General features: G+C 43.7%; 1 protein-coding gene across 1 annotated transcript; it reads right to left on the reverse strand.

Moving 5' to 3' along the window:
* Positions 1-32,819: 32,819 nt before the first annotated feature.
* Positions 32,820-36,783, reverse strand: LOC149342875 (defensin-2-like). Its single transcript, XM_089542252.1, has 5 exons — positions 36,755-36,783; positions 36,172-36,255; positions 35,542-35,574; positions 33,826-33,894; positions 32,820-32,963 (listed from the first exon to the last, which is right to left on the reverse strand). The coding sequence occupies exons 2-5, from the start codon at positions 36,215-36,217 to the stop codon at positions 32,848-32,850; spliced, it is 264 nt and encodes an 87-aa protein (XP_089398378.1). The 5' UTR covers positions 36,218-36,255; positions 36,755-36,783; the 3' UTR covers positions 32,820-32,847.
* Between the last annotated feature and the right edge of the window lie 24,165 nt (positions 36,784-60,948).

A 60,948-nucleotide genomic window follows, 5' to 3' on the forward strand; every position in this document is an offset into this window, starting at 1 on the left:
TGAAGTTAAAATTTTCACCGATACTAGGTTCAAACACGCCACATCTACTCGGAGAATACTGGTTGCCGCCGTTCTGAAACAAATTACGGTCTAGCACAGCCTATGGGATACGCGCCGAAGGTTCAGCGCCGATGCATGCAGTTTACATGTTTAATCAGTCAGTGATGGCCACACCTGTATTTCGTTTCCTTTTGTTTTCTGGCTTCTGAAAGCTCTTTTTTCTGGCAGAGTGTTCTGTTTTTCGTTAGAATGCCGCCGTCTATCGAATAGCCTATCGATATCCCACCCCATGCATTTATTACGAAAGACTTTCATGGAACAAATTGTTCATAAGCATTGAGCTGACACTGTAGGAGTGGGCCACGGGTTCAAAAAAATTTAATGAACACTTCAGTTTCACAGTGACCTGTTTCATTATCGGGATGCAGGCTTCAGTTACCTGTATCGCTACGTGACACTCTCGGCGGAATGCACGCGACACTCTGACATTAGGACGACCGGTATAGAGGGACCGAAATTCACACTGGACTTGAATTTTCTCATGCATGATTTATTAACTCTGAGGAATCTTTGCTGCCATTTGTCGTCTCATCTTCTCTCGGTCCACATGTTTCCTGTTAGGCTCTTAGGTTCTCTACCATGTAATTAGCACATTGAGCAATGTGCCTTACTTAGAGGACATCGTTAAGACCATGTCAACGTGCTACCACCGTCCTGTGGCTCGACTTCTGTGTATCACATTTCGCACTAGTTTCTAACGAACTTCGCTTGTCGTTTAATTCAAGTAGAACTCTTCAGAAACTATTGAAAAGGAGTTTTGACCAGCCGAATCAAGGTGTTCACAACAAATCTGCTGCTTGCAACTATTCTGTTGACCACAATATCTCCAAGTAAGATCCAACTTTCATTGTGCAGAACTTCTTAAAAGGCATTCTTTAGAATAATTTTACACTAACAAATTGAACAGCCCGAATTCATTGAAGACGAAAGAAAACACGATAACTGACACCATGACTGCGCATGTGAAACGCAGCGTATATACCTCAACATTTGAACAGCATCGTGCAGTCTAGAAGGTGACCACACAGATTTAATTGTGCAACTATGCGGCCTAAAATCTTACATTTTCCTTCTTTTGTTCTTTCCAGTGAAATAGTACAACTCGCAATGCGCCCTCACAGCACATCTTGTGATGAGTGGCATAAAATGGTGAGATGTATATTTTCTGGGAGCTTCTTATAAATAAAAGCTTCTGCCCCTCAATCAAGCGCCAGCTTTAAATACCTATTAATATAGGGTTTAAGGCACACATCTGTAAAGATATCCCTTCCTCGTGGTTATTTATAATGAGAGTTCGTTCTTTAGAATTCATACACTTACCACCGTCATTGACCGCAGCTGATACAAGCGCCACTGAAAAGAACAAGAGACCATTAATTTGTCACAAATGTATACAGAACGCTGATATCAATGGGGAAACCCCTCTCGTGCCTGCGCTCATGCTCGGCATCTAAGCAGTGGTGTTTGCACTACTTTTATATATAATAGATTTAACGTTCCTTTTGCAGTATAACAAACGTTCACTCTACAAAGGCATTTTACATAGGTCACCATTACACGCTGATCAAGGGTGTGTTGCATATTTGAAGACAACCTGCGAAATGAATTCGGCTTTCTTTAGAAATAGCTCTGGATCGTAGAAAGCATTAAGTGTGCAGTACTAATATGAATAGCAAGATTGTTGAGAAGCGTTGAAACCTCAGTGCTTAAAGGACCCTGACGTAGAATACTATATCTAAACGCTGTACTTCGGCTGCAACAGAGTTTTTTGACATGGCCCTTTCACAAAGCTCATTTTACTTGTGGTCATTCACTATATTTTTTTTCTCAACATATTCTTGGCTTTTCTTTAGCTCGGACAGGTTTCTCTAGAGAGGATGCATAAGGAAGCATAAGATTTGATAGCGAACAAGCTCAGAACGACACAAGTTGTAAAGGAGATATTCTTACCTGCGGCAATGAGAAGAAGTGCGAAGGCAAAAGTAGCAGTCTTCATGGCCAAGCTGTAAACCAACACCACAGCCTGCTGTTCTCCTGAAATCATTTCAGGACACTACAATCATTTAACGGCTTTTTATATAAGAACAACCCAGGTGGTACGTAAGCAGTCAATCTTTATCACTTGAGGCTCTTGAACGTCATCGTAAAATGTTCTTGCCTGTAGTTAGCCGTGGGAGAAGAATGTTCCTCATGTGCATGCACGTCCTTCGTTGGGGCCATCCTCTTTAATACATCACACTGAAAATTCTGCCGTGGTGCTCGAACGAGAGATGCAATTTTTTTTTTATCTATGCACCCGAAACTCTCGGGTCAGCCTCAAACGAAACGTGGATTTTATTCCACCAGCATGCCACTAAAAGCCAGCGGGCTGCAAATCCTGTTCAATATAAAATCACTTTAGGGAGCTGCGCGTCTTATACGCATCGCAATGAGATGTGTATTTCCTCGTATGAGAAAGTGCGTAGTCTCAAGCTTGAGCAGTACGTTTAAAAGCTATAAACAGGAATTTTCTAGCGAGAAAGCTGGTTCTTACCAATGCTCTCAGCGGACCGAAATCCTGGGGATGACAGAGCAGCACAGTGTTGCGCCCTTATATATACGGACCACATGGGGAAAAACTGCCTGCGCAGGTGGCTAGAGGCAGGTAGACGAGTGATAAAATCAGCGGAATATCCGGATCCAAAACAGTACGTATGAAACTTGGCTGCAAGCACTGCCCGCGCGAAGCGCATGCTCGTTCCTCTGATTAATGAACACCACCCCGACGAAATGGGGCCTCCTGTCAGTTTGGGAAGTATATGGGGCTCATATGGCGGGGATATCCCGCATGGTGAAATTAAGTGCAACCACAGATTGGGTTCCGTGAAAAGCAAAGCCACACTCAGCAGCAGCGTAATGATTTTCTTAAGTTCGCTGCTGTGGTCTCGCGTCCATCCGCACTTCTTTTGTTTTTCATTTTATTGCACCCCGCAGCAGATTTCAACTATTCGAGTAATGTGCTGCATTAGCGTACCTATCGCAATGTTCGCTTTTTTGCATTTAGCATGCAACAGTAATGAAGTAGAATGATCTCTCTTATAAACTATGGCCATATTCGAAAATGTAACTTTTATAAATGCTATCCACATTCAAGTTTTGTCTGAACCGGCGGACTCGAAAATAGCCAGAAGTTAGTCTCAAGAAAAAGATTACGGCTGTGGCGAAAAGTCAAGATTTTCGCAAGGTTAACGATTTAATGAATTCACTACTTCAGCTTTTTCGTTACGACATAACCTTCACCTTTTAACATACAAATTCCCGAGCTGCTACGCCTGGCTACGTGAACGTAATACATTAAAAAAAAAAAAAAACAAGCATGTCCGCTTGGCACCGCTGGCACTCACGTTTGGTCGCACCACTGCGCATCGGTTGCACAATAACATTTCGGCTTAAGCGACTGAAACGACTGTGCAAACATTCGCAAATTAAAGAAAGGAAAATGCAGAACAGCTGGTGCTTTCCAAATGCCATCAGACGGTGCCCCTGCGGCTGCATTCGCGTAACCCCGTGCTTCCTGCTCTACACGCGATGAATTCCACGATATAATTTTGATAGGGTTTCATGTAGTACAGCGCTCTTCAGAAGCTCTCAGGCTTGAGGCTGCATTTCTGTAGTAGACTCTGGAATGTAGAGAGGGAGAGAGCCCTTTAATGAAAAGAATAGATTTTAGACGGTGTGAATATTCGCTGACATACTACTCTGCTTAGGAGACGGAATAGGGAATTAAAGATGGAAGAACGGTGCTAGAAAAGAGTGCATTTCATAGCGCATTGTTCATAGTGCGCACGCTTGTTGGAGTAAAGTGCTTATATACGGCTAGTTACGAAGGCTCTCAGAAGTGAGAATGATAGCTCTCCTATCCCTTAAAAATATTTTGAGGTTCAGGGGTGTCGTAAATGCTTCAGCACATGACACTAAAGCAGACCCTGTAGCCTGGGAACTCTCGGCGTAACACGTACGTCCCATCCCAGCTGAAGTTATCAATACATCCAGCATCAGCTTCTGCGTGCTTCAGAGCACAAAAACGCAGGTTTCCGACAGCAAATTCGCCTTGGGTCATTCACTTCACTTAACTGAGTGCGTCAAAAAATAATTTTATGGCCCCGTACTCTACGATCGAGAACTGAAGATTTACGGAGGCTAACAACCAGACCATTAGCGCAACTTACGCATAAACTAGAATCACACACATTCTGGCGCGTTTTCATCTTCTTCGTTTGGTTTGATCTTAGGGGTGTTTAACTTCCCAAAGCGACTCAAGCTAAGAGAGACGCCGGAGTGGAGGGCTCCGGAAATTTTGACGGCCCGGTGTCGCAATGTTAATGCTGGCGCTCCTATTTCAATTCATTAATTTAGTTGTTTATTTTTATATATATGATTGATTGATTGATTGATTGATTGATTGATTGATTGATTGATTGATTGATTGATTGATTGATTGATTGATTGATTGATTGATTGATTGATTGATTGATTGATTTATTGATTGATTGATTGATTGATTGATTGATTGATTGATTGATTGATTGATTGATTGATTGATTGATTGATTTCAACAAAGTCGTAACTCGTTCTCTGCCTGCAGTAAAGTGTTCCGGATTACATATATTCTTCTGGGGTTCTCTAAGAAACGCAAAAATTTCAATACACGAGCGTTTTTGCATGTCGCCTCTTTTCAATCGGCATACTGAGTATGTGGGGTTGCTGGCACGTCATTTACTGATGCTGCAGATACGTTCACGGAAGCTGGACACTTCCCCTCCATGTCTTACTACCAACCCCGACCTTCAAAAGGGGATAGCCCCTTTTTTAATCGAATTCCTACCAAGGTACCCCGCTTTCAACAAAATCCTTCGAATCAGATTCGCTACAAGCTGTGCCAAAAGGTCGGACGCTTTGTTTTTCTGCATCGTGTAAAGCCTTTCTCAAAAATACGCAGCCCAAGGTATTTCCTTGTAAGCTTATGTATAATAGTTCATGAACAGCCACGAGAGCATCAAGCTTCGGAGGATATCGTGCTAAAGATTATGTCACGTTCAGGTTATTAATAACTCATACGATGCGAAATGAGCAGCTTGGCATGACCTAGAAGACAACCGCATACGCTGCACATTTTTGACAGAGGCTATAGCTCAGTAACCATGTCGTGGCAATCGCAGCCAACCAACAAGCGGAAATTGCTTATTTTTGCCCGTTTCCTTAACCTTTTTCCATTCCCTTGTCTGCTGAATCTGTAAAACGTGAGGTTTTAATACATGTTTTATCACAGCTACCACAGTGCCCCATAAAGTCAGCAATAAAATTCCAATAAGGAAAGTTGTCAAGCAAGGAGACATGATCTCGTCTATGCTATTCACCGCCTGTTTACAGAAGGTATTCTGGGGCCTGAAATGGGAACAGTTGAGGATAAGAGTTAATGGAGAATACCTGAGTAATCTGCGATTCGCTGATGACTTTTCCTTGCTAAGTCACTCAGGACATGAACCTCAAAGCATGATCAATGAGTTAGACAGGCAGAGCAGAACAGAGGGGCTAAAAATTAACATGCAGAAAACCAAAGTAATATTTAACAGTGTAGCAAGGAAACAGCAGTTCTCAATTGGTAGCAAGGTGCTGGAAGTAGTAAGAGAATGTGTCTATTTAGGGCAGATAGTGACCGCTGATCCGGATCATGAGAACGAAATAACTACCAGAATAAGAATGGAGTGGAACGCTTATGACAGGTTCTCTCAGATCATGATTTTCTGTTTACCAGTATCCCTAAAGAGAAAAGTATACAACAGCTGTATCTTACCGGTGCTCACCTACGGGGCAGGAACGTGGAGGCTAACAAGAGGGTTCAGCTTAAGTTAAGGACAACTCATCGAGCTATAAAAGAAAAATGATAGGTGCAACGTTAAGAGATCGGAAGTGGGCAGAGTGGGTCAGGGAACAAACGCGAGTTAAAGACATCCTAGTTGAAATCAAGAGGAAGAAATGGGCTTGGGCAGGACATGTAATTCGAAGGCAACATAACCGCTGGTCCTTGAGGGTAACGGAGTGAATTCCAAGAGAATGCCAGCCTAGCAGGCGGCGCAGAAAGTTAGGTGGGTGGATGAGATTAAATAGTTTGCTGGGATAGGGTGGCCGCAACTGGCGAAGGACGGTTAATTGGAGAGACATGGGAGAGGGCTTTGCCCGGCAGTGGGCGTAGTCAGGCTGGTGATGATGACGATGATGATGGTGGTGAGGTTTAAGTCTGCTCCGTTGGCAGACGCTAAAAGCAAAAAGGTAGTGTGTCGTGTAATATTTTGGAAACGTTCAAGTTGCCTCTTACATGTGCCTTTTTTTGATGTGCTAGTTCCTTCGTTTTCGTGTTTTATTTTTTCTTTATTTTGGTCTTACATTCGTGCGTTACGTTTTTAGTTCAAATTCGGGGATAAATTTCTTCATACCACAATGTTTCTTAAACAGGGCAGATGGCGGGGGGGGGGGGGGGGGGGGGGGGAGTTTTTTTTTTTTTCTTAACGCACGTGTCGTTATGGACATAACAAGTATATTAGCCTATTTGAGCTCCTTGCCTTCGTAACCAGCCTACAAATGGCAACTTGAGTCAAGAAAGTAATCGCCACAACAGGTATATCTTCTCTTTATTGCGTGTTTGATTGCACCCGTTCCGCCGGTTACACTACCGTCCTCACGTGCAGCACTTCCGCGTCTCGGCTGTATCAGCCTGCGTCAGCCACACATGAACAAGACGTCGTTGGTGTGGGTAGCAGTTGACACAGTAGGAAGTTCTTACATATCGATGACATATTCACGTCGACGCATACCGGATTACCTGTTGCTAGCTGCGCACGTGTAATGCCACATGCGTGGACAGGTGCGGTCGCAGTTGCCATCGCTCGTGCACAGCACACATCCGGTAGACGGATATACGAGGTCTGTTAGAAAAGTATCCGACCTTTGGCCGAAGAAAAAAAACTGGCATAACTGGAGCGTTGGAAACCTAATCACCTTCAAAGTAGTCTCCTTGGGACTCCACACACTTCTCCCAGCGGTGCTGGTATTGTTGGAAGTATTCCGAAAAGGCCTCTTTCGAAATGGAGTTTAGCTCAGCTGTCGTTGCAGCCATAATGTCCTCTCTTGTCTGAAAATGCGCTCCTTTCAATGTCCTCTTGATTTTGGCAAACAGCCAGAAGTCGCAGGGGGCCATGTCAGGAGAGTAAGGAGTCTGTTGAACTACAGGAATCTGGTTTTCTGCAAAAAAGTCTGAATCAAGTGCGAGGAATGTGCAGGAGCATTGTCGTGATGGATGCGCCAATTTCCTATTGACCTCAAATCCGGTCTCTTGCGCCGCATAGCTCCACGTAGGCGACAGAGGACGTTCCTGTAGTACTCTTTGGTCATTGTTTTACCCTGTAGGGTGTGTACTCGTGGTGTACCACACAGAGGGAGTCAAAGAAAGCTGTCAGCATCACATTGACATTGCTGCGCACTTGGCGGGCCTTCTTTGGTCTTGGTGACATAGAATGCTTCCACTGTGACGACTGGGATTTGGTTTGCGGGTCGTACCCGTACACCCAAGATTCATCACCAGTGATTATGGTGTTGATGAAGTCGGGGTCACTGTTTGTGGAATTTAGCATGTCCTGTGAGACATCAACACGAATCTGGTTTTTCTCCACCGTGAGCAGCTTCGGCACGAATTTCGCCGCAACTCTCTCCATGGCCAAATCTTCGGTGATAATGGAAAGTGCAGAAAAATTGCTGATGTCCACCTCTTCCGCAATTCCTCGGATGGTCACACGACGGTCGCGCATCACCACAGCGTTCACTTCGGCAATGACCTGGTCATTTCGGCATGTTGATGGCCGACCGGAGCGTGGCTCGCTCTCCACCGATGTGCGGCCGTCTTTAAACAAATTGTACCACTTTTTAATTTGTGTGCTGCTCATAGCATCTTCACCGAAAGCCGTACTGAATATTCCGAACGGTTCCCACTTGGCTGTCGTCCAGTTTCTGGCAAAATTTGTTGCAGTAGCGCTGCTCCTGTCACTCCGCCATTTTCCTTGAAATAAAAAACGGACGAGAGCACTGCGCACTGCCTCACTCAAACGCTGCGTCCCAGTGACTGACGCTATCGGCACGCCGGAAAAAATTCGTGCATGCGCACGAAGGCTCAAAGTCGGCTGGTGCAAGCGCGCTTGTTTCATATCCATCAGGTGTTCGCAAAAAAAAAATAAAGTCGGATACTTTTCTAACAGACCTCGTATACTAGGTTAGTGCGTCTCCGCTTAGCTAAGGCTCTAATGCTGCCGTTAAAACTTCCCCCTTCAGTGCCCCTGCGCTCTGGCTTTTTTGCATCAGATACTTATTTTTTTTAACTTATTCACTAATAAAACCATGCCATGGACAACCCCTACTAAATTTAGCGAATATTTTCGTGCTTTCCTGTGTGCTTTTGAGCACGCACATTTCCTACACTAAATCAGCGATGAAAAGTCAGCATTTCACTTCCCGAAAATAATTTTCTCCGAAAGCAACCGAAACGTGAGCTCTTAAATACAAACTGAAAAAGGTCCGCCAAATTTTAAAAAATAAAAACCGAAAAGTTCCACCGCTAGTAATACCACAGTAAAAAGTCGCAAGTACCATGTCGCCTTAAATTCCAGAATACAGAGTATTAGTTACTGGTGCTTTAGACGAAAATTAAACTACAGCAAGACAATGTTCATTCAGTGCCAGTACGAATAAAAATACATACTTCCGAAATTTGGTAGATGGTAAGCTCATGACCGTGTAAACTACTGTAAATACCTATAAGAGTGATTATATCGGGAGACCTTGACAGAAAAGTGCGCATAAAGAACATATGGTGTTCGGGCAGCAAACAGCTCTTGTACCTGTGGCGATAGTTAAAACTGGCTGCTGAACCGGTTAATTCAGCCACATACTAACGCTTGTCCATACCATGTTTCTGTATACGAGTATAGTGTAGTGATCCGTTAAAGAAAACCTATTGAAACAATTTAAAATATTCAGAGAACAGTATTAGAGTACATTTGTCCAAATATTGATCCACCTTATTAATTAAAATGTTCCTGAAAGCCAGCTTAACACCTAACAATGCACAAGGACACCCAGATTAAAATAAATCCATCTTGTACATCGTAACTGGTTTAACTTGAGCGCACAACTGTATTTAAAGCAGCGTATCTCTTGTACAGTCACAACCGGCTATCAAGATCTAATACACCCCCATGTTATCGCGAAGAGATGTATTCAGAGAGTTGCTTTATTTTTTTAGATAAGAAAAGGTCTCGAACTCGCTCCCAAGTTAAATACCAACCACATTTACAAGATGTAAATTAGTTCCCACACATAATAAACTATGCTTCGGCTCAAAATAGGTAGCTACGTCTCTGAAGACGACTCTTTGTTCAATTAAAAAAAGCTGTGTGTTGCTGGTTTATATTACGTGAATCCTTTTTAGGAGCTGTGGATAAATGCTAATATCCTAATCTGTTTTCGTCTGCGTCGTATCTTCGTTTGGTAGTTGTGCCAGTTGTAACGTTTCTTTGTGCCATTGGTATTTCAATGCGGCAACAGTACTGCGATCAGAATGTTCATCTGGCTTGTAACCTCTCTGTAACACCGCAATTTTTCTCTCTCTCCTAGCCCCGTAAAATTGTTACTTGACGAATATTTAGTTTCTACAATAGTGTAATACGCAGCATACGTCTGTGACGCTAGTCAATAGATGCCAGTCGACCAACCCGTATCAGTACAAAACCGTGCGGCTCCATTCATTCCTTCTAATTATTACCATAATTTCTAGTGTGACCCCTATGAAAGCAAGCTTATCATTACCGTTGCTGTTGCAACATAAAAATATTGCAAAATATATTATGACACCAACATGCCTAAGAACAGATTATTAACGCCATAATGCTACGTTTCAGCGGTCATCAACTATCGTCATAATATTTGCATTCCTGCATGTCAAATGAAACAGTTTTACATTTCGTTCATCCTCAAACGTCGGCAAGTTGGAATCACCTTCCACGGTCTGTCATCGAAATATTAATGTTTCTTATTTTAAATCAGCATTAACTAACTTCTTGTCACCTTGTGCACATAAGACTTTGGTATCTATACAGTCTGTGTCCTTTTCTGTTCTCTTCCAACTCGTTTTATGGTTCAGCGGAGCCTTTTTCTTATACCCTTTTTTCTGCTGTAGTACGTGACAGTCTGCTGCTTGTTATATGCATCACTTCTTTTGTGTCGTATATTACTATTTCTATAGCTGGTTGCAAATATAACTGTATGTTTTGTCAATTATTATATTTCGCCACTTTAACGCTTTGGACTTTGTATTTAATATTTCTTTGTAATATATGCTATTGTAACTGCCTCTAATCCTCGTGAGACTCGTCTATATATGTATTTGTATTTGTACTTTTCACTTTTGTGCTCTTCTCTCGATTTGCGGCCGAATTATTGCATCTAACCACTTCTGTTCTTCACACCTGTAGTGACGGAACGAGTCCGGCGAACGCGCAACGTGCACGGATCTGCTGACTACCGACTGTTCGTGGCAGCTACCTGCCGCCACGTGTTCACTGAATCACCGCCAGATCATCGCTTCACCACCCATCATAAAGAGCCCACAGCGCAAGCGCCTTCACTGCCTGCGGCAGCGCCCCTCCTGGATCTGCTATAAAAAGACAGACGATCAGCTGCCGAGTGGGATTTGCGGCCGAATTATTGCATCTAACCACTTCTGTTCTTCACACCTGTAGGTGAGTGGGACACAAATACATAGGCTCGGTAGATTACTACCTTTGTTTTGGCTCCAAATCCCAATTGAGTTTTTCTGAGCTGTCAATGCTGTGGTGATGGGTGTTGACCTTTGCACATACCGTGTTCGAATTGGTTGTTTTGTTCAAATTGGTTGTCTTGTGCCGCTTGACAGAGAAACAGTATCATTTTCAACAGTATGGTTTTGCCCGGGGTCAGCTACTGCAAACATATGTGTTCTTGGTCGGCTGACCTTAGCCATTTCTTGTATTTGGCTCCTGCTGATCTGTGCTGGGGACATTGAGACAAATCCTGGCCCTGACAAATGTGATCAAATTCTCGCTGCTATCAGAGAAATGACATTATCCAGTGAAAAGTTCCAAAAAGAAATTCTTGGAAAGGTCAAAGACTTGCAGTTGGGCGTCACAGAGATCAAACGGCGCCTATCTGAACTTGAAGAAAACTCGGATGTAGTTAGCGACGTCTCTAAGGAAGTCAACAACTTGGGCTCGATGATCAAAGAATCCCAAGACAGGCTGCAAAGCATAGAAACAACACAAACGCGTCAGTCTAGCATAGTTGTTGACGACCTCAATAACAGAATGCGTAGAAATAACTTGATCTTCAAAGGTATTAAAGAGGAAACAACGGAAACATGGAAAGATACGGAAGAAGTTGTGACTAAGTTTGTAACCAAAAACTTAGGCATTTCAGTTGGCGAAATTGAACGTGCCCACAGAATAGGAGAGCAAAGGCAGGACAGCATCCACCCAATAATTGTGAAGTTCTTAAATTTCAAAGACAAAACAAACATTCTCAAAAATGCATCCAAATTAAAAGATCTCGACTCCGCTTCCGTTTGGATAGAGGAAGATTTCTCGCCTAGGATGCAGTTTATTCGGAAACAGCTCAGAGACTTTGCCCGAAATACTAGAAATCCTGGGGAAAAGTATAAGCTCTTATTTGATAAGCTCCTTCTCAATAACACACTGTATTCATTTAACTCCGCCACTAAAGAAGTGATTGCCCTCCCCAAGCGCGACTCTAAAGAAGTGGCTGCTGTCCCCAAAAGCGGCACTAGTGAAATGACCACTCCTGAACATGACGCAACCACTGAGGACCACTGACTACAAAATAAACCCATAAATTCAGCATTGTCAATTTTAGTGTCAAACTTCCGCAGCCTCCTTCCAAAACAAGATAATGTGTGTTCTTATGTTGAAGCATGCTCAGCCGACCTTGTGCTGGGCACAGAGACCTGGTTATCTCCCGATATTGCTGATTCTGAACTATCTTTGTCCTTCCATTTTTCATTATTTAGAAAAGATCGCATTACCTCGCGCGGTGGCGGGGTGTTGATCGCCGTAAGGAAAAGCCTGCAAGCCTATGTTGTTGATACAGGATCGTGTCTGGAAATTTTATGGGTTGCATTGCGTCTATCACCATCAGTAACTTGTGCCGTTGGGGTCTGCTATCGCCCACCTGATTCGCACGAGGAATTCCCTGAAAACCTAAATGAATCTCTAACTTACGTGCAGAACAAATTTCCACGCTCGCCAATATTCCTGGCAGGTGATTTCAATTATCCGCATATTGATTGGCAGACATGCAGCCCCCTTCACGGCATAAGAAAGCGTGAATTCCAGAATTTTCTGGATGTGCTCTCACTTTTTGATCTGCATCAACTAGTTTCCATACCTACGCGTGGTGATTCACTTTTAGATCTTGTTCTGACAACGGAACCCGACAAGACAACTGTAAGCGTGCTCGATGGTGTCAGTGACCACAGTATTTTGCAGTGCGATTTCACAGTAGCCAGGAATAAACCAGAAAAGGCAAAGAAAGTTATATTTGACTATGCCAGGGCAAATGTTGATATGCTGCTCAATGAACTATCATCATTTTCTGCCGATGTTTTTCATTCTTTCAGTTCACGGGATGCCAATGAAAACTGGTCTCTTATTCGCGATAAACTAACTTTGTTAAAAGATAAGTACGTGCGCAAAGTCACCATCACCACATCTACAGAAAGCACATGGTTCACAAGGAGCGTCAAAAGATGTATAAACAAAAAGAAAAGGTTGTTCGCGAAATATAAAGTGTCAGGATCTGCGCGCGATTGGAATCAATACCGCACACATGCGCAACTGTGCAAAACTGAAATTGAAGACGCGAAAGACAAGTTTTATAACCATGACATTTCGCATCTGTTAAAGAACAATCCTAAAAAGTTTTGGCGAGTTGTTAATCCAAATTACAGTTCCAACTCCTCAGTGTCAATAACTAAAGAAGGCAAGCTCCTTACCTCCCCTGAGGTAGCAGAGAAATTTAACCAATTTTTTTGCTCAGTGTTCACAGATGAGAGCCCTTTACCTTCTGACTTGACATTTACAAAGCTGCATTCAACTATGCCCGACATAACTGTCACGCCCGAGGGCGTATCCTCTGCCATAGACCGTCTACCCGCTAACTCCGCACCCGGCCTCGATGGGATATGTCCTAAATTACTCAAAATAGCAAAACCTGCAATATGCCCCATCTTAGCTGCTGTCTTTCAGCAATCCATTGACACAGGTTGTGTTCCAAAGGACTGGAAAATTGCACGTGTCATTCCCGTTTTCAAATCTGGCGATGCTTCTAACCCTTCAAATTACAGGCCCATTTCGTTAACTAACATCAGCTGCAAGTTGCTCGAGCACATACTCTCATCTGCCATCATGGGTTATCTGGTACAGCATAACTTCTTTTTTGTCAATCAGCACGGCTTCTTACACGGTCGATCTTGCGAAACGCAGCTGTTTGAACTGATCACTGACCTTCATCACGCTGTTCATGCTCACTCTATAATAGACGCCGTATTCGTAGATTTCGCCAAAGCATTCGATAAAGTCCCACACATACGTCTAATAAATAAACTTGAGAATCTGAACTTAAATCCTAAAATTATTTCTTGGATCAAGAGTTTTTTGGCCATTCGGTATCAAACAGTCTTTGTTAATGGGCATTCATCGTCCCTCTCCCCCGTTAAATCTGGAGTACCGCAAGGGTCTGTACTCGGACCTATCTTGTTCTTAGTTTATATTAATGATATAAGTAATAACCTAAATTCCACGGTCAGATTATTTGCAGATGATTGCGTGATATACAGACAGATTACTGATCCTTCCGACTCTACTCGTCTACAATCAGACCTTAACAAAATTAATGACTGGTGCACACAATGGCAAATGGAGATTAACACCTCAAAAACAAAAGTTGTTAGATTTACCACAAAATCTAGCGCCGAACCTTGTCGTTACACTTTGAACAATGTGCGAGTAGAATCGGCACCCTTCATAAAATATTTAGGTTTGCATTTAGCAGCAGACCTCTCATGGAACAGGCACATCGATACAGTTATTAACAAAGCTTCCAAAACACTCGGCTTCCTCAGACGTAACCTGCGTTTAGCTAATCCAGGCACAAAGCTATTAGCATACACTACATTAGTTCGCTCGAAATTGGATTACGCCTCTTTGATCTGGAACCCCCATCAAGCATACCTAGTAACAAAATTGGAGTCCCTGCAACATAAAGCCGCCCGGTTCATATCGAAGAACTACTCTCGATCAGCGAGTGTAACTGAAATAAAAAAAGCTCTAAATTTACCTCTTCTCGAAAAACGGAGAATGGTTTCCATACTGTCACTTTTCTATAAATTATATCACAGTCATTCTTCCTTTGCTTCGTACCATATCAAGCCGGCTCATCGGATATTCCCACGCATTGATCACCAACTGAAAGTAGAACCCATTTTTGCTAGAACTAATCTCTTCTTTCATTCGCCTCTCCTCATCGCCATCCGTCAATGGAATCTACTCCCTGGCACCATTGCGTCTGCCAATGATTACGAAGCGTTTGTAACCGCTCTAAAACGTCACTTCGAGCTGTAACCTTCATATTTTTGCATTCTTGTTGAAGCACTGCTTTTGAAGGAAACCTGAGTGTTCTTTGTCATGTGCCTTTATATTTTGAGTGTTTGATGCTTTTCAACAATGTGTTCCCGGCCAACGAATTTTGTACTCATCGGAAATTTTTTTGTTGTTCCCCCCTATGTAATGCCCACTCGGGCCTTTAGGGTATTTCAATAAAGATAAATAAAATGTAAACCCACTTCCCTCTGTATTTTCCTTGGGTCTTAATGGTAAATAAATAAGTAAATAAATTATTCAGCTAATCAATTAACCATTTTTCAGCTGTTTTTCAGGAATCGTTTACGCAGTATTTATTGCCCATTTCGTATGTAATGAGGCGTAAGTAAACCTCAAACAAAAATATGACAGCGCCGTTCGTGTCTCTGGAGGGCCACAACTTTCGGCGGCATCTTCCCTTTCTGTGACCCCGTGAGCACGTCAGGAAATGAGCTATTGCACAATCTTTGGCTAATCAGGGCGAAAGCTCATTAGTGGGACCGAATGCCGACAGCCTGGCCCTCAACCCAGTTCACAGGCGGACATGCATTGGACAACAGGCCGAAGGGGATGGCAGTCGACCCTGAACCAAACTGAAACATTTGGAGTGCTTGCAAGAAAAAACGGCACCTCTTCACCTCCCCTTACCACCCCACCCCCCTTTTTTTTCTTTTCCTTGAGCGGTCCGCATTCAGTGGACACCGATGTGTTCGCCGGAAAAGCGAGGCCCAGTTATATTTCCGGGTCATAAACGGACACAATGAGAACAGAACCCCCGCAAAAGGGGCAAAAGCGCCGATGGGTGAGACAATGCACCCATGCTAGCGAAAGGCCCGGGAAAGACCGAGGCAGCGCAAGCGGCGGCACCGACAAAAATGCCAGAGACGCTGCAGCCCGTGATTTCTCCGAGTGGGCGGTGGAAGAAGGAAAACGGGTCAGTTGAGACGCAAGCGAGGCCCCAGACAACGTCGCTGACCCACGGGTCCTTCAGCTCCGAAAGTCAACAGGGCGAAGCTTCGACTGAGCGCCCGAACAAATCCAGCTACCCAGGCCCTCCATCCTCCTGAAGAAGCCAATTCAACTTCATGAAAGCTCGGCCACCCCAGCCTCTGCGCAGTAATTCGTGTACGCGTATGTTCCGAATATATACATTTTGCTTAAGCACGCCAACCTCTGCTCAGTAATCCATGAACGCGTATATTCTGAATATATATTTATTGCTGAAGTTCAGTCTTACTGTGTTTCTTTGCCTCTCCATCCCGTGTGATCTTACAGATGTAAAGTTCACTACTACATATTTTGTGGATAAGGAAATATTATTGAGCAAGCTTTGGAAAGCCACGGAACTCCTAAGATACGGTACGATAATTGACTGATGGTTTATGGAACTTAGACTGCCAAAATGACTCAGGCTATGAGGGGCGTTGTTAGTGGACGGCTGCGGATAATTTCGACCGTCAGCAAGAGATGTTGTTGGGCTAGTTGGCTTGATACTCGTAATGCCATGAAAGGTTATGCGCGAAAAAAGACGACACGAAGAGAGAAGACACGACAGGACGAGCGCAAACTAACAACTAGTTTATTCAGAAGTTGACACCTTTAAATATAAGACAGTCAGGTGCACGCACGGCGGATACACCCACAGCATGCCTGGTGAACGTGATAACACCATCATACCCAACAAGAAAGATCTTAACAAAGCTGACTCGCTTTTATACAAGGTAAGAGACGTGTCCCTGACGCAATTGTGTGCATTCTTAATCAAGAAAGATTCCATTATTTCTCGCGCCACGGCGTTGCTGCCCTGACCAAGAATCTTGATCTCATTCAGTCGCGGCCTGCACTGACATTTTCGGCAATTTTCTGCCAAATTCGTGCCACTTTCCTTGTCACTTTTCTTGTCACTTACGTGTTCTCAGCACATCTGAAGTTATGCCGACTTTGCTCAATCACGGCAAAGGAGAGAACCAGGCCGACCGGATGCGCCAAAAAGGATGGCAAGACCTTTGTTAGATGCGCCAAACGCATTGTATATGAGATCCCACTAACATGTGGAAAGGCCTACATTGGCCAAACAGAAAACTGCGTGAATGATCGTGCAGGGGAGCATGAGCGCGCGTTAAGTGACAAGGGAAGTGGCACGAATTTGGTCGAACATTGCCGAAAATGCCAGTGCAGGCCCGCACTGAATGAGATCAAGATTCTTGGTCAGGGCAGCAACGCCGTGGTGCGGGAAATAATGGAACCCTTCTTGATTAAGAATGCACGCAAGTGAGTCAGCGATACGTCTCTTACCTTGTATAGAAGCGATTCAGCTTTGTTAAGATCTGTCTTGCTGGGTATGATGGTGTTATAACGTTCACCAGACATGCTGTGGGTGTATCCGCCGCGCTTGCACACCCGATTGTCTTATATTTAGAGGTGTCAACTTCTGAATGAACTAGTTGTTAGTTTGCGGTCGTCCTGTCGTGTCTTGTGCGTTCTTGTCGTCTTTTTTTTGCGCATAACCTTTCATGGCATTACAAATTTCGACCATCTGAGGTTCTGCATCGAAATGCGACTGCCGCGGTGGAGGTCGAACCCGTGCCTTTCGCGTCAGCAGACGAATAACACAACCAGCGAGCCACTGCGGCGGGTATGGCAATGAAATAACCATATTTAATATTATTGTTATATACTGTCCAGGCGTTTTGTATTGTGCGAAGATAGGGAAGCAATAAAAAAATGGCTGAGGCTTAACTTGGTTAAGCCTGGAGAATGCGAAGCATCATCGTGTCGGGTAATTTGGAGGCGCACAACCACAGCGACGGCGCGAGGTGGGCCCCCGTTTCTCCACTGTCGTGACGTCATCGTGTCACGTGGTGTGACGTCATGTATCACGTGATTTGGAGGCGCACAACCACAGCGACGGCGCGAGGTGGGCCCCCGTTTCTCTACTGTCGTGACGTCATCGTGTCACGTGGTGTGACGTCATGTATCACGTGATTTGGAGGCGCATAACCACGGTGAAGGGCTGAAGTGGTAGCTAAAGTAGTATGCTTCGCATAAAACATGTTGAACGCGTTCATAGCTGCTAGCAGGAGCACCTTGTTTCTGGCTGCGCAATAAAAACGTAGCCAGGAATTAGATAAGAAGGGTTTACCACCGTCCTGAATGTCGCACCACAAAGTAGGAGCTTCGTGTTACTGATACCAGGTGTTAAAACCTTCTAGCTTGTCCTCAAATCCGCGTTGAGCTTTGCTTTGAACGGCAGGAACGTGATTGTCCGCACATATTTTAGGTATAATTCATACGTTTATAATTAGATGCCCTTACCAGCATGTCATAGAGATTCATTAATTGCGGCACCAATTAGGGGGATGTCAGGCATAGCGTTGCTCATTTATTTATTTGTCTACTAGCACAGCAGGAAAAAATGCCGGCAGGAAACTGGTTTCTCCGCCGCAGGAAGATGTGCGGAGACCTGCAGAGGGTTTCTTGGACGCGCTACACCCGCCAGCAACGCTATGTTACATTTTTGTAAGGTTTGTATGTACTCATTCAATGCAGAACGAACTCGATAGATTATAAGATAATGAAAAGAACTTATAGCTGTCGCCCAAAATTTTTCTTGTTCTGCTGTTTTATGAATCTTGGACAATAATATTTATTTCTCCGTAAAAAGATATAACAGTGAATTATGTATCTTTTATTATATAACTTTGCATATAATGCTGTGTGAACATGTTTTGTTTATTTCATCTCTAAGATAAAGACCTCCAAATTTACAAAGAAATGTTTAATGTGTCCGAAGTTGACATAGTTTTACAGAAGAAAAAATTAGAACTGAAACGCTCTACAGAAACTAAGAAGGTTCCCTAAAATTCCAGGCATGCCACTGCAATATAATTTAAGCTATCCTTAAGTCAAAATACCCAATAGAGCAAAGTTCGCAAAAAAAAGGTAATTTTAGGCATGTTGTACCTACTAAACCAGAAATATTTCGCGACATGTTATATGATAAATATTCTTGTAGTGTACAATATCTCGACCGAATACAGGTCTTAGAGGCATGAAGAGTAAAATACTTTTCATGGGAATCTGCACGAATGATAAGATCAGGTTTCGAGCCCTAGACCAGTCTTAAATTTCTCTATAAAACGAAGAGCCCCATAAAATTGCGCATCATTCTTTTCTGACGACAGCACAGCTATTTAGGACAGCTTAAAATAAGCCTATTTGCGTGGTGAATCGTGCAAGTAGATTAGCGTGTAGATTATTGACAAACATGCTACTGAGAAGTCCATGATTTCTTCGTTCGGGGGCGGAAAAAATTCGAATGATTTTTTTATCGTTGCGCACTATTCTTTTTTTTAATTAAGCGGATATCCTTTTGAAGGAGAGTGAACTCAAAGATGAAAGGGGGCAGCGACGAGACGTGCTCTTTTGACTGTGGATACCACACATTCTTCAGACAGAGACCTGTTCAGGACGCCCACTACACGCCTGTGTGTGACAGTTCCAGTGTTCTGTTTGTAGTGTCCGGTTCTGGCGCTCCTGTTTGAAGAATTCGCAAAGAACCAGCCAGCCCTAGAATTACCCTTTAACCGGTTTACTTTCATGTACAGTGGACACTTCTTTCGCATGCTCTATTTATGGACTTCCTCCTCTGTCGCATCCCTCGTTGCTGTTGCATCCCTTTCAGCACGAGTGCTGGATGACTCCATTCGGTACAAGACCCTCTCTCTGTTCTCGAGCTTTCGGTTCTTTTCAGCTATGTTCCTCTTGCTTACATTGTACACGAGGCTCCAGTTAACAGAAAACTGCGCTCTCAAACTGCATATGACAAAACTTGTCAGCAAAAAGAAAAAAAATGCGCCCAGTGGGTGTCAGAAGTTTCTCTTTGGAGCGCTTTTGTGAAGCATATGAGTGGCATAACTTGCAAGAAGCGCTGAAGTAGTAAATTAAAAAAAAAAGGACACAGAAGATATTTTAACATCCACGTCCTCTGAAGGATTTATTTGTTAAATAATAATAATAAACCTGTAAGAACGCACCATGAGTCGGAAAGAATGTTTGTGCGAAAGCGCTGTACCATGCCTGTAAGCCCCCGCCGTTGTACCTCTTCTTCGGAGAAGCAAAATTCAAAAACAAGTTCGCTTTGTAGTGAGGGATGGCCTTGGATAGATTCAGGAAACAGGTATTTTTGTCAGTTTTTCTGTCAGTTTTTGCATTTTTCGTAGATGTTGCACTTTATTTAAACTGCACCAGCAACACGTTTCACCATCATCATCATCAGCCTGACCACGCCCACTGCATGGCAAAGGCCCCTCACATGTCTTTCCGATTAACCCTGTCCTTTGCCAGCTGCTGCCACCGTATCCCATCAAACTTCTTAATGTCATCCGCCCACCTAACTTTCTGCCGCCCCCTGCTACGCTTGCCCTACGCTTGTCCTTCAGTGACCGCTGATCTGGATCATGAGAGGAAAATGATTAAAAGAATAAGAATGGGGTGGAGCACATATGGCAGGTTCTCTCAGATCATGATTTTCAGTTTACCAATATCCCTAAAGCGAAAAGTATACAGCAGCTCTATCTTACCGGTGCTCGCCTGCGGGGCAGAAACGTGGAGGCTAACAAAGAGGGTTCAGCTTAAGTTAAGGACAACGCAGCGGGCTATGGAAAGAAAAATAATAGGTGTAACGTTAAGAGATCGGAAGCGGGCGGAGTGGGGGAGAGAACAAACGTGTGTTAAAGACATCCTAGTCGAAATCAAGAGGAAGAAATGGGCTTGAGCAGGGCATGTAATGCGAAGGCAAGATAAACCCAACACATATAAAGTCAACTGAATGGCCTGTTTTTTTGTTTACAGAAACTCGCACATATCTCAAAGTCGTTTTAGAAGCGCGCTTTTTAATAACGACCGGCTAAACGAGGACAGTTAGCGATGGCTTTAGACAGATGCAGAAGAAAACATCTCCGCCTCTCCGTCTGTCTCTCCACTTTTTTTTTCCTCTATATAGTGTCCTTTACTTAGCCTGTACCAGCAACGAAACTAAATTTCCGCTGATTCGTTCTGTTTTCTCAAAAAAAGCTCGCGCATATATGAACACCGCTTTTAGCAGCACGATTTCTGCTACCAACGAATTAGAAGAGGAACACAATTGCCTGAAAGTTGTATGACCAGGTAAAACTTTCGACGCTCTCCCTTGAGGAAACAATAAACAAATAAAAAAAGCTTCAAGTTAAGTATGTGCATTTTGCTATTACCTGCGTATATTATCAACACTTTCTTAGATATCAACATGACAGGGACTACCTGATAGGGAAAATAACAAAACAGGGAAGCAAGGATTTAACCTGAACTAACGTCCTCTTTGTTACCCGACACCAGTTGAAGGGGAAGCTGGGAAGAAGCTAAATAGGAAACATTTAAGACCCGTAGACGCCGAAAATAATACGGTGTGACTGTGTCCGGTTTGGTGTAAGCAGTGTCCCAGCTGTGAGATAACGCCATGCGCGAACGATGGAGGCAGCGTCTATTGCGGATCTTGCTGAAACGAACAACCAGGAAAAGCGGACGCGGCGAACGGTTGGGGTGTGGGAGCTTCGGGGTGCGCAAGTGTGCTCATCACCCATAAATGGCATACAACAAGTCGCTCTCATATGTACGCAAATCCCACTACGTCCGAGCACGGCCCAACGCATGTTAGGAGCTTCGAGAATTCTCCATGAGCCGCCAGAGCGGCATAGAACTTGATATACAAAGTGTTTCCCCTAAGACTTTCTGCAATTTTTAAAAATAAGCTATTTGAATTAGATGCGCGGTTTTTCTGGCATAGCATTGTCAGTGGTGTAGTACATCATAATGCACCTAAGACGTGCTAACTAGCAGGCTTGTTAACCAATATTTAATAGTTAACTTTTAAACTATTACCGTTAGGCTCCTTAATTAATGAGAGGCATGTAGCCCACCGTAAGTAATGTCCATATCAGTTTCTAGAATTTCGAGAACGCGATTATCCTCGGCGCTCTGGCCCAACAAATTTCGCCTACATCGCGCCAAAATACATGCGGTTTGAGAAGCTTGCAGGCAAAGCAACCTCTCCAGTGCACGTAACTCGTCGATATAGCCAAAATGTGTTGGGCCACAGCGCCGAGGATAATCGCGTTCTCCAAATTCTAAAATCGGATATGCACATCACTTACGGTGGGCTACATGCCTCTCAATAATTAAGGAGCCCAACTGTAATAGTTTAAAAGTTAACTATTAAATATTGGTTGACAAGCCTGCTAGTTAGCACGGCTTAGCAGCATTATGATGTACTACACCACTGACAATGCTATGCCAGAAAAAGCGCGCATCTAATTCAAATAGCTTATTTTTAAAAATTGGAGAAAGTCTTAGGTGAAACACCCTGTATAGGAAAACGCGGAAACCATTCCTCCATTTCTAACGTGAAAGCATTACATGGATCATTGGCAACTAAGAATGATATAAAGAAGTAATGGCGTCCATGAACCCACGTGAACTGGCAAAGAAAAAAAAACGGCAAGAACTAGCAAGTAAAGAGAGAGTGAAAGAAAGGAAGAAAGAAAGAAAGAAAGAAAGGAAGAGAGAAAGAAAGAAAGAAAGAAAGAAAGAAAGAAAGAAAGAAAGAAAGAAAGAAAGAAAGAAAGAAAGGAAGGAAGAAAGAAGGAAAGGAAGAAAGAAAGAAAGAAAGAAAGAAAGAAAGGAAGAAGGAAAGAAAGAAAGAAAGAAAGAAGGAAGGAAAGAAAGGAAGAAAGAACGGAAGGAATGAAGGAAGAAAGAAAGGAAGAAGGAAAGAAAGAAGGAAAGAAGGAAAGAAAGGAAGGAAGAAAGAAAGAAAGAAAGAAAGGAAGAAAGAAAGAAAGGAAGAAGGAAAGAAAGGAAGAAGGAAGGAAAGAAAGAAGGAAAGAAAGAAAGAAAGAAAGAAAGAAAGGAAGAAAGAAAGAAAGAAAGAAAGAAAGAAAGAAAGAAAGAAAGAAGGAAATAAAGGAAGAAAGCAAGAAAGAAAGGAAGAAAAAAAGAAGAAAAGAAAGAAAGAAGGAAAGCAAGAAAGGAAGAAAGACAGAATGAAAGAAAGGAAGAAAGGAAGAAAGAAAGGAAGAAAAAAAGAAGAAAAGAAAGAAAGAAGGAAAGCAAGGAAGGAAGAAAGACAGAAAGAAAGAAAGAAACAAAGAAAGAAGGAAAGAAGGAAAGAAAGAAGGAAAGAAAGAAAGGAAGAAAGAAGGAAAGAAGGAAAGAAAGGAAGAAAGAAAGGGAGAAAGAAAGAAAGAAGGAAACAAAGAAAGAAAGAAAGAAAGAAAGAAAGAAAGAAGGAAACAAAGAAGGAAAGAAAGAAAGAAAGAAAGAAAGAAGGAAAGAAAGGAGGAAAGGAAGAAAGAAAGAAAGGAAGAAAGAAAGAAAGAAAGAAAGAAAGGAAGAAAGAAAGAGAGAAAGAAAGAAAGAGAGAACGAAGGAAAGAAAGAAAGAAAGAAAGAAAGAAAGAAGGAAAGAAAGAAAGAAAGAAAGAAAGAAAGAAAGAAAGAAAGAAAGAAAGAAAGAAAGAAAGAAAGAAAGAAAGAAAGAAAGAAAGAAAGAAAGAAAGAAAGAAAGAAAGAAAGAAAGAAAGAAAGAAAGAAAGAAAGAAAGAAAGAAAGAAAGAAAGAAAGAAAGAAGGAAAGAAAGAAAGAAAGAAAGTCCCAGCAACATAAATAGATCATATAGAACAGCACAGTTTTTCTCCAAAGGCAAGAAAACGGATGCTGTAGAATGTGATGTAAATGCCCTTCTTAACTGTTCGTTGTAATATGTCCCAGATGAGCACAACACCAATGCACAAGATAAAACAACGTTCAATTGTGTCTGGTGTACTGCACAGGTGGCAGTTCACCGTCCATGGCGCAAGCATCTCATTAGCATGAAGCCATGCCGGCAGCGTAGATGCGTGCAGTTTAAAGAAGAATGTTTTTGCGGTAGAAGAAACGCACATTCGCCTAACATGTTTTAAAACACTGGTGTCAAGGAACTCCAGAAAAGATTGCCGATACAACGGTACAGAAAACAAGTACTCTGTAAGTGACTGAGTCATCTGCCTTCTGGAGAGGCTGTACAGGTAGTCTAAAGAAAAGCGCACAGTGAAGGAACTGAAAGTGTCAGCAACTTTTATAAGGAGTCCCCATAAAGGCCCCTCACGAGTGTGTCCATTCGGTGCGAACAGGAAAGACAAATGAACACTGAGACACCTAACAAGCACAGCTAGTAAAAAAGGGTAGTTTGCCGATCTGAAAAAGAAAAAAACGCGAAACAAGCTGATGCACGAATAAAGGAACAAGGCCTATTGCACCAGACTCTAGAGAAAGAAATAGGTTATTGCGACTCATGGGTTCTCGTTAAGAACGCCATACGATTACAGCAAATATTCTGTTCCTCTCCTGCACTTTCTTCCTCGCACAGTGGAGAACCTGCAGGACATAGGCAAGTTTTGCAAATAAAACAATGTTGCAGACTTGACCCCAAGCAATCACTGACAATTTCCTACCCAACCAAGACTGGCTTTGTCGCCTCATGGAGATTATCTGTGAATCCCAGTAGGCTACATTGTTGGAATTTGGTGAAGAGGAACCCCTAGGTAGCGAAGGGTGTTAGAGTCGCAGCTATGCCACCATAATGCCTTGGCGCTGTACCCAAATGGCCCAACCAAAACCCCTTGGATTTGTCTAAATTAGAAGCCGCACCTGATACATCGCAAAACTGTTCAGGCAAAGTAATGCTTCAAGCACACTCGTTTTGTCAGAACAAACGAGGGCGAAGTCATCTACATAGGCTAAAATCTTAATGTCACATTGCGCCAGGGAGGAACCACTGATAGTGGCGCTGTTAATATTACTGAGGCAAAGGGGTTCAAGATACAGGACAAACAACAAAGGCGATAATGGACACAATTGGCGAACAGATAATTTCATTGGAATAGGTTTGGTTAGCTCTTGGTTAAATATTAGCCTTGCATAGGACTCCTTATAGCATAGTCGTATGCCCCTAAGCAAAATATCTCCAATATCTGCATGCTCTCGCAAACAAGAAATCGTGACGAACTTTATCAAAGGCATTGGCAAGGTAAATCTAAATTAGAGCTACTTGTCCGGTCTCATCTGACACTGTCTCTAATACTGAACGTGCAATGTGAATATTGGTTTGGATGCTGCGGCCTCCGATACCGCATACCTGACGCGTGCCAGTTAAGTGAGCGACAACTAAAGCTGCAGACGATTGCAAAGAACCTTTGCAAAAAGTTTGTAATCTACATCACAGAGGGAAATTGGACGATATCCCTCCACTATTTTCAATCGATTTGTATCTGTGCTTTTTGGCATTAATACAGTATGCCCAGAATAGAAGGGGGGGGGGGGGGGGGGGGGGGGGGGGCAAAATACAACTTCGTGAGAATCCTGGAAAACCTCCATCAATACAGGCGCTAGAAAAGTGGAAAATGTTTTATAGAAGTCGCTAGTCATGCCATCTGGCCCAGGAGATTTCTGGGCCGTCAGGTCAGAAATGGCAGATCTACTTTCGTCCAAAGTGGCAGGCCCCTCCTCTACAGCACGCTGCTCATCGTCAAGTCGAGAAAAGGCTTCGAATAAGCGACTGCCATCGGATCTCTCATTTATGCTCGCACAACCCCCAAACAGCTTCCGATAATAGTCAAAGAAAGCATCAGTAATACCAGGATCATCGCTGTATGTGCAACCACCATACTGAATTTCCAATATTTCTTTAGCAACAGCAGTCTGCCTTTCATCACTAAGAGCCCGTCGAAATGGTTGCTCATCCAGAAACCTACGCGTCCAATACCTTAATGCCCCTTTGTAGCTTACGGTTTCAAACTGCTGAAGCTATGCTTTTACGGCAGTGATATCTTCTACATAGGCACCTAGGCTAATCCTCTATAACTCATGTAGCTCAACCAAAGTACAGCCGAACTCTCGAAGGTGATGTGTCTTCAAAAACATGATTCTTGCTGAGGCTTCACTAGCAGTGTTTTCTGTTTCTTGTTGAAATAAGTCTCATTTTTGCAAAACTGAGAGCTCAACGCGTGACCATTTGTCCTTCAAGCGAGTAGGTACAACACGTTCGAAGATTTCATCTGAGAGCAGACAGCTACTCAGCTTCCACAGCTCCCATTGAGGATGGAGTATGCGCCGACTGTACCTACTTATCTGAAGAGACACCATGCAGTGATCACTGAAGAATATGGGTCGCACTCAGTAACCAAAAACGCTGGCTAACATGTCTGCTGAAATGTAAATCCTGTCAAGCCGAGCTCTAGAGGAGCACTGAAAACGGGTGAAATGAACGTTATGTCCCCTATCTTGCCCAACATCCACCAGGTTGTATTCGCATGCCAAATCAGTATGTAGCACTAGGGTCATAAGGCTTACTTAACACTGCTAGGACTTCATCTCTACAAACACAATCAAAGTTAACCCAACACCTCAATTTTACGATCCGTGCACAAATGGTCGACTAGTGACTGCAAAAATAGTCTTCTATCAAGCTGCTTTACAGGGGCATAAGCACAAATGATTCGCCACTGTATACCCGAAATTGCAAGGTCACAGCAGATAAGTCGCTGGTCATCATCTATGCGATACGACACGGCAGTAATCCCTAATGTGTTGGCCATGTATAGCATGCACCCTCCTGATAAAACTCTCGAGTGACTAACGATGTCATTTAATTCTGACAAAAAAGGCTCGAGAGCAGCTGCAGTCACATCATCAGAGGACAGCTTTGTTTCCCGAATGGCTGCCACACTCACACCCCCTTTATTTAAAAGATGTCGTTGCCTTCGACGCTTACGAAAACCCCTATTGTTAAAGGTAGCGACCTGAAATGCTGCGACGCCCGCCAATTTTGGTGCTTGTCTTATGAACGCCACGCCCTGTACTGGGGTGGCCGGCATGCAAATCGGCGGCCTGTAGGGCAGACTTCGGCCTTCGTTTTTAGGTTACCGTTCCCACTGCCACCATACCAGGTGCCTTCTGCTCATCACCATTGACACACACCTCATCATCTGCAGGAAGCTTAGAAGGCGTGCTCTTGTCCATCTCGGCCCATGAAGCCGAGCGGTCCACGTCGCTCGCAAAGACGCTGACACCCGACGGGACACCGAACACACTAGAGGCTGACACTTCAGGCGACACACTGCTGCACTCTGGCGACGAAAGGGCATCGCCGGCGCAGAAGGCATGTCGCTCATGCACTGACTGCAGCGCTTCCACGGACTCCACAGAAGGGGTGTTCTGCTCTCGTGATCGCTGGATGACAGGTGGCTCCTGAGCAGCAAGCCCAGGACGCACAGTAGCAGGCCCAGGCAGAGCCCGGTCCGGCGACTTTGGTCTGGAGATGGGGATTCCTTTTGGTCCGCACTTGCAGGCGGTTCCTTGCCTTTATTCAGTGCAGAAGCCCTTGGTCAATCTCCTGTTCGGCGCTCATGACCACCCGACGCTTCCACAACATCCGACACATCGATAATGTGCTCTGACACCCCTTCACCCTCATGTGTCCAGTTGCCCTGGCGTTACCTGTCAGCATAACTCATAACGCAGTTGTCTACAGCGTCGGCACTGGGTGCATCGAGGCGTACGACACTGACGCCGTACATGGTTCACACGGCTACAACGAAGACACAGTGGAGGCCTGCCTGGGGTCACAACTAAAGCTTGTACCCTGAAAACGTTAAGACTGTGAGGAATGGTACTTGCTGGCACTCCGTCCTTAAGCGTGAGCGAGATTTTGTGGTTGGCTGTTTCCATGTGCTCCATTCCGGGGCACCGCCACTTCTCACGCTCGATAGTTAGCACAGTTCCAAAAGGCACCAAAGTTTCCACAATCCTCCGGTGCTCCATATAGCGTGGGAGCCAAAGAAGCTGAAGCTTCACGTTTTTGGTGTCCGGGTCAAACACGATACACTTTATACTTTTGACATGGAACTCTGCTTCGTCAATAAGCTTCTGTTTTGAGGAACTGCTATCGCAGGTAACCATCCAAACGTGGCTCATTTGGTACTGGCCAATACACAGAATTTCACGGAGGTCCAGAATCTGCGCGAGCACGTCTCGTAAGTCGGGAGCACAGTATGGGCGACCGTTAAAGTCAGCATGCAAAAAGACGGTGTTGCGGACAACATTACCGGTGGGAAGTCGAGGGAGGACAACTTCCGTGGTAGCTCCAGGTGTCACGATACCTCGGCCAACGGCCGGTGCGCTATTTTCAGCTAGAAGCACTTCAACACACAGCCGTTCAGAAAGGCTTCCGCTCCCCCCTCTCCCCCCAGGCTATCGCCGCAGTCAACACGCCTCGGGTTGAACTGCACCACATTCTCGCGCTGTGATTGCAGAGCGCCGTCTTCATCAACTTTCATCTGCTCCGACCCGCGACACTCCCTGCTCCCCGTCGACTTCTACGCTGCGCAAACCCGTGCTTTCGCTCCGATTCGAATGTAGCAAACATTCTCTGCAGTTTTAATGAAAGGAAGTGCTCATAACAGGCTCTCTGGGTCAGTGGACGTCTGAATCACGCCTTGAGGTACGTGCGGGGGGCGAGAGAGAGAGAGATGTGGGCTACATGCTTTAGCGCTGTCAACGCTGTAGCGGACACGCGGCACTGCAGCAATAGGCCACAGTGTTCATTGGGCGAGCAAACTCTCGTGATCAGCCATTAACTGCCACCTGCCAGGGTGGCAGGGTGGCGCGCTGCCTATCCAGTTTCTGGAACGCACTCAACGTTACAGACGCCATGCAGAGTATAGTTGCCCGACACGCCATAGCTTTCGCTCTCTGACCAGGTTCAAGAGTAGATGAACCACACCTAATTTTTGGTTTTTTAGTTGTGAGGTTTGTATCAGTTCATTGTGACATGGGCATTTCGTTGCAGAAGCAGTAACTTTATATACAGAAAGTTTTCCCCGCCTTGTAAGCTCCCTGTACACCACAATATTTCTCTTTCGGCAAGCCACATCAATTTATATTTACGCATATTTAATTCCCACAAATTAAAATGTGCAGCATCCGTCAGGAACGTTCGTCAAGGCATGCAAGTTCACAACTCCAATCCGTACAAAAAAAAACCATAAGGCTGCATTCATTCTTTATAACTATCCCCATAACTCTGACATCATTAATATGAAAACAAGCTTATCGTTACCGCCCGATCCTGTCTAAACTAAGGAAAAAACCAAAAAATGTATTCCCAAAACTACATTCGTAAGAAGAGCTTAATAACACCACAAATGCACGTTTCAGCTCGTACCAGCTGTCGGCATAAAGCTGGAATTCCTTCATCCCAAACGGAACAATATCGCAGTTCATACCCAAGACGTCGGCACGTTGTGGTGCATTCCTCGGTCTGTGGCCGAAATCTGTGGAGATTCTGATTTAAAATCTGCCTAAACAAACTTTTTGTCACCTTGAGCACATGTAACTTTTGGTAACTGTTGATTATGCCGTTTTTTTTCTCATCCAGTTTTTTTGCTGGTTAAAGAGAGCCTTTTTCCGGCATGCTTTCATTTCGTTGTAGAGAGTTGCTTAATTTGTGGATCAGTTCTTTTCTGTCATAGATTTTTATTTTTTAAGCTGGTGGCAAATATAACTGTATGCTTCCCCACCTGTTACATTTATCCAGTGTTGTCGGTAACGCGTTACAAGTAATGGCGTTACCGGTAACGCGTTACTTTTTCGATAACTTTGCAACGTAATCCTTACCATTTCGGAACTGTAACGGGTAACGTACTTCCGTTAATATTTTTCGGTAACGTGAGGTGTCACGTTACAAGTTAGTTTTTATTTCTTGTCCCCCTCCGCCTCTTTTTCAGATAAAAAAACACCGAAAATGATATTGCAAATAAACAAAATCTACAGGTGCTCTCGACAACCCTTGTTGCGGCTCGCATGCATGCCAGAAAACACCTGCCCTTGACGACGCACTCAACTGAAAAAAAAAAAAAACACGAACACGAACACGCATTCACACACTTGTCTTCACCCCCAAACCACTCACACGCACAACTATCTAAAGAGTCGACGCATGACAAGCCACCCATGAACCATTTGCAGAAATACGTAAGTCAGTTTCTCCGTAAGCTTGTTTTCCCACCAAAAGGTCTCGTTCCCAGGCGACACACTCGCATTCTTTGTGGAAGCAGTTCCCGCTTCTGAGTAAACTGAGGAATGTCGCCAGTTTACTTCACAATGGCCCCAAGAGTGCCGTCGAAAGAGTACAATGGTACAGCACAGAAAAGGCGATTGCAGACAACCGGCTGTACCACCGGAGTAGAGGTAAAAGAAGGAAATGGGCCTTTGTTCCTGTGCCGGCAGCAGTGAGCTACCTCATACTAAACTTTCTAAAAATTTTCTGCTCAACAACACTGTCGCTCCAACTTTCCCCCTTCATAGTCATACCCCCTCCCCCCTTTCTCCCCTAGCAAGAATAAGGAACAACATGCTCCTCACAGCACTGTGACAAATGGCGGCCTCCCTCGTTTTCTTACCTAGACTGTTGCAAGCAGAGTGCTACCATCCGGAGTTCTCATTCGCTTGAAGAGTCTAAACGTGTTGTCTGGGATCGAGATCTTTTGGTTTGAAAAAGAGCTTTGCAGAGAAGACGAGTTACAGGTTTCCGCTAATGGCTAATTCTGGAAAAAATTCCACAGAATTTCTTGAGCTCTTCCCGAAAGTGAATACAGGAGTATCATCCAGTGCGTCCATCGAGCGTAGGTGCGGACGTATTCACTAAGAAGCGAGGCAAGCTGTCCGATGACAGCTTTGAAATGCTTTAAATTCAACAGCAAGTTGTAACTATTAGAGAGTAGTCATTGTTTGTCAACGTTGTTTTCAAAATAAATTTTGCTTATTTCTATCTGCAACTGCGGCTACGTTTCTGGTTATTGAGTTCCTAAGCTAGCCAGGCTGACCTTGAACACGTTGACACAAACGCATTTTTACACTAATTATGCAGGTTAAGTGGAAAAAAAATTATTAATGTGCGCAAATTTATTTTTTCCGAAACTACGCCATTTAAGAATTTCTTTATCGCTACACAATTTCCGCGTAATTTCGCAAGCAGAAGCACAACAGAATTACTGTAAATTTGTTGAGTTCAGCTGTGTTTTCTTTGTGAAGTTGGAATTATGTGAAATATGAGCTTTATAAAATTGTTATCTTGAGTTCTTACAGCGAAGACGCCTGTTTAAAATTTATAGCCATGGAGTAACGGGAAAGAAACGTCCGATACTTTTTTTCGGTAACGGTAACGCGTTACCTCTTTTTGTAGGTAACGTAGGGCGGTAAGCGTTCTTTTTTTTAGTGTAACGATTAACGTATTTAGTAACTTTTTTTCGGTAACGTCAACCACACTGCATTTATCCAGTTAAAAGCTTTCATCCATCTGTTCATTGGTATCGTAAGCATTGTGCGCGAGCCTCACCTTCATTCGTCTATGTTCATCATCATCTCCCATCTTCGTCTTCTTTGCGAACGCCATTCCTGCGGATGGCAATAAATCCTTCTCGGGCGTTCTCTATCTCACACGCGGCTGAGATCCCAGGTCATATTTCTCGTACGCGAATTTGAATTGAATTGAATTGAATTGAAAAGATTTATTTGAGCAGAGCAGTTACAGCATCTGCTGCAGGGGCAGAGGCTAAAGGCTGTGGCGCCTGACGAGGCCTCTGTCCCTCTGCAGTCGACGGAAGTGCAATACAAATTTGAACATAAGAAGAAAGCAAGTCACATAATTAAAACAAATGTGGGTAAATTATGTCATTATAATCACAACAAATTTATCCCGGTGAGCCTCACCTATAATGCCTCAGCAGCATTAAACGTCCCTTGAGATAACGTGCGCCTGGGCTGGGATATTGAAGGGTTAACTGGACATTAACGAGAGGGGCCTCTGTCCTGTTGCATCCATAACCTGGGTAATTATGGCAGTGGTGATGGCAGTGGCAGTGGTGACGCTGTCGTATTCCTAACAAATAATAAAAATCTGTGCGAAAGTCCGCAACTCCGACGCCCACTAGGCGTGCTCCCACCAGCGAAAAAATTATTTCGCGACACGCAACATTTTCTTGATCCCGCTATAAAACTCTTCAAGACGAATTTTTCCACAGGACGCAGACGTCTTTACATATATGCACGAATGGCGTTGTAGCTCCGTCATACCACACGGTGAGTCACAAGCCACGGGCATGCAGACTCCGCACCGTGGTTTCTCCAGTGATGCTTTCTTAGAAATAGACTTCAAAATTCTAGTACGCTGGGCTAAAAGGTGTTCGTGCAGGGCTAATTATAGATGCGGTTGTACTGCGGATCGCTCATTACGAAATAAAACAAAAAAGAAAGGAAGGAAAAGATTACTGTCGGCCTCGACAACTGTTATCTATTATCTTATACAACTGATCTTTGGCCGGCGGAAGTTTAAGTGTCAGGGAAGAAGTCAGTGAGGCAAAACTCAGGTGGCAGCAGCAGCGAAAATGGTTAGGGCAGAGTAACTACACGAAACTGTATACGAAGTCACATTCACACTAATAAACCAGGGGTTGAACTGTTTGCTGCAAAAGTGTTCTGTTACTCTTCCACGCCACACGCGGCCGGCCACTGTTGACCTTTAAGAAGAACCTCACCGCTTAACCGAGTTTCCTCTCCGAGCTTTCCTTTCGTTTTTATCGAAAACAAAATCGACTTTACATGTTGCGTCACATAGCCGGAGGCCAAGCACTCTGCAAGGAAGAACTAAACATAAAGCAGCTGGTTTCCAAAGCATGCTGTGTGTAGTGAGCTATAGAATGGTTGGAGATCTATTTACCGGCATATTTGAACAATACGGATAACTGCTATGTGTCAACACCTTGCATTAGCAATAAGATTACACGAGATAGTCGCAACAGAAAGGAGAAGAAAACATTTCACACATTTTCCATTCACTCCCGTGTCCCTTTATTGACAATTCGTCGAAAGCTCGTCGGAGAAAACGATTACTTGGTGCAGACGCATCGCCTCGACAGGAAGCCTTCGCAGTATCCAGCTCGCATTTGTATGCTGACGCAGTGGTTGTGGCATATCACATCATTCGGGCACCCGAATCCACGACCTGGGAGAAAAAGACCATTGATATTGTACCTTCAACTGACACGTACAGAACGCTTCAGTCACTGATATCTTCGTGAAATACCTCGATAAGTGACCAATGTTTCACTGACAAGAAAAAATAAACACCATAGAGTCAAGAGCGCCAAGACATGCCTCAAGTGCGCTGAAATATACGCCAGATATTCGTTCAGATCCGTTCAGTGACGAAGGTCACTGGTAGTGATCTAGACGCCGAACAGATATCAACACATTGAAAAACATACTGATGCAGGCAATAAAAGTGGGGACTTCCTCAGCTCTCTGCGATCTCGCATCACTGATTGGGTTCAAATGCCTGGCCACACTGTGCGTCAGCCTTGCAGTACAAGCACAGAACCAATAACTTTCGTTAAGATTGAGATTTATATATCGATTTTTCGAAGAAACCGCGGCGAGGTAATCACTTTCCGCTTAAATGACATCACATTTGGGCTCACATTTGATCATTTTCATTTGCCATTAATGTCTTTCTTCTAACGCACAAAGCTGACCTAATAGCACTAGGCAAGGTTTCCCTGGGGTCTGAACGAAGGGCAACCAAAAAATTGAACAATCTTAGATGGAAATTGATTTCCTGCTGCTAGAGGCGTGCCTGATGATGGCATATTTTTCTGTGCTTTCTTTTAGTGGTCTGGGCACCGTTTAGCTTCATACACAGAAATATTTAAGCTACGCTAACTTTACCTTACCAATGGCCTATTTGGGGCTCCTGCATTGTAAGTTGATAACTGGGCGGATTTGTATATTGAACTGCTTTCGTGGACAGAGATATTTGGGACTTTCGATTTATCCTCGGGATTTCAAGCAGCATAGCCGCCACTTACGCGATCTGTGAAGAGGAGTATCAGCGTCGCGCTTATCCACGGGGCTGTCCTCAAAATCCAAATCCGAGTCTGCAAGGAAAAGCAGCAGACATAAGAAAATTGCAAAACAGCGCACCTTTTCTTCATCAGCACGAACGTAGTAAATGTCTCGGACATTTTAGTGCGAAATAATAGGCTAATTAAAAGATTTTTTCATTTATTAACTTTTAAATGGCACTGAGAACACCTCGATAAAGTTAGTTTTTTTTTTTTTGCAAAACAGAAATATGATCTGTGGCTCTTTCCTGATACGTGAACCCGCAGCAAAAAAAAATTGATGGCTGAGGAAGTTCAAGCTAAAATTTTCACCGATACTAGGTTCAAACACACCACATCTACTCCGAGAATACTGGTTGCCGCCGTTCTGAAACAAATTACGGTCTAGCACAGCCTATGGGATACGCGCCGAAGGTTCAGCGCCGATGCATGCAGTTTACATGTTTAATCAGTCAGTGATGGCCACACCTGTATTTCGTTTCCTTTTGTTTTATGGCTTCTGAAAGCTCTTTTTTCTGGCAGAGTGGTCTGTTTTTCGTTATAATGCCGCCGTCTATTGATATAGCCTATCGATATCCCACCCCATGCATTTATTACGAAGGACTTTCATGGAACAAATTGTACATAAGCATTGAGCTGACACTGTAGGAGTGGGCCACGGATTCAAAAAAATTTAATGAACACTTCAGTTTCACAGTGACCTGTTTCATTGTCGGGATGCAGGCTTCAGTTACTTGTATCGCTAACTATGAGTACGTGACACTCGGGGCGGAACGCACGAGACACACTGACATTAGGACGACCGGTATAGAGGACCATGTTAATTACCATGTAATTAACCCATTGAGCAATGTGCCTTACTTAGAGGACATCGTTAAGACCATGTCAACGTGCTACCACCGTCCTGTGGCTCGACTTCTGTGTATCACATTTCACACTAGTTTCTAACGAGCTTCGCTTGTCGTTTAATTCAAGTAGAACTCTTTATCTTCTACTGCTAAAGAATCTAAAGCAGTAGCTTATTTCTACAGGCCAGTCTAATCAGGGTGTTCACCACAATTCTGCATCTTGCAACTATTCTATTCGAATATCACTCCTTAACTTACAAGCCTTATGGCTTATAGCCTAGTGCTACACCAATATTGATACTACATTAATGATTGCAGTTGACCACAATATCTCCAAGTGATCTGCAACTTTCATTGTGCAGAACTTCTTAAAAGGCATTCTTTAGAATAATTTTGCACTAACCAATTCAACAGCCCGAATTCATAAAACACGAAAGAAAACAAGATAACTGACACAGTGACTGCGCATGTGTAACGCAGCGTATATACCTCTACATTTGAACAGCATCGTACAGTCTACAAGGTGACCACAGAGTTTTAGTTGTACATATATGCGGCGTAAAATCTTACATTTCCCTTCTTTTGTTCTTTCCAGTGAAATAGTACAACTCGAAATGCGCCCTCACAGCACATCTTGTGATGAGTGACATGAAATGGTGACATGTAGATTTTCTGGGGGCTTCTTTTATATAAAAGGTTGTGCCCCTCAATCAAGCGCCTGCTTTAAACACTTAATAACAATATATCGGTTTTAAGGCACACATTTTTAAACATAATTATTCCTCGTAGTTATTTATAATGAGAGTTGGCTTTTTAGAATTCACACACTTACCACCGTCACTGGCAGCCGCTGATACAAGCGCCACTGAAAAGAACAACAGACCATTCAATTAGCCCAAATGTACTCAGAATGCTGATATCAATGGGAAAACCCCTCTCGTGCCTGCGTTCATTCTCGGCGTCTAAGCAGCGGTGTTCGCGCCACTTTTATATATTATAGATTTTACGTTCCTTTTGCAGCAGCACCAACGTTCACTCTACTAAGGCATTTTACATAGGTCGCCATTACACGCTGGTCAAGGGTGTGTTGCATATTTGAAGAGAACCTGTGAAATGAATTCGGCTCTCTTTAGAAATAGCTCTGGATCGTAGAAAGCATTAAGTGTGCAGTGCTAATCTGAATAGCAAGACGGTTTAGAAGCGTTTAAACCTCAGTGCTAAAAGGACCCTGACGTAGAATACTCTATCTTAACGTTGTATTCCGGCTGCAACCGAGTTTTTGACATGGCCTTTTCACAAAGCTCATTTTACTTGTGGTCGCTCAATATATTTTTTTTTCTCAGCATATTCTTAGCTTTTCTTTAGCTCGGACAGGTTTCTCTATAGAGGAAGCATAAGAAAGCATGAGATTCGATAGCGACAGAGCTCGGAACGACACAAGTTGTAAAGGAGGTATTCTTACCTGCAGCAATGAGAAGAAGTGCGAAGGCAACAGTAGCAGTCTTCATGGCCAAGCTGTAAACCAACACCACAGCCTGCTGTTCTCCTGAAATCATTTCAGGACACTACGATCACTTAACGGCACTTTACATAAGAACAAGCCAGGTGGCACGTAAGCAGTCAATTTTTATCACTTGAGGCTCTTGAACTTTATCGTAATATGTTTTTTGCCTGTAGTTAGCCGTGGCACAAGCATGTTCCTCATGGTGCATGCACGTCCTTCGTTGGGGCCATCCTCTTTAATACATCACACTGAAAATTCTGCCGTGGTGCTCGAACGAGAGATGCATTTTTTTTTATGTATGCACCTGAAACTCTCGGGTCAGCCTCAAACGAAAAGTGGATTTTATTCCACCAGCATGCCACTAAAAGCCAGTGGGTTGAAAATCCTGTTCAATATAAAATCACTCCAGGCAACTGCGCGTCTTATACGCATCGCAATGAGATGTATATTTCCTCGTATAAGAAAGTGCGTAGTCTCAAGCTTGAGCAGTACGTTTAAAAGCTATAAGCAGGAATTTTCTAGCGAGAAAGTTGGTTCTTACCAATGCTCTCAGCGGACCGAAATCCTGGGGATGACATAGCCGCACAGTGTTGTGCCCTTATATATACGGACCACATGGGGAAAAACTGCCTGCGCAGGTGGCTAGAAGCCGGTAGACGAGTGATAAAATCAGCGGAATATCCGGATCCAAAACAGTACGTATGAAACCTGGCTGCAAGCACCGCCCGCGCGAAGCGCATGCGCGTTCCTCTGATTAATGAACACCACCCTGACGAAATGGGGCCTCCTGTCAGTTTGGGAAGCATATGGGGCTCAAATGGCGCGGATATCCCGCATGGTGAGATTAAGTGCAACTACACATTGGGTTCCGGGAAAAGCAAAGCCACACTCAGCAGCAGCGTAATGATTTTCTTAAGTTCGCTGCTATAGTCTCGCGTCCATCCGCACTTCTTTTATTTTTCATTTGATTGCACCCCGCAGCAGATTTCAACTATTCGAGTAATGTGCTGCATTAGCGTACCTATCGCAATGTTTGCTTTTTTGCATTTAGCATGCAACAGTAATGAAGTAGAATGATCTCTCTTATAAACTATGGCCATATTCGAAAATGTAACTTTTATAAATGCTATCCACATTCAAGTTTTGTCTGAACCGGCGGACTCGAAAATAGCCAGAAGTTAGTCTCAAGAAAAAGATTACGGCTGTGGCGAAAAGTCAAGATTTTCGCAAGGTTAACGATTTAATGAATTCCCTACTTCAGCTTTTTCGTTACGACATAACCTTCACCTTTTAACATACAAATTCCCGAGCTGCTACGCCTGGCTACGTGAACGTAATACATTAAAAAAAAAAACAAGCATGTCCGCTTGGCACCGCTGGCACTCACGTTTGGTCGCACCACTGCGCATCGGTTGCACAATAAGATTTCGGCTTAAGCGACTGAAACGACTGTGCAAACATTCGCAAATTAAAGAAAGGAAAATGCAGAACAGCTGGTGCTTTCCAAATGCCATCAGACGATGCCCCTTCGGCTGCATTCGCGTAACCCCGTGCTTCCTGCTCTACACGCGATGAATTCCACGATATAATTTTGATAGGGTTTCATGTAGTACAGCGCTCTTCAGAAGTTCTCAGGCTTCAGGCTGCATTTCTGTAGTAGACTTTGGAATGTAGAGAGGGAGAGAGCCCTTTAATGAAAAGAATAGATTTAGACGGTGTGAATATTCGCTGACATACTACTCTGCTTAGGAGACGGAATAGGGAATTAAAGATGGAAGAACGGTGCTAGAAAAGAGTGCATTTCATAGCGCATTGTTCATAGTGCGCACGCTTGTTGGAGTAAAGTGCTTATATACGGCTAGTTACGAAGGCTCTCAGAAGTGAGAATGATAGCTCTCCTATCCCTTAAAGATATTTTGAGGTTCAGGGGTGTCGTAAATGCTTCAGCACATGACACAAAAGCAGACCCTGTGGCCTGGGAACTCTCGGCGTAACACGTACGTCACATCCCAGCTGAAGTTATCAATACATCCAGCATCAGCTTCTGCGTGCTTCAGAGCACAAAAACGCAGGTTTCCGACAGCAAGTTCGCCTTGGGTCATTCACTTCACTTAACTGAGTGCGTCAAAAAGTAATTTTATGGCTCCGTACTCTACGATCGAGAACTGAAGATCTACGGAGGCTAACAACCAGACCATTAGCGCAACTTATGCATAAACTAGAATCACACACATTCTGGCGCGTTTTCATGTTCTTCGTTTGGTTTGGTCTTAGGGCTGTTTAACTTCCCAAAGCGACTCAAGCTAAGAGAGACGCCGGAGTGGAGGGCTCCGGAAATTTCGACGGCCCGGTGTCGCAATGTTAATGCTGGCGCTCCTACTTCAATTCATTAATTTAGTTGTTTATTTTTATATCTATTATTGATTGATTGATTGATTGATTGATTGATTGATTGATTGATTGATTGATTGATTGATTGATTGATTGATTGACTGATTGATTGATTGATTGATTGATTGATTGATTGATTGATTGATTGATTGATTGATTGATTGATTGATTGATTGATTGATTGATTGATTGATTGATTGATTGATTGATTGATTGATTGATTGATTGATTGATTGATTGATTGATTGATTGATTGATTGATTGATTTCAACAAAGTCGTAACTCGTTCTCTGCCTGCAGTAAAGTGTTCCGGATTACATATATTCTTCTGGGGTTCTCTAAGAAACGCAAAAATTTCAATACACGAGCGTTTTTGCATGTCGCCTCTTTTCAATCGGCATACTGAGTATGTGGGGTTGCTGGCACGTCAATTACTGATGCTGCAGATGCGTTCACAGAAGCTGGACACTTCCCCTTCATGTCTTACTACCAACCCCGACCTTCAAAAGGGGATAGCCCCTTTTTTAATCGAATTCCTACCAAGGTACCCCGCTTTCAACAAAATCCTTCGAATCAGATTCGCTACAAGCTGTGCCAACTGGTCGGACCCTTTGTTTTTTTTTGCATCGCGTAAAGCCTTTCTCAAAAATACGCAGCCCAAGGTATTTCCTTGTAAGCTTATGTATAATAGTTCATGAACAGCCACGAGAGCATCAAGCTTCGGAGGATATAGTGCTAAAGATGATGTCACGTTCAGGTTATTAATAACTCATACGATGCGAAATGAGCAGCTTGGCATGACCGAGAAGACAACCGCATACGCTGCACATTTTTGACAGAGGCTATATAGCTCAGTAACCATGTCGTGGCAATCGCAGTCAACCAACAAGCGGAAATTGCTTATTTTTGCCCGTTTCCTTAACCTTTTTCCATTCCCTTGTCTGCTGAATCTGTAAAACGTGAGGTTTTAATACATGTTTTACCACAGCTACCATAGTCCCCCATAAAGTCAGCAATAAAATTCCAATAAGGAAAGTTGTCAAGCAAGGAGACACGATCTCGTCTATGCTATTCACCGCCTGTTTACAGAAGGTATTCTGGGGCCTGAAATGGGAACAGTTGAGGATAAGTGTTAATGAAAAATACCTGAGTAATCTGCGATTCGCTGATGACTTTTCCTTCCTAAGTCACTCAGGACATGAACCTCAAAGCATGATCAATGAGTTAGGCAGGCAGAGCAGAACAGAGGGGCTAAAAATTAACATGCAGAAAACCAAAGTAATATTTAACAGTGTAGCAAGGAAACAGCAGTTCCGAATTGGTAGCAAGGTGCTGGAAGTAGTAAGAGAATGTGTCTATTTAGGGCAGGTAGTGACCGCTGATCCGGATCATGAGAACGAAATAACTACAAGTATAAGAATGGAGTGGAACGCATATGACAGGTTCTCTCAGATCATGATTTTCAGTTTACCAGTATCCCTAAAGAGAAGAGTATACAACAGCTGTATCTTATCGGTGCTCACCTACGGGGCAGAAACGTGGAGGCTAACAAAAGGGTTCAGCTTAAGTTAAGGACAACTCAGCGAGCTAGAAAAGAAAAATGATAGGTGCAACGTTAAGAGATCGGAAGTGGGCAGAGTGGGTGAGGGAACAAACGCGAGTTAAAGACATCCTAGTTGAAATCAAGAGGAAGAAATGGGCTTGGGCAGGACATGTAATGCGAAGGCAACATAACCGCTGGTCCTTGAGGGTAACGGAGTGAATTCCAAGAGAATGCAAGCGTAGCAGGCAGCGCAGAAAGTTAGGTGGGCGGATGAGATTAAATAGTTTGCTGGGATAGGGTGGCCGCAACTGTCGAAGGACAAGGTTAATTGGAGAGACATGGGAGAGGCCTTTGCCCGGCAGTGGGCGTAGTCAGGCTGGTGATGATGACGATGATGATGATGACGAGGTTTAAGACTGTTCCGTTGCCAGACGCTAAAAGCAAAAAGGTAGTGTGTCGTGTAATATTTTGGAAACGTTCAAGTGTATATATTGTTGCCTCTTACATGTGCTTTTTTTGATGTGCTAGTCCCTTCGTTTTCGGGTTTTATTTTTTTCTTTATTTGGTATTACATTCGTGCGTTACATATTTAGCTCAAATTCGGGGATAAATTTCTTCATACCACAATGTTTCTTAAACAGGGCAGATGGCGGGAGGGGGGGGGGGGGATTTTTTTTTTTTTTCAGAAGATATAACTGTTTGTTAACGCACGTGTCGTTATGGACATAACAAGTGTATTAGCCTATTTGAGCTCCTTGCCTTCGTAACCAGCCTACAAATGGCAACTTGAGTAAAGAAAGTAATCGCCACAACAGGTATATCTTCTCTTTATTGCGTGTTTGATTGCACCCGTTCCGCCGGTTACACTACCGTCCTCACGTGCAGCACTTCCGCGTCTCGGCTATATCAGCCTGCGTCAGCCGCCCATGAACAAGGCGTCGTTGGTGTGGGTAGCAGTTGACACAGTAGGAAGTTCTTACATATCGGAGACATATTCATATAGACGTATACCGGGTTGCCTGTTGCTAGCTGCGCACGTGTAATGCCAGCTGCGTGGACAGGTGTGGTCGCAGTTGCCATCGCTCGTGCACAGCACACATCCGGTAGACAGATATACATTAGGCTAGTCCGTCTCCGGTTAGCTAAGGCTCTAATGCTGCCGTTAAAATTTCCCCCTTCAGTACCCCTGCGCTCTGGCTTCTTTGAATCAGATACTTATTTTTTTTTAACTTATTCACAAATAAAGCCATGCCATGGACAACCCCTACTAAATTTACCGAATATTTTCGTGCTTTCCTGTGTTCTTTTGAGCACGCACATTTGCTACACTAAATCAGCGATGAAAAGTCAGCATTTTACCTCCCGAAAATAATTTGCTCTGAAAGCAACCGAAACGTGAGCTCTTAAATACAAACCGAAAAAGGTCCGCCGAATTTAAAAAAATAAAAACCGAAAAGTTCGACTGCTAGTAATACCAAAGTAGAAAGTCGCAAGTACCATGGCGCCTTAAATTCCAGAATACAGAGTATTAGTTACTGGTCCTTTAGACGAAAATTAAGATGCAGTGAGACAATGTGTGCATGCAGTGCCGGTAAGAACAAAAGTTCACACCAGCTGGTAACCTCATAAGCCGTGAAAACCATTCTAAATACCTATAGGAGTGATTATATTGAGATACCTTGACAGAAAAGTGCACGTAAAGAACATATGATGTTCGGTCGACAAACATCTCTCGTACCTGTGGCGATAGTTGAAACTGGCTCCAGAACAGGTTAATTTAGCCACATATTTAACGCTCGTTCATTCCACGCTACTGTACGCGAGTATAGTGTACACAGTGTAGTGTAAGGAAATCATATTGAAGCAATTTAAAAGATTCATAGAACGGTATTAGTGTTACTTTTTCCAAATATTCACCAACCTAAGTAGCTTAACTGTTCTCCTGAAATTAAACTTACCACCTCTCCAACAATGCAAAAGGATAGCCAGATTAAAATAACTCCGTCTTGTACATCGTAACTGGCTTAACTTGAGCCCACAACTTTATTTAAAGCAGCGTGTCTTTTGTACGGTCACAACCAGCCATCAAGATCCAATCCAACCCATCTCATCGCGGAGAGATTTATTCAGATAGTTGCTTTATTTTTCTGGATTTAAAACAAAGGTCTGTAACTCGCCCCCAAATTAAATACTAACCAAAGGTACCAGATATAAATTAGTTTCCGCACATAATAAACACTACGCTTTGGCTCAAGATAGGTAGCTTCTTCTCTGAAGATGACCCTGTAGCCAGTGCGAGGGCTGCACCCCTGCCCTTGTAAGAACAGTTATTCTTCGCAAGTGTCGGGACGCCACCAGTGCGTCCGCCGTGTCTAGACGCCACCATTACACCCGCAAGTGTCGGGACGCCACCATTACACTGTATCCAGTGCGAGTGCTGCACCCCTGCCCTTGAAAGAACAGTTATTCTTCGCAAGTGTCGGGACGCCACCACAAGGTTGATATCAGAAGCTCTGGTGATATCAAAATGCGCAGATAAGTGTGTCAGCAACCCCGCTGTGCGCCTTAGTGAAAAATAAATGTCATTTCTGAACGCCAATGATAGGACGAAAGATTGGAGGAAGGGGAGACAATTCCGATAATCGTGCCATGAATGCGTGAGGTGATGTGTTGGTTTCTGTTTTGTTGTTTTGTACCTAGTTCTTACATAGGTTGGCTCAGAGCAATAAAACACAGTTGTTAGTCAGCGCTTGTGTTTGCGTTCTTCTCATCTCGTCCTCGTTACTGCTGCGCTGCAATTTTCTAGTATGACCCTTCGTTCGATTAAAAAAAAACTGTGTGTTGCTGGTTTACTTTATGTGAATACTTTCTAGGGGTTGTGGATAAATCCTGATATCGTAATCTATCTTCGACTACCACGTTTCTTGGTTTGGTAGTTGTGTCAGTTGTAACATTTCTTTGTGCCATTGGTATTTAAATGCGGCAGAAATACTGCGATCTACGGAATGTTCATTCGTCTGCTAACCTCTCCGTAACATCACAATTTTTATCTCTCTGCTAATCCCGTAAAATTGTTTCTTGACGAACATTTAGTTTCTACAAAAATGGAATATGCAGCTTACGTCCAGGACGCTAGTCAATAGATATCAGTCGACCAAACCGAACCAGTACAAAACCGTGGAGCTCCATTAATTCCTTCTAATTATTACCATAATTCCAGCGTGACCCCTCGCGAAAGCAAGCTTATCATTATTGCTGCTGTTTCAACATAAAAAGATACTACAAAATATTTTTTGAAACCCACGTGCCTAAGAACAGATTATTAACGCCATAATGCTACGTTTCAGCTGTCATTAACCATAGTCATAAATTTTGCATTCCTTCATGCCAAACGAAACAGTTTTACAGTTCGTTCATCCCCAGCATTAACTAACTTCTTGTCACCTTGTGCACATAAATCTTTGTTAGCTCTACATTCTGTGTCTGTGTGTTTTTTTTTTCACTTCCCATTTGTTTTATGGTTCAACAGAGCCTTTTTCTTATACACTTTCTTTCTACTGTAGTACGTGACTATCTGCTGCTTGTTATATGCATCACTTCTTTTGTGTCGTATTATCCTATTTTTTTAGCTGGTTGCAAATATATATTTAAAATTTGTCAATTATTATATTGCGCCTCTTTAACGCTTTGGATTTTGTATTGAATGATATGTATTTGTATTATATGTTATTGTAACTGCCTCTAATCTTCCGTAGACTCATGTATATTTGTATCTGTATTTGTACGTTTAGCTGTTGTGTTCTTCCCTCGGTAATGTGAACCCACTCACCTCTGTATTGTCCTTGGGCCGTAATGGTAACTAAATAAATAAATTATTCAGCTAATTAATTAACCATTTCTCTGCATTTCGGGTATCGTTTACGCAGTATTTATTGCACATTTCACATGCAATGAGGCGTAAATAAACCTCAGACAAAAATATGACAGCGCCGTTCGTGTCTCTGGAGGGCCACAACTTTCGGCGGCATCTTCCCTTTCTGTGACCCCGAGAGCACTTCAGGAAATGAGCTATTGCCCAATCGTTGGCTTGTCAGGGCGTATGGTCATTAGTGGGACCGAATGCAGACAGCCTGACCCACTACCCAGTTCACACGCCGACATGCATTCGAAAACAGGCCTAAGGGGCTGGCAGTCGACCCTGAACCAAACTGAACCATTTGAAGTGCTTTCAAGGAAAAACCGCACCTCTTCACCGCCCCTCCCCCCTTTTTTTTTTCGTTTCCTTGAGCGGTCCGCATTCAGTGGACACCGATGTGTTCGCCGGAAAAGCCAGGCTCAATTAGATTTCCGGGCCATAAACGGACACAACGGGAGCAGCACCCCGGCAAAAGGGGCAAAAGCGCCTATGGGTGAGAAAATGCACTCATGCTAGCGAAAGGCCCGGGAGAGACCGAGGTAGCGCAAGCGGCGGCACCGAGAAAAAGACGAGAGAGACGCTGCAGCCCGTGATCTCTCCGAGTGGGCGGTGGAAGAAGGAAAACGGGTCAGTTGAGACGCAAGCGAGGCCCGAGACAACGTCGCTGACCCACGGGTCCTTCAGCTGCGAAAGCCGACAGGGCGAAGCTTCGGCTGAGCGCCCGAACAAATCCAGCTACCCAGCCCCTCCATCCTCCTGAAGACGCCAATTCAGCTTCATGAAAGCTCAGGCACTTCAGCCTCTGCGCAGTAATTCGTGAACGCGTATATTCTGAATATACACTTTTTGTTTAAGCACCCCAACCTCTGCACAGTAATCCATGAACGCGTATGTTCTCAATATATACTTATTGCTGAACCCGAAGTAACAGCGCAAAAACATATACAGGACACATAGAATAAGAAGACACCACGAGCGCTGTACAGCGCTCGTGGTGTATTCTTATTCTATGTGTCCTGTATATGTTTTTGCGCTGTTACTTCGAGATGGATCACCAACAAGCCCAAGCTGCTGTTATTGCTGAAGTTCGGTCTTACTGTGTTTTTTCGCCTCTCCGTCCCGTGTGGTTTTACAGATGTAAAGTTCACTAGTACATAATTTGCGGATAAGGAAATATTATTGAGCAAGCTTTGGAAAGCCACGGAACTCCTAAGATTCGGTACGACAATTGGCTCATAGTTTATGGACCTTAGAGTGCCAAAATGACTCAGGCTATGAGGGACGTCGTAGTGGAGAGCTGCGGATAATTTCGACCGTCAGCAAGAGATGTTGTCGGGCTAGTTGGCTTGATACTTGTAATGCCATGAAAGGTTATGCGCAAAAAAAAAGACGACACGAAGACACAAGACACGACAGGACGAGCGCAAACTAACAACTAGTTTATTCAGAAGTTGACACCTCTAAATATAAGACGATCAGATGCACGCGCGGCGGATACACCCACAGCATGCCTGGTAAACGTGATAACACCATCATACCCAACAAGACAGATCTTAACAAAGCTGACTCGCTTCTATACAAGGTAAGAGATGTATTGATGACGCAATTGTGTGCATTCTTAATCAAGAAGGATTCTATTATTTCTCGCGCCACGGCGTAGCTGCCCTGACCAAGAATCTGAACCTCATTCAGTCGCGGCCTGCACTGGCATTTTCGGCAATTTTCTACCAAATTCGTGCCACTTTCTTTGTCACTTTTCTTGTCACTTAGGTGTTCTCAGTATATCTGAAGTTATGCCGACTTTGCTCAATCACGGCAAAGGAGATAACCAGGCCGACCGGCTGCGCCAAAAAGCATGGCAAGCCCTTTGTTAGATGTGCGAAAGGCATTGTAAATGAGATCCGACTAACATGTGGAAATTCCTACATTGGCCAAACAAGACGCTGCGTGAATGATCGTGCAGGGGAGCATGAGCACACATTAAGTGACAAGAGAAGTGGCACGAATTTGGTCGAACATTGCCGAAAATGTCAGTGCAGGCCACGACTGAATGAGATCAAGATTCTTGGTCAGGGCAGCAACGCCGTGGTGCGGGAAATAATGGAACCCTTCTTGATTAAAAGCGCACACAATTGCATCAGCGATACGTCTCGTACCTTGTATAGCAGCGAGTCAGCTTTGTTAAGATCTGTCTTGTTGGGTATGATGGTGTTATCACGTCCACCAGACATGCTGTGGGTGTATCCGCCGCGCTTGCACCTGATATTCTTATATTTAGAGGTGTCAACTTCTGAATGAACTAGTTGTTAGTTTGCGCTCGTCCTATCGTGTCTTGTGTCTTCGTGCCGTCTTTTTTTTTTTTTTTGCGCATAACCTTTCATGGCATTACAAATTTCGACCATCTGGGGTTCTCCATCGAAATGCTACCGCCGCGGCGGAGATCGAACCCGTGCCTTTCGGGTCAGCGGACGCATAACACAACCAGCGAGCCACTGCGGTGGGTATGGCAATGAAAGAAGTATATTTAATATTATTGTTATATACTGTCCAGGCGTTTTCTATTGTGCGAGGATAGGGAAGCAATAAAAACATGTTGAACGCGTTCATAGCTGCTAACAGGAGCACCTTGTTTCTGGCTGCGCAATAAAAACGTAGCCAGGAATTAGATGAGAAGGGTTTACCACCGTTATGAATATCGCACCACAAAGTAGGAGCTTCGTGTTACTGATAACAGCCGTTAAAACCTTCTAGCTTGTCCTCAAATCTGCGTTGAGCTTTGCTTTGAACGGCAGAAACGTGATTGTCCGAACATATTTTAGGTATTATTCATACGTTTATTATTAGGTGCCCTTACGAGTATGCTATAGCGATTCATTAATTACGGCACCAATTAGGGGGATGTCAGGCATAGCGTTGCTCGTTTATTTATTTGTCTACGAGCACAGCGGGGAAAAATGCGGGCAGAAAATTGGTTTCTCCGCCGCAGCAATGTGTGTGGAGACCTGCAGAGGGTCTCTTAGACGCGCTACACCTGCCAGCAAGGCAATGTTACATTTTTGTGAGGTTTGTATGTATTCATGCCATGCAGAATGAACTCAATAATTATAAGATAATAAAAACAACTTAAAGCGGTCGCCCAAAATTTTTCTTGTTCTGCTTTTTCATGAATTTTGGACAATAATATTTATTTCTCCGTAAAAAGATAAAAGATAATTATGTATCGTTTATTATATAACTTTGCACATAATGCTGTGTGAACATGTTTTGTTTATTTCATCTCTAAGATAAAGGCCTTCAGATTTACTAAGAAATGTTTCCTGTGGGCAAAGTTGACAATGTTTTACAGAAAAAAAAAATAAAACTGAAACGCTGTACAGAAACTAAGAAGGTTCCCTAAAAATTTCAGGCATGCCACTGCAATATAATTTAAGCTATCCATAAGTCAAATTACCCAAAAGAGCAGAGTTCGTAAAAAAGAAACGTAATTTTAGGCATGTTGTACCTACTAAACCAGAAATATTTCGCGACATGTTATATGATAAATATTCTTGTAGTGTCGTGTACAATATCTCGACCGAATACAGGTCATAGATGCATGAAGAGCAAAATACTTTTCATGGGAATCTGCACGAATGATAAGATCAGATTTCGAGCCCTAGACCAGTCTTAAATTTCTCGAAGAGCCCCATAAAATTACGCATCATTCTTTTCTGACGACAGCTCAGCCATTTATGACAGCTTAAAATAAGCCTATTTGCGTGGTGAATCGTGCAAGTAGATTAGCGTGTAAATTATTGACAAACTTGCTACTGAGAAGTCCATGATTTCTTCGTTCGGGGGCGGAAAAAATTTTAATGATTTTTTTATCGTTGCGCACTATTCTTTTTTTTAATTAAGCCGATATCCTTTTGAAGGAGAGTGAACTCAAAGATGAAAGGGGGCAGCGACGAGACGTGCTCTTTTGACTGTGGATACCACATATTCTTCAGACAGAGATCTGCTCAGGACGCCCACTACACGCCTGTGTGTGACAGTTCCTGTGTTCTCTTTGTAGTGTCCGGTTCTGGCGCTCCTGTTTGAAGAATTCGCAAAGAACCAGCCAGCCCCAGTAGTACCCTTTAACCGGTTTCCTTTCATGTACAGTGGACACTTCTTTCGCATGCTCTATTGATGGACTTCCTCCTCTGTCGCAACCCTCGTTGCTGTTACATCCCTTTCAGCACGAGTGCTGGATGATTCCTTTCGGTACAAGACCCTCTCTCTGTTCTCGAGCTTTCGGTTCTTTTCAGCTATGTTCCTCTTGCTTACATTGTACACGAGGCCACAGTTAACAGAAAACTGCGCTCAGGCTGGATATGACAAATTTTGTCTGCAAAAAAAAATGCGCTCGGTGGGTGTCTGATGTTTCTCTTTGGAGCGCTCTTGTGAAGCATTTGAGCGGCATAACTTGCAAGAAGCGCTGAAGTAGTAAATAAAAAAGGACACAGAAGCTATTTCAATACCCACGTCCTGTGAACGATTTATTTGTTAAATAAAAATAATAAACCTGTAAGAACGCACAATGAGTCGGGAAGAATGCTTGTGCGAAAGCGCTGTACCTTGGCTGTAAGCCCCCTAGGTTCTGCCTCTTCTTCGGCGATGCAAGTTTCAAAAACAAGTTCACTTTGAAGTGAGCGATAACTTTGGATATATTCAGGAAACAGGTATTTGTGTCAGTTTTTCTCTGAGGTTTTGCATTTTTCTTGGATGTTGCACTTTATCTAAACTGCAGCAGCAACACTTGTCATCATCATCGTCATCAGCCTGACTACGCCCACTGCAGGCCGAATTCCTCGCCCACGTCTTTCCATTAACACGCAAAATTCCCTTCGCAAACTTCCTAATCTCATCCGCCCGCCTAACTTTCTGCCATCCCCTGCTACGCTTGCCTTCTCTTGGAATTCACTTAGTTACCCCTAAGGACAGGTAGTGGCCACTGACCTGGATCATGAGAGGGAAATAACGAAAACAATAAGAATGGGATAGAGCGCATATGGCAGGTTCTCTCAGATCATGATTGGCAGTTTACCAATATCCCTCAAGAGAAAAGTATACAACACCTGTATCTTACCGGTACTCACCTACGGGGCAGAAACGTGGAGGCTAACGAAAAGGGCTACGCTTAGGTTAAGGACAACGTGGCGAGCTATGGAAAGAAAAATGATAGGTGTACCGTTAAGAGACCGGAAGTGGGCAGATTGAGTGAGGGAACAAACGCAGGTTAATGACATCCTAGCCCAAATCAAGAGAAAGAAATGAACTTCGGCAGGGCATGTAAACGAAGGCAAGTTAAACGCAACACATTTAAAGTCAGCTTAATGGCCTTTTTTTTTACAGAAGCTCGCGCATATCTGAAAGTCGTTTTATCAGCGCGCTTTTTAATAACGGCAGGCTAAACGAGGACAGTTAGCGATGGCTTTCGACAGATGCAGAAGAAAACGTCTCCACCTCTCCGTATGTTTCTTCATTTTTTTTTCCTCTAGATAGTGTCCTTTACTTAGCCTGCACGAGCAGCGAACTAAACTTCAGCTGATTCACGCCGTTTTCTCAAAAAAAGTTCGCGCATATATGAGCGCCGCTTTTAGCAGCACGATTTCTGCTACCAATGAATTAGACGAGGACCACAATTGCCTAAAAGTTGCATGCCCAGGTAAAACTTTCGACACTCTCCCATAAAAATCTTCAAGTTAAGTATGTGCATTTTGTGATTTCCTGCGTACTTTATCAACACTTCCTTAGCTATCAAGTGGTGGAAATTTGTGTCTTTCCAATTTGTAATGAGTTGTAATATCATGAAAAGATGCCAGCGCCTCCTTGGAGTAATCCATGGATACGAACGACCCACCGACTCGGCTGACGAAACCTCGAGCCATGTTGTGGGCCGCCTCGTTTCCCGGATTCCTCGAGTGAGGCGGCACCCATATCACCTCAATTTCCTTGTAAGGTTCCCTGGTCAGTTTCAGTATTCGCTGTGCCACATTCGAGATTCTGCCCCCCGCAAAACTGCCGACGGCCAATTTGGAATCCGAGAAGATCGTTTCCGCGTCAGTGGTAGCTATGGCTAGCAAACGTTGGATAAGGCGCAAGAGACCACCTGGAGGAGACTCCAAACGAGGTCCTTTCTTACCCCCTATCTATTATCAAAAATGTACCCGGATGACTATATCCCCGAGTGCAGGTTCTGTGGCGAAACAGCCACGTATGACCACATACTATGGCAATGTAAAGAAGAACCTCCACCGGAGGATCTAGTACGAATTCCTTCTCTTGAGCGATGGGAGGCCGTGCTGGTCAGCTCGGACCCGGGCATTCAAGCCTTGACCACCGAGTGGGCCGCTCAGGTCGCCGCCAGCCATGGTTTGGTGGCCATCTAGCGCGGAACGTCTGCATCTGCATTTTTGACGGAATAAATGCTTTCCAATCCAATCCTTAGCTATAAACATGACAGGGACTACCTGATAGGGAGAATAACAAAACAGGGAAGCAAGGATTTAACCTTAACTAACATCCTCTTTGTTACCCGACACTAGTTGAAGGGGAAGCTGGGAAGAAGCTAAATAGGAAACATCCAAGACCCGAAGAGGCCGAAAATAATATGGTGCGACTGTGTCCGCCTTGGTGTAAGCAGTCTCCCAGCTGTGAGATAACGTCATGTGCGAACGATGGACGCGGAGTCTATTGCGGATCCTGTTGAAACGAACAACCAGGAAAAAGCGGACGCGGCGAACGGTTGGGGTGTGGGAGCTGCGGGGTGCGCAAATGTGCTCGCCACTTATAAATGGCATACAAGTCGTTCTCATATGTACGCAAATCCTACTACGACCGAGCACGGCCCAACGAATGTTAGGAGCTTCGAGAATTCTTCATGAACCGCCACAGCAGCATAGAATTTGATATAGTATAGGAAAATGCGGAAACTACTCGTCCGTTTTTAATGCGAAAGGATTACATGGCTCATTGGCAACTAAAACCGATATCCAGAAGTGGCGTCCAAGAACCCACGTGAACTGGCAAAAACTGGCAAAGAAAGAACGAAAGAAAGTAAGAAAGAAAGAAGGAAAGAAAAGAGAAATAAATAAAAGTAAGAAGGAAAGAAGGAAAGAAGAAAGGAAGAAACAAAGAGATAAAGAAAGGAAGAAAGAAAGAAAGAGAGAAAGAAAGAAAGGAAGAAGGAAAGAAAAAAGAAAGAAAGAAAGAAAGGGAGAAAGAAAGAAAGAAAGAATGAAAGAAAGAAAGAAAGAAAGAAGGAGGAAGGAAGGAAGGAAGGAAGGAAGGAAGGAAGGAAGGAAGGAAGGAAGGAAGGAAGGAAGGAAGGAAGGAAAGAAAGGAAGGAAGGAAGGAAGAAAGAAAGAAAGAAAGAAAGAAAGAAAGAAGGAAAGAAAGAAAGAAAGAGAGAAAGAAAGAAAGAAAGAAAGAAAGAAAGAAAGAAAGAAAGAAAGAAAGAAAGAAAGAAAGAAAGAAAGGAAGAAAGAAAGAAAGAAAGAAAGAAAGAAAAGAAGGAAGGAGCAAAGAAAGAAAGAAAGAAGGGAGGAAGGAAAGAAGGAAGGAAGGAAGGAAGGAAAGAAAGAGAGAAAGAAAGAAAGAAAGAAAGAAAGAAAGAAATAAAGAAAGAAAGGAAGAAAGAAAGAAAGAAAGAAAGAAAGAAAAGAAGGAAGGAGCAAAGAAAGAAAGAAAGAAGGGAGGAAGGAAGGAAGGAAGGAAGGAAGGAAGGAAGGAAGGAAGGAAGGAAGGAAGGAAGGAAGGAAGGAAAGAAAGGAAGGAAGGAAGGAAGGAAGAAAGAAAGAAAGAAAGAAAGAAAGAAAGAAAGAAAGAAGGAAAGAAAGAAAGAAAGAGAGAAAGAAAGAAAGAAAGAAAGAAAGAAAGAAAGAAAGAAAGAAAGAAAGAAAGAAAGAAAGAAAGAAAGAAAGAAAGAAAGAAAGAAAGAAAGAAAGAAAAGAAGGAAGGAGCAAAGAAAGAAAGAAAGAAGGGAGGAAGGAAAGAAGGAAGGAAGGAAGGAAGGAAAGAAAGAGAGAAAGAAAGAAAGAAAGAAAGAAAGAAATAAAGAAAGAAAGGAAGAAAGAAAGAAAGAAAGAAAGAGAGAAAGAAAGAAAGAAAGAAAGAAAGAGAGAAAGAAAGAAAGAAAGAAAGAAAGAGAGAAAGAGAGAAAGAAAGAAAGAAAGAAAGAAAGGAAGGAAGAAAGGAAGAAAGGAAGAAAGGAAGAAAGGAAGAAAGAAAGAAAGAAAGAAAGAAAGAAAGAAAGAAAGAAAGAAAGAAAGAAAGAAAGAAAGAAAGAAAGAAAGAAAGAAAGAAAGAAAGAAAGAAAGAAAGAAAGAAAGAAAGAAAGAAAGAAAGAAAGAAAGATTTTTAGGACAGAAGAAAGTCTGTAGTAAACCGTTACGCTTAAATAAGCTGAAATGCAATGAGGCGCGATATTCATGTGTCTGACAACTGCATTGTGTTTATTACTGTGGTGCGTTGGCTAGAGAACAGTAGTGAGTTTAGATTCTGGATTTCCCTAATGTTTTACTACAACTTTTTCTCAACGCAAAATAACGCACCCACCACCGCAGGATGTTAATAAAACTCTGCATTCCTCTGCCTGCGGATAAGAAGTATCCCTATGAGCCGAGGTTATGCAGTGCACTAGGTTCTAGCTCACCATGCCTTGTAAGTACAGTGTACTTCCAGCATACTACAATCGGGGAGTGGACGGTTTCAGAAATGCGCGATTTGCCTACAGGAGAATAAAGAACACCTCAGAGAGTACATAGGGGAGAAGGTTTGCAATACGCCTGTGCGGTCACTTTTTCTCTCGCTGCCGGGAGAGGATGTAAAGTCTTTGAATGATTTTGTTTCTTTTCGTCAGTCACATTGGCTTTATACCTATAGCGCCAGTACAGAATTAAAAACTTTTCATTATGCTCGCACCAGTTTCTTCTCCGCTCCTAAATCCTAATGCCGACGTATTCCTCTCTCTTTCTCTCTTGTAGCACATTCCATGATATCGATCTCGAAAAAAAATGTGCTTATGTCCTGTACGCCCTAGTTCCCTGAATGGGAGAAAAACGCTGCCTTGTGCATCGCTCGTTCAAGGAGAGATGCTTGCACACGTTCTCCCTGTGTCCAGTTGTGGCGCAGCGGGCATTCAGCTATGTACGCATCTGTGGAGTGACACTGAAAACGAGAAAACTTTATCATCTCTCTTTGCATTTCGTCTATTGTTTGCGCAGTGCTTACACACGTCTTGAATTTGTTATTCCGAAAGTGTCTGCTAGACTCACTAGTTGAAAGTGCGGTATTCATTTAATCATGTCTCGCTTCCAAGCAACTCAGGCTTTGTCAAACCGAGGAGGAGTTTTAAAGGAAAAAACATATAGGATGCTTTGATTTGAAGGGAGGCTTATTACAGGGGGCATACAGTACCCTGAACTGTGCGCAGTGAAGATGAGAATAGTCAAAGAAAAACTGAATAGCTGCATCATTGAAAGCAAAGCAGAGCATCTGAGGCTCTTCATTAACTTTACTGCTTTTATTTTACAGCAAAACATATACTCTAATCCGATTGAAAGAAAAGCATATTGCATGGAGAAAATTTCCAGAACTCTGTGCAGTAAAAACAAGAGTAAAAAATAAAGTGGCGATGTCACTGAATGCAAAGCAGCGCAATCGGCGCTATTCCTTACCTCGTTGCGTTTATTTTGCCGTGATCTCTATTCAGATTTCTTCCCACACACATCTTTTCTGCTCTCTTTCTGTTTTTCCATTTTTCTATTTTTCTCACTCGTGCCCATGCGGGCGTGACGCTTCAAGCATCTCTTGTTCAGAGACCAAACTCTCGATCTTACGCCTTCACATCTTCATGAGTTTGAGCCACCAGAATTGCAGAATATGCGCTCACCACTTCAACGGCCTCTCAACTATTCAGCCCACCTTTTAAATTCTCCTTTTTTTTATCCTATTACTTTTACGCCAAACTGCCCTAGGGGCCAGGTTTTATTATGCGAGATTCTCTACGAAGATCGCGAATTCCTCGGAAGACACCACGGCGCCTTTGCTTTAGTGCGATTCTTTCCCCGGCGTGCTTCAGTTCAAACAGTGCATGTTGTTTTGGCAGTTGTGTTCCTCTGAAAGCAAACAGGGCAGGGTTCATGCAAATGCGAGCGCTCCAGTCCGAAGCCTAACGTTCTCGCGCAGTCTAAGGGGAGTAAAAGCAAGTGCTGCCTTTAAGCGAATGCTTTCGTCCTTGAAAATTTACCCCCTTCGCAGTTGTTTACTCAAGATAAAAACAAGGTAATACTAGTGAAGGTTAAGAGCCAAATATTTGTTGCCAACTCTACACAACACCAACTAAGGCAACCCCCCCCCCCCCCCCCCTCCGAAAAAAAAGAAAGGTGACACAATGCAAGGAGCCAGAAAGCTGAGAAACAGGATTCATACGGGTAAATAAAAAGGGGGAAACGCGCAAGGGCGAAATGCTTTCGAAATCTTTCTTCGGCAAAGAGCTCCGTGATTCAGCTGGATGGGCATTCACTAGCACTCCTTCCGGAGTACTCGCACGCAATAAATGCATTCATCTCAGCGTATAACGCTTCGTATCATATTTAAGCCAGCATGGACATCCATAACAGGTCGAGAATGGTGCGAACACAATTCTGCCGCCATCGAGAGATCAGGAAGTCAGTTTGCTCTACTAAAACGCAGCAGCAATTTGAGAAGAGGGGCAAGGACAGACATGGGACAAGAGCAACTGGAGGGTAATAGAAGAAGCGCACAGACTGGCAGGGTTTGGCTGTTTGATGTGATGGCGATAATGGCTACCCACGGAAATTCTCCGTCTTTTTAAGCTTCTTGATGACCCAACTCTCAGAAATGTCAGAGCGCGCATAAGAAAGGACAAAGTGGAGATGGGGAAAGAAGATGAGCGTCTGAAGGGCAACCCGAGCAGTATTATGTGCACGCCGCATTGTGGGAAATCTGGCGCAAGGACTGAGAGTAAATAAAAGCAGTTCGACAGGCTGTCCGAGAATAGCACGAGTGGACAAGCGCAGAGCGGTTTGGCACGGTGTTGTCGTGATGACAGAAAAAAAAAAATGCGGAAACTTCGGAAGACAGCTAAATCGGGCAGTAAACTTAGGCCTGTTCTTCATAGTAAAACGTAAAAAAAAAAAGCAGCCAATATACGGCACATGAAACGCGGTATTGTTCAGTGAAAACCACTCTGTTTTTCTGCACAAAAGTCGAGTAGTTAGCCAACCACATCTAGGCAGAAGGTCTTGGCGCTCGCTCTCAAAATAAGCACCGGTATTTTATAAATTCTATCACTTCTAAGTCCTCGGAGCAACGTCAAGCAACAAATATTCTACATGAATTCACAACAGCTTCTCTGCGACCCTTCTTAACAGTCGAAACTCAAGAGCGCAGGAATGGACACCATGTGGTCGACCTCAGACTCAGTTATTTGTCTTCAATTCGACTCGAACCTATTCCTTTGTGACGTCGAGAAATTGGGCACATATCAAAGGGACACTATGAACAAATTTAAGTTGGCTTTAATCGATAGACTATTGCATTCTAACGACAACGGCGCTACTTTCACGGAAAACAGCTTGCAAAGCTAGAAAAGGCCAAGAATTTACACACACGCGTCAAGTGTCGCCACCGCCGGCCGTTTTCGCAGGCAAACTGTGGTGTGGCAACACGGCAACACATTGTGTTCTTTTTTTTGTTTTGTTTTGTTTTTGTTTGTTTTTTTTTTGGGGGGGGGGGGGAATGAATCCGAGAGGATATATGCCACACCACTGTTCAGTTTAAAAACGGGGATCACGGAGTCCTTATCGGCGCAGACGTCACAGGTTAGAATTTAGTGGCGGGAAATTTTTGCACGCACTTTTCACACCAATAAATGCGTCCTATGCTGCCGGACAAACACCAACGTATCCAGAAAGAGCCGTGGAATCTATATCTACTAAGGACAAAAACTCGCTGGGGATGTCCTCTGTGTCCCTTTAAGTTACTCGATAAAGCCAATCGAGCAGACAGGGGAAGGGAGGTGAGGAGCTCGTTATGACATACATATGAAAGGAGCCAACAGCCACAGAAATAGAGTAGCATAGGTGAATGTTTTCTCTTATTTTATAATGTGTGGGCTTTGAAAATGGGATAGTAATAGTGTAATTATTTTATCCTGAAAGATAACTTGTTAGGAAGAAAAAACAGAAGAAAAACCAACCATATGCTGTCATTGAGATCCGAACCCACGACCTCCGAATTTCGCGTTCGGCGCTCCAACAACTGTGCTACGGCGTCGGCTGTCCAATCTTCCACTTTTGGGGCTATCTATGTTGTGTGTAACCTAGCCTTGATAGTGCTCTCCATCGCCACCCTCGCCCATAGTGGTGAATGTAGTACGTCCTCTGTTACCGCGAATGTGACGTGGAACACAGAGGGCGCAATCTGGGCGAGAACCCTGTTATGCTGCCTATGGCAACAAGACTGCCAGAGCCGAGGTCCCCGTTGAGCGATTGGTCAGACAGAGAAAGGGAAATGAGGGAAGTAAATTAAAGAGAAAATGCCAGAAAGTTCAAGCTCCCAAATAACGCGAAATGTGCCGACCAGTTGCGAATCGAAGCCGACTGCATATTGTAAATACGCAAACAAACATAGACGCAGGAACATGGAGGAAGGAAAGAACTCGGGAGAATCGGTTACGTCACATTTTTTGAAGCCGACTCCACTCTCCCCCCCCCCCCTCCCCCTCGCCTACTTGGCCACCGTCAGAGCGGGCTTGCGCATGCGCTGCAGCCAATGCAGCAGACGACGCCGCTGAGCCCAGTACTACTACTACTGGCTGCGCCGCGGAGGCCAAATACTCCAAGTAGTACTTGCGGCACACTCACTGGCGTGCAGCTCTTATAGCGAGGGCCTGTCCTGAGTTTTCCTTCCTCCATTCGCAGGAAAGAATACAGGACAAGTAGCGGTCCACGCCTTGTCCTGTTTCTTTTTTCCGGCGTCACTGTTTGTTTACGCCTTTAGACATGCATTCCAGTTCGAGTCATCAATTAGCCCGCCTGTCTGTTAAAAAAGCAGACTACACCGAACTTTCTTGGACTTGGAGAGGAGGTCAGTAAAGATTCCCTGTGACTGGCTAACCGAGCACGCTTCCAGACAGGAGTGGGAAAGGGCTGACTAACATCCTTTCGAGAGTTGCGCGTGGCCCAAGGGGATAGCCGAAAGTGGTGCAGCTACGCCATGTCTCAGAGAGTTTCGAGGAAAGCCATTGAATGTAAAGGTCAGAGCAAGCACTGGAAGTAAACTGGGTACTAATAATGGCGGCGCTTCACTCACTGGTCCGCACTCTCCGGCTAAAACTGGAGGACGCCCTGTGGGAGTCAGCTTGAAATTATATGCTCTCGCTAGCATATTAACATTCGCGGATTCCAGAACAATGTTGTCTAGTAAAGAAGAATCATCGATGGGGCACGTTCTCGCACGTTAATTAAGATTTAGTTGGTTGAGAGCGCACCGAAAATATCTCAGTCGTGCGTAAAATTAAATCATTGGTCAGCCCACGCATGTGCCCTTTGTTACGCCGGCTCGAGAAAAGCGCTTTGTGCAGCGTAACCAGCGTGGGAGGTATTGTTTAAGAAATGCGGGTAATTCAAAAACAGTGCGGTTAACGTTCACAGAGGTGTACGTATGTTAATCACTAACGAAATCAAGCGAGCTCCAAAGCGACGCACACTAGGAGAGTGTAAACTAACCAGGAATTTACCTCTTGAATTAAGCTTCACTGTCGGTTATACTTACCACCGGGTATCAAGCGGAAAATACTTTAAAAGAGAAGTGAAAAAATTCGCTGGGGCTTAGCTTGGATAAGCCCGGTAATTGCGAAAGCAATATCCATACCCACGACATGGTTCAGCTGGTAGTGTAGATGGTGGCGGTGCTTGTGGTTAGACTTGTTGGTTGGTTGGTTTATGGGGTTTAACGTCCCAAAGCGACTAAGGCTGTGAGAGACGCCGTAGTGGAGGGCTCCAGAAATTTCGACCACCTGGGGTTCTTTTACGTGCACTGACATCGCACAGTACACGGGCCTCTAGAATTTCTCCTCCAAAGAAATTCAGCCGGCGCGGCCGGGATCGAACCCGCGTCTTTCGGGCCAGCAGCCGAGCGCCGTAACCACTCAGCCACCGCGGCGGGGTTTAGTTAATTGAACTGAAGTTAGACTTGTGGCGATGCATCTGTTATACAATCCAATCCAATCCAATCCAATTTAATTTAATCTATTCTATTCTATTCTAATCCAATCCAATCCAGTTCAGTACAATCCAGTCCAGTCAGGCCGCCGTTCATGTGCACCGCCGTCGCACACGGACGGCGCGAGATCGCGAAGCAATGTTAAGCCGCTAGTGGTTGGCACAGCTACTGCTTTCTAGCGACGTGAGTCGAGCCTAATCTCTTCAGCGTAACTAAAGTCACTGGAACTCTGAGTTCCAGTGTTTAAGCGTAACGCCACAATCGCCCTCCTAGCGGAGAGCGCAGGAGTTAGGCGCCGGTGGTGGCACCGCCGCGGCTTGCGACGGCGCGAGTCGGTCGCCCTTCTCTTCGGCGTGATGTTACACATGACGTCACACAGAGGTCAACTAAAGGTCAATGGTGGCACCGCCGCGCCACGGCAAAGGCTGAAAGTGCAAGTAGTAAAGCTTTCGCTTTAAAAAGTGGCCCGAGAGCAGCTCATGATGATTAACGAGATAATACTTATACGTTTTATGAGGCCTAGAACGAAGGAAATTATTAGGCGAGAGTCCTTTCAGATTTCTGTAACACTACTAAAGGTGCCTCAAGGTAGGAGCGAGGGTACCTAACCCAGCAAAACCACCTCTATGCCGTCACCTTATGTGCGAGAACTCGCTTTTTCAGCTCCATTATCCTGTTTCCAAATAATTTATCTGCATGCATTCAGTTAGGCAGGTACTTTCGCTTGTTTATGTTTTTATTTTATATGATTCGAGTAGCACTGACTTCTAAGAGACGTCTAGCCCAACCTAATTGTTAAGCAATTGAAAAGCAAGTTTTGGTAGTACTGTCAGAAAAAACGAAAGTCATAAAAGCCTAGGGCAATATTATATCCGTCATAACGATGGCCTAGTTGAAAATAACCATAAAGAGAAAACACGTGTTCTCGCAACACGATGTGAGAAAATCCCACCAAAACGCCGATCATGAGATGCTATTTCTTTTAAGATTCACACATTATATGACTCATTTCCAGCATTCTTGGACAGAAACTTTGAATATTAGAATACTGTAAGATACTATTATGGAAATATTAAAGTTTATGGTTCATTCTTTCGAAGCGTAGCAAAATTTTTCTTTTGAAGTTTTCGCATCGCACGCATCGAGTAGTTGATATTGCCGTAGAAAATCAATGTGGAGCGTTTTAGAAGGCAGCAAAAACTTTAATAGCACAAAAATGCAAACCGGCTGAGGGGAGACCTGCAAATATATTTATTGTTAAAGTGAAATCTTACCATTCATGAAAAAACCGCGTTCTTAAACTCTTTCCTGTTGAAAAAATGGTTTTGTAAAGAATTGTCCGGTATGAACTAGAAATTTTAAAGAAACATCGCGTTTAAAAATGTCCGCAGGATAGTAATATTTTTTTTAACAGGAGCATATAACGCTGCTAGTTTTTTTCTCGGAAAAGTGTCTGAACTCGAGCATTAACAGCTGTCAAGAAACCATTCGGCCAGGTGGTTGCGTAAAACTCACTGTCGCATTTCGCGTTACGCAGAACTGAAATATTCAATTTGGCTCGACGGAGTGTGCGGACTTTGGAGAACCGTTCAAGATAATGGCGGCTGCATTTCAGTACACAGTGTACTGCAGCAAGAACTGCCCGTTAGCTGAAAATTTGGAGCACGTTACACTGCTACCTTGGGTGCGCAAAAAAAAAAAAAAGTTGCTTTACTATTCAATTTTCTCCTGAGACCCGGCAGCGTAAAATTTGTCGATTATATTGCGGCAGTGGAATCGCAGGCACGGTAATTCTGGAAAGACGCATAGTGGCGTAATGGAACTTTCTAAGCTATATTTAAATGCTTAAAATAATTAAAGTTAAAGGTTAGAGTCGCATAGTTTCGTCCCTCCTCAGGAGCTCACTAAAAAGTGTAAATCCATGCAAACGCACCTTACGGTGGCAGTCAGAAAAAAAAAAGCTGTATCATGAGCATTTGCACAAAATTAAATCACTTATTAGCAGTTATAATGGTTCAACTCACACAAAAGCATACATTACAGCAAAGAGGAGGCCCCAATTTTCCTGTGTGCTTTGAAAATTTCTTTGTTTTCTCCATATTGGATATTTCCCAGCGCACAGCCAAAAGTATGCAACGCAACCAATGATATTTCAGTTATATTTTGGGGCCCAAATCAGCGCTTCTAAGCGCCTCGTAAAACTTGATAACACAATTTGTACTGAGAGTCTCAGGAGGCTATACAGGGGGAAATTTGGCATAAATTGATAATATAATTTCAGTTCAGCTCGTCATAACCTCACTAGAAAATATATATGGCCGGTCGTTCCACCACTGCGATGCATTGTGCTCGGCTGAATTAAAATACAGGTGGAATCACCCGTGGTTGAAATAATTCAGCCTATTGTTTGTACCTCTTTCTTTAGCGCTCGCATTCAAACCCCTATTCTGAGATCTAATCCAGCATGACAGGGACGTCACCGGCTTTACAGATACGACTGTTTCCGCACCACTAATTCGCGATACATCAAATACACGGCACCTCAGCGGAAAATTTCTATACCAGCATCGAGCTGTGATTATAACCTCGCGTGCGTGAACGCACAGTAAAC

This window comes from Amblyomma mixtum, chromosome 5 (assembly GCF_055824585.1).
Source record: "Amblyomma mixtum isolate Tamu chromosome 5, ASM5582458v1, whole genome shotgun sequence".
Lineage (NCBI taxonomy): Eukaryota > Metazoa > Arthropoda > Arachnida > Ixodida > Ixodidae > Amblyomma > Amblyomma mixtum.

Excerpts from the sequence above, each read along its gene's own strand:
- LOC149342875 (XM_089542252.1), bottom strand. The coding sequence starts at position 36,217 with ATGAAGACTGCTACTGTTGCCTTCGCACTTCTTCTCATTGCTGCAG. Across the intron at positions 35,575-36,171 it reads ACTTCTTCTCATTGCTGCAG|TGGCGCTTGTATCAGCGGCT; the intron begins GTAAGAATACCT and ends TGTTCTTTTCAG. Across the intron at positions 33,895-35,541 it reads AGCGGCTGCCAGTGACGGTG|ACTCGGATTTGGATTTTGAG; the intron begins GTAAGTGTGTGA and ends TTTTCCTTGCAG.